The sequence below is a fragment of the Vidua macroura genome, chromosome 1 (assembly GCF_024509145.1).
Source record: "Vidua macroura isolate BioBank_ID:100142 chromosome 1, ASM2450914v1, whole genome shotgun sequence".
Classification (NCBI taxonomy): Eukaryota; Metazoa; Chordata; class Aves; order Passeriformes; family Viduidae; genus Vidua; species Vidua macroura.
The window spans coordinates 129092681-129152596 of NC_071571.1; the positions used below are offsets into that span (position 1 = coordinate 129092681).

Genomic DNA, 59916 nt, shown 5'->3' on the forward strand with positions numbered 1-59916 from the left:
TAAAATGTGGAGGCCAACTGCTCTTCTGGAGCTTCAGCTGGTCAAAATGATCTCATTTGTTCAAGGCAGAAGTTCCCAACTTCATTATGTTAATTCTTAAATATAGGGGAAAATAAGAGGTAGGGTTTTTTGGGTTTTTTTAAGGAGAAAACTCATCTCTTATTTAGGTAAGTGTAATCACACAGTACACCTGTAAAGGGCTTCCATTAGAGGTACCTCAAACATTGTAAATATTATGGCCAATGATATCCATTACCAGAAAGTGCAGATGCATTTCCCAGCTTTCCTTTATCGAGTTCTAAGCTGGTCAGAGCTGCTGCTAAGGGGGAGGGATTATTTGCTCAGGCTTATGCCACGTTATCACAGCTACACATTTGGCCAATTCTGAGACACTGAAGTAGCTCATATACAACGTGGAGCATAGGAAGAGAACACCAGATACTTCTACTCTACACATAACTGTAAAAACAGAATACTCAAGGACTTTTCCCCAAGAGAATATAATCCATGTCATACAAATCTACCCATGCTTCACTACATGAGTACTTTTTTACCTCTGTTTATCAGAGCAGATATAATGAAGGAAAGCAGATTTGTACCAACATACCTGCCACTTAAAAAAGCAAATTTCTGCCTTGTCTCAAGGTTAATATTCAGTAATCTGTACGAGTCTGCATTTTCTGCATTGTTAATATATTCTTCTGTGACTCCCTTTCCTTTTCCTATTCGGGTTTTAACAAGTAAAAATGATTTAAAAATACATTTAATCCATTCTTTATGGAATGACTCACTGAAAAGGAGAGAATAAAGTCCTCTAATTATAGCTGACAGGGTTTTTACCTCTTGCTAAGTATACTAATATTCTTTTCACTAATTGCAGCTTTCTCCTTCCTCCTCTAAATTTTAAATTCTCAAACTGCTTCTTTATGGAAACATTTTTGAAACTCATTACTACAAGACTTTTCTCCATTGCAAATGCCAGGGCTCTGAGAAGCCCAGAGTAATTTCTCCAGACCCTACTATTTTCCCACCTCCAAGCTTGTTTGAAAGAACACTACCATACCCAACTTAATTAAAGGAAGCATCCATTGCAAGAGGAATGTCTGTCATTAGACTGAGTGAAGTAGGTGGAAAAAAGACAGATTCCTCAGCTGAAAGGAGACAGCCACTGAAAAAAAATCTGCTCAATGATGGAGCAGCATGTATACATAGCAGAGTCCTCTATTTGCCTGCAAACCAAATGATAACTGTACAGAATCTGAGAAACTGCTGTGGCTGCTGTGGGGGCAGGGGGAAGGAGGCATGCTGTAGTCAGAGAAATGCATTTCAACTCACTGCACCAAAATCAACTATGCTCTGGTTAAAACCTGGGAAGACACACATCGTGTTACAACCACTGCAGCCTTCCCACAGAACACAACACGAATGCAACACAAAATGCTTGTAAAGCACCAGTCTATATGACCTTGGAGCTGCACATGTGTATATGGCTATAGTTTCCACAGCTGTGAAACCCTAAAATTTAGTGCCACATGAGAATGGTTGGAAATCAGTGGTTCTGTCCAATTTCAGCTGCAAGGAAATCCCTGCACGGCTACCACAGCACTGGTCCCTCACAAGCTCACTGACTGCAGAACCTCACACAGGCCCTGCTGAAAGTGGAAGAGATTACTACAGATGTCTGAACAGAACAGCAAAAACGTTTTAGTTAGTTTTGTCATTTCTTTCTCTCTCTCTTTTTTTTTTTTTTTTTTTTTTTTTTTTTTTTTTTTTTTTTAGATCACAGGGAAAGGAAGTTACTCGTAGTGGTTTGATGAAAGACAAAGGCAGAGCAACCTCTGGCTTCAGCTCAGCAATCTCAGCCTCCCCAGCTGGTGGAAAAGCAAATGGTAAGTGCAAGCTCTTCCTCCCCCAGCCACCACCTATGCCAGACAAAGCAGAGCAAGGCAAAAAAGAAGCCTTTCAGGCAGGCAAACCATCTGCCATGTGCTGCTGCTGCATAAGACATCAAAAAGGCAGCAATAAATGTTCCACTTTTGATAAGATCTAGCCATTACTTCTGGTTTGCACCTCCAGCTCAAATTAAAAAAGCAGGCCCTGGAGGCCAAGCTGTGCATCCAGCAGCTCTCCAGAATCTGAGGAACATTCTTTATTTGAGCGTTTACTCCAGCTTCTTCTGAGGCACCATCCCCCATAGCTGTAGAAGACACCTGAAACAGTCCTAAAAAGTCAAGGTTTAAAGCTTCATACTGTTGCCATTTTAGTGTTATTTACTTCCAGTAGTGCCACTCCCACACCTCTCCACCCCCAAAAGTCCAACCAAAACCAACCCTCTATCATCTGGGTACTTCATAATCTATTCAAGCAAATTCTTACTCCCTCACAAAAATCAGAGAATTCATTAGTCTATTCCCCTCGCCACCTACCATTTCTCACATTAAATGGCAAATACTTGTGATCTTAAGCAATCAAGTTTCTAAAGCACAGTGAAAATTTGTTATTAGAACAGTTCATCACTGCAGGCCTTTCCGTCCTTCGTCCCACCCACCCGCCTACAGACTTTAAGGGAAACAGCTCCAGCTTACAGGGAACAGAAGGAAACACCTCACATTCAGCAAAGGGAGCTCACCCACATGCAGGAACACCGCTCAATACAGATTTGTATCCCAGGTGATCTTACCCTGTTATTAGGACAAACAAAACCTTTCTAATTTATAGAAAAGTCAGCAGAAGATTACTTCAGAAGTTAAGAGGTCTAAAAGTCAAAGCATGCTAGAATTCTCTAGAAAATAAAATGGTGACCTGCCTCTAGGGGAGGCTACCCAACTGCCCTGCCCTGGAAAGAAGCAGAAGTTGCCAAAGGATTTGGCAATTACAAAACCAAGGCACTTAGGTGTATTCAAAGGTGTGGCAACATTATGGTTACTTTAACTCTTCAAACTGTGTCCACTGTACCCAGATGATTATTTCTCCCCTTCAGCTTGAACAACTTACAGCTCTCTAAATTCCTCCTCCTGCAGAGGAGGGATGGGAAGCAATGCACTGCAGTCACCAATGCCAAACTGTGCGGGGCTGGAGATTGCATGATATAAAAAGACATGTCACACTAATCCAAGTTTTACATCCTCTTCACCAAAGCCAGTCCTTTATTACCTCGACTGACATAAGCTTATTGGGGCTACATCTTGGAAACACTGTCTCCCAAAAAGGACAGCACCAAATATTCAAGTCTCAGGATCAGGCAGAACAAACCCTTCCACTATCTTGCCAATGACTTTTGTTCTAAAACAAAGCAAACATTAAGCCTGTTCTACTAATTTCTTTAGCAATGCATCTGAAGTTCTAAATAATTAGAAGGAAAGTTAGAGGACTTTTCACTCTCACAACAGCAAATTTGGCCCAGCTAATTTCCCAAATGAATCAAGAATCCAGAGCCAACCAACTACACATTAGTCACTTGGCTAGCAAGGAGGTCTAAATTCACACAAATGAACTTAGGACTTCATTAAAATGTAATTTTAAGTTTAGCAATACTCCAGGATAATATATTGTAGTAGGAAAGGGACAGGATTGACACTGCAGACTCAGCTCCTTGCTACTTATCACTAATAAATTAATATAAATTAAAAATCAATACAGCAGGGTAGTGCAAGACAAATGATAATGTCCACGAAGAGAGAATTTGTTAGACTCATTACCCCTGAGCTGCCAGACACATGACTAATTCTCCAGGACTGGAGAGGACAGAGACAAGCTGCTTTGCACAGCACAGCCAGAATTTGCATCAGCTCCCGTTTTGCAATCGATTCGTATCCCCTCACACCCAAACCATCATCTTATGATGACAGGACTAGTACCAACTTGGAATTATTGTGAGAAAGCCTGTCACAGAGCTACCGAAGTTCTTTACTTGTGCTATGAAAAATGACCACAGTGTGAATGGGAACTCTCTTATATTTCATTTTACACATCGTATCCTAGATTATTTGCAAGACGATTGATGACTCCAGTTATCTCAGTCAGTCAAAATCCAAATTGTATCAGCCTCAGTGGAAAGCTGAAAATGAACACACAGGATCCAGTATGGGAGAAAAGCCACACACAATCTAAGAGCAGCTTTCCATTCTTCCAACTTGACCTAAGCAATGCTTGCTCAAGTTGTTATGCAAAAATCAGTATGAAACTAAAGCTCTGGGACTAAAAAAAGGTTTTTCTCACAGATGATTAAAGTTAAATTTTGACAAATTTACTGCACAGTTGCACTTACCACAAGGCAGAAGAAAAACTGGTGCCATGCAGCTGAGATTGTTTATGACCTACCCTTTAGGTATCTTTCATGCACAAAAAGTAGAAATGTCACAATCATGACAACTCAGAAAATATTCTTGAAGGTGACTTGCCACATACTCTTTAAACTAGATTCATACCTTTGTGGGTTTTAACTAGACTAGGTAGGGAGCCCATCTTAAAAAAATAACAATTACATCACTTTTGCTACTGTTATGTTCAGAAATATCAATCCTCTTGCAGTTTTGTAGCATGTTTCTCATAAGCACATGTATGCTTATTCTTGTATCAAAAAGGCAGCTGCAAATACCAAACCTTTAAAGTATCTAATAGAATTAAGCATGTATTTAATTAAATGAAAGTAAAAATCAAGTCTGTTTCCCTTGTCAGTAACTCCTCACCCATGGAATTCATCCTTAAAGTCTAACTTGTTTCTCCTTTGATGCAGACAATTATCTTTGTATGGCTGCCTAAAGATGAGACTCCACTGCACCTTCTTTCCAACTACATCACAGCAACTTAAACATTTAATACATATTCCTTTAAAGAAATTTGAGTGAATTTATTGTATAAAATTATGATTGGCATGGTACAGAAAAGTTCCTTTTAATGCACATTTCCCATTAACTTGTACACAAATATTACAAGTATCAAGCAAAATGCAAAAGTCTTAAGAACTAATTCCATACTACAAAAGTGTTCACATAGTGAAGTTACTCTGGTTACAAAATGTCATGGAAATAAAAGCACTTCAAAGTACATATTTGGGAAATGTTTCAAATAATCAACGCAACCTTAAGTTAGTTAAAAAAATGCAAAGAAAGAGTTACCCTCTTCAAAACACTATTGTTCATTTGGCAAGATAGAGCAAAGTTCAGATCAGTTCACTGAAGGACTGTTCTTCACAAGAAACAAACAAAAAAAAACCTTTAGTTAAGAAAGGACTCAATTACTCAATTATACTATGATGACAAATAACGCCATCAAAAAGTTATCCGGCTCTCTTGTTTTCACACAGGAGCTGTCAGAGGCAGAGATGTGTAAATGAACACTTCCAGGTAGATACAGATTACCTTTTCAAAAACCAACCAATCAATCAAAACTAAACCCAAAACCATATGAAACAAACAAAAAAAACCCAAAAAAAAACAAAACAAAAAAAAAAAACCAAAACAAAACCCAACAAAAAAAAAAAAAAAACAAGCCCCTAAACAACAGAAAGGAGACAATCTGAACTTTGTTGCTTTCATTGAACTAGCTCAGTTCTTTAGGTCGCAGGACCCAAGAACACCAATCTGCAAAGGATACATATTTGAGGAACAAAATGGAACTCCCACTACAAAGGAACGTGCAGATCTTCGGTTATGTGAGTGCTGCACATCCTCTCAGTAAGGCTGTTAGAGGCTCTCACATCTCTGCTTCCCAATGGCCTTGAAGACCCACTATTCTCAAGCCAAAAATGCTTGGACCCTGCAACCAACCTTACAAAAAGGAGGCACAGTCGTACTGTTAGAAAATAAGACAAAATTTTGCAGACTGAAAGCGTCCTTAAAAACTCATACAAAATAACTACAAAAGAAGCCATACTTTACATTATTTTTGTATCAGATGACTTGCATGTGTTTGAGCCATTGAGCACTGGTATGTATATCTACATGAAACTCACACATACAGAACATTGTGTTCAGGCATTATTGTTGTTTTTCTTTTAGACACACACACAAGTTACCATCAGGTTATCCAGTCTATTTAATGCAGTGAAAAACAGTCCACAGCAGGCGTAAAAGGAGCAGTATCCAATATAGTGTTGTCTTGCAAAAATGGAGTCAGAATTCCTGAGTCTCAGAGACATTGCTGTCCTCTCCATTACTGGATTATTTATTTTTCCAAGAAGAACCTCTAGTTTTCGTTTCTTCACTCTAATGAAATTTGTAATAGATTGCATCTTTTAAAAAATGTAAAACTAGTACAAAAGATGTGCCAACCAAAGTGAATTTTTAAAGCTTTTTTAAGGGAGAGGGGATTCACCTACAAAATAAAGGCCACCTTCTTGTAAAATTAGTACTGCTAATATCCCATCTTTCTGTTTAGAGCAGAGATCTAGCTCCCTGTTCTAGAAGCCTTACCTCATGCAGTCATGTGAGCTGAAAAACTTCATCCTTTTAACAATTAAAAATATCATATATAGGACTAACGTGGAACAGTCCTTCGTTACAATCACCAAGGTGGCAAAACCAATTGTCATTCAAATAGTCATTGCAATCTAACATCTGCATTTTACCTTGCACTTTGCATATTACACAGTGTAACTTAAAATGTAATTTAAGAGCACTTCAGTCCCACAATGTAGGATTTAAGCTTGTGTGAATACATTTGCATGGCTCTGCAATATTTGTAATGACTTAGAAAAATACATTCAACCAAAATTTTATATAGGGTTCTATTTTTTTTTTTTTTAATCAAAAATGAAGAAAAAGCCAAATGGTCCCATCAATAGCTAAATAATACACTCCAAGTTCTGGAAGCAATTCCAAAGCAAAAGCACATTCAAGAATAACATACATTGAATTGTATACTTTCTCATTCATCTTTATCAGTAATAAAATTCTACTGTATATAATTATTTAGCCTTATAAATAATGCTAAGCAGAAAAATATTTATCTCTGTGCTACTTTTTTGTTTATAGAAGCATCTCAGTTTATAGGAACAAAGGAAAACAAACCTACTTAAAGTGCAGATTACAGGCCATGACAGGCATAATTAATGACCAAAGGTGCAGCCAAATTTGCATTTACATCTTAAGTTACTTTGCCATCTTCCTTGCCTTGCTAGAAGTCACCCCATGTGCAATTAAAGAGCTGGTCAGTTGGTTTGTGCCACAGTACAACCTGTAATCACTTGTAATTTTTTTTAAATCTATTTCAATTGTCCATAGATATTTCTAGGCAATGTTCAAGGTATTTCTAGCTCAGGTTCACAAAACCTCAGTCATTAATACTTGAAATCACACAATATTGACACCCCCTCCAGAGAATGCTACTGTCCTCTTGTTGCAGTATGTGGTTGAGCCATTGATGCTTGGCTGAGTGTCTTTAACAAGTGATGTCTTCATTTCCATTTCACACGCTACAATCGCTGCATTGAGTTCCACTTGAGCCCGGTGAACAACATAAAATGAGAGTCCTATGCTTATGACAATCTGCAAATAAAACAAGAGCGTTTATTGTGTGAATGAATACAAAGCAGCTGATCTGAATGAAACAAAAAGTTGTCCATGTAAAGATTCATGAAGGCATCAGCTGACTCAAAGCTTCACAGGCAAGACACTGGAAGGGAGATGAACTCAGCCCCTGAGTAGCTCTAAACCTACATATGCTAACAATGTAACCAGCATATCAGAACATAGACATTACATAGAACTTAAAATATTTATATAAATTGAAAAGGTAAGTTTCTTTCTTCCTGTTGAACTCCATATACTTATTATAAAGCAATCCTTTCACCTTCTCTCTTCAATAAAACAGCAGTCAAGTTTTTAACTGAGTTCCTCCTCAGGGGAAAAAAAATCTTCAAATAAAAATCAAGGTGTCTCATAGTGAGAGTCCCTTTGAAAGAAGCAAGTTTCTCTGCCTTTTTAAAAGAACGTTAACTAGCTGGAATCTGCAGCTTCCTTTCAAAAAGGCCAAGACATTATATTACTTACAACGGAATCTAGAGCTCTGAGTCTAAAACCTGAACTTCATTACTAACTGTACAGCTGTTTTCTTTAACATTGAGGACTATTGCTTAAAACACCTGTCAGCATGGTAGACAGTGCTGGAACACTGACTAAGGCAACTGACAAATATGAGCACAGGACAACTGCAGCTGGAAAGGCACCCTGGCAGTCTCTAGCCCAACCAGCTGCTCAGAGCAGGACTGGCTGGAAGATCAGAGCAAGCTGCTCAGAACTTTTGTCCAGTCAGGTCTTGAAAACTGTAAAAGGAGATTTCACCACTTCTCTGGGCACTCTGGTCCAGTGCTAGACTACCCTTGTGGTGAAAATGACGTTCCTCACCAATTTATGTTCACATTTCAAAAACTGGCTGATATAAGATTCACAATGATACTATAGACACTAATTTTTGAATAGATAGTAAAATTTATATTCTAGAAGCTTATCCAAATATTTAAATTTGCACTGGTTTAGAAATATTACTAACAGTAACCTAGCTCCCTAAATAAATAATTTAAAACATATATATACATAGACAACCATGTTCAGAGCTATTTACTAAATCAAAGTCCCATCAAAGCTCATCTAGGCAAAGCACTCAGCAGACGCCTGAGAGACAGTGGGAGAATGCAAATAATTTCTCCACTAAAGGCCTCCCCTTCGGTTATTCAGGTACGTCCCAAGGACTGGTCTCAAGGAGGTTAGTACTCCTTTTAAAACGTTCAGGCTATCCAGCTACCACTTACCTGAGCAACACTTAGGTTACAACCTATATAATCTGCAAAGGAGTCAATTAAAAAAAATAAATAAATGGGGGAAAAAAGGGAAAAGGCCACTAAAAACTACTACCCTGGAAATAACATTCATGACTAAAATAATAGCTGATCAAGAAACCATTTATTTTCTCTTTGATCTATCAAGACTATCTATGCCACACTTAAAGCATTTTAACCATGTTTCATGAAAGCGATAAATTATAGAGCTTCTGTTTCTATTCACTAGAAATAGTTCTATTCAAGAGTGCACAACTTTCAGGGCACGGGAGGAAGGTATGTTTAAAATGGTCTTAGTTTTCTATGTTAGCATTGTTAAACATCAGGTTTATGACTGTAAAAACTGAGGAACAGAAATTATTGCAGTACCTACTTGAGTCTGCAAACCATGGTAATTGCTACTCAAACACAGCTTGAAGTACTGTCACTGTCAGAGGAGGTTTTAATATATAATATAATTCTGAAATACCCATAACCTCTATGTCTCACACTTAAGGCTTATACCCAAAATTTATTAATATATTATTTCAAGAGCTAAGGTCATGTAAAGGTACTTGATATACTTCTCATTAATTTACTCACTTGTAAAATTAGGATATTCCAATTTAGGCACTAGGGAAATAGTACTCTACAGCATTTTTAATATCCTGAATATCTATGCAAAATGGGTATGCTGAGTGCTGGCAGTGAACAGTGCGTAAGTCTTAGGTCTACACACACCTGAGCTTTTGTGTAGGGGTGGTTTGACAATTCTAAAGTTCAGCAGATTACACTAGAAGGCAAGTGTTTTTCTGGATTTTCAGTCCAGAGCAGGGCCAATCAGTTCCAAGAAAAAGAAAAGCCATAATCTGGGAACTTCTCTGCCTCAGCTAGCTAAAAAAAATTAACTAAAAGCAAAGGAGAGCTCTATCCCGCTGTCCAGGTCAGTTAGTTTCTAAACATAAACTGTGGACCTCTTTTCCCTGCCTTTGCTCTCAGAACCAGTCTTAAAGGTGCAGAACGTAATATCCAGCAAGCATCATAAAGTCCCCCTAGGACAGCAAGAGAAGAAAACTTACCAACAACTGTATCAGAAAAAGAGAACACTCAGTAAGTTCTGCTTTATGTTATGGTGACGTGTGAGAGAATTACACTTTTCTCAGAGCATAAAACAAAATCTAAAGAAAACAGTACACTGGGAGCCCATTTTTCTGGGTATCTAGCAGTCAACAGAAATCACAGAGACACAGACAGTACTGATACCAAGGTCTATGAAAGCACTTATTTTAACTGACCTGTAAACCGAATACAAAATAGCCACTAACACTTTGTTCTGCAATCACATCCTCCATCGTGCGCAAGGTTGTGCCCAAGTACGAGTTCAGGAGCTGAGTAGGAAGCAGCCCAAGTGAAGAAGCCATCAGGTAGTTGGGTAGTGATAAATCTGTAATCTGAGGAAAAAGAAACAGTAAGAAATCAAAAGCAGCCCCAAACACAATCTATGTGTACAAACAAACAGACTACCACTTCCCATAACCATCCCTGCAAAATCATGAAAAAATATCCTACATTCCTTCACTGAAACTTTGATCCATGCACAGGGGGAAGATAATAGTATGTATCTAGTATGTATTTGGCCTTTTTAAAGTTACTAGATTTGATTTCTTTTCACCTTATATTACATAACATCTCTGCAATAGTCAGTAACTAGGGGTGCAATTACACTGTTCACTGAAGATATTTATTTTTACCTGGTGAACGGAGCCCTTGGATTTATGAGAATTTACTTGTGAGAAGAAATTATTATATTGAATGTGAAAGTCTAACACAAAAATCTGTTTTGCATGTATGGCAAATAATACAAGAGGTAATTGTTCAAAATGTCACTGTTTTAAATAGGATCCAGGTAAACAGAATGGCAGATACAATTTGTCTGTGCTGGGCAAGTTATGAGCTTATTAAGATACACATGTCTTTCAGCGATCCCTATGAGCAATATCCATCCATATCTATACTGATATATATGAGTATCACTAAGATTGTCTACCAAAGGTATTTTGCATCTCACTTCAATTAGTGAACAAAATAATGCACACAGCTATAGGTTTTATTAATTTCTCTGGAGAAAACACTAATAATACATCGGTAGTTTCTTCTCTTTGCTGTGAAGTTTCTTTTCTGAATCAATAGGTGGATGTACAAGCCTACAGAGGAACAAAGCACACAGTACCAGCTAAATTAGTATCAGCAGCCACTAGGAAATCATGAGATCAAAATATATTTGAACAAGTAAAAAGAAAACAAGAGGAAACTGGATTAAAAATTAGTATGAAAACTATGATTTTGAAAACAAACAGTCCAACAAATTTTCCAGATAATTCAGTTGATAGTAACAGAGATCTAATTAAGAACAGCTCTAACACTGAGAGCCTACATGGAAATTATTGACCTTGCCAGTTTTGTACAATGTTGAAGACCAAAGAATAGCAGCAATGTTACTCATTTCATCATGCTATTCTTAAAATAAACTTTACTTACTGTGAAAGTCACAGTGCTGAATTCTCAGAGCTCTAACCACCATCAGTGGAAAGTTTTTGGGAGGAAGGGCAATGGAGGAGCAGAATGCAATGAAGCATAAAGATTAAAAATAATTCACTGGAACAAGATCCAATAAGCCATTTCCAAACTTCACACTGCATATTATACTTCCCACAGACTGAAATATATACCAGCACCACAAATATTATATTTCCTTCTCTAGACAAGATTTAGATTTATAATGAAAAAGGATTACATAATTATGTCAGAACTTCACATTTGACCAATACTTTCAAAAGACTTTTTAAAGCATTGTTGTAATCTGGGCCATGAAATAAGAATGCATAGTCCAAAGTTCCCATATTGCCAAGGGAATTAAGGAGCTGCTATTAAAAGTTTCTGAAATACTAACGCAGAGGCAAGATTTGCTAAGTAGGACACTATCATTACATCTAATGGAGCTGGGAAACTTCCCAAAGATTGCTTTAATACTCCTGGCACCTCTCTCTCACTTCTGTAGATGTATTAAGGACACTTCAGTTGCAGAGCAACATGTCTGCACACCTGGATGAGGCCCAAAACTACTGGACTTCCTGAGTCATAAGAGAGATTGTTTCCAAATGAAGGGGAGACTGCCCCAGTGGATACACTTAATTGCAGCTTGTGCCTCCCGCTGCAATGACAGCTAAGCAGAGGGTGAAAAAAAATTTGAGATGTCCTTTTAGCTAAACTGTAGGTTTAGAACTACAGTTGTATCCCTTTCCCCAGAATGCACAAGAAGTGCACGGCATCCCCACCTAAGAAACTTGAGAAATCATCAGTAAAACTTACAGCTTTCTATACTTTTCTTTCTAGGAGCTTTATCTGTTCTATGAACCTGCCAAACTGGTATCTGCATGGCCAGGCTGCCTAACAGAGCCTACCAGGGCTCTGTTTCTGGTGAAAGCTCAAGCCAGCAAATCCCAAACCAAGCATGGATGCAATTGTGTTATGGGCGGTAACAGAAATGCATTTAAATTGTATTCAAATACAATTAGGAATTACCTAATTGCACTGATAACAATAGCCAGAATACCCCACCCCACACCCCCCAAATTAAGCTTTGGATGGGCTTTGTCCCGTGGAACTTTTGTGCATCCTTTGCAGCTGACACCTCTGGTTCAGCACTGTCAAAGAATAAATGCTTCTGTCAAGACTTTGCTGGGGGCTCCCATGCCTTTAGGGATTGCAGCACAATTTCTCTTCCCTCAGTTTACAAATTCCTGTGTTTCAGATCAGGTAGGCTTAGTGACCAAGGGCAAAGGATAGCTGTGCTTCTTCCTCAAAAAAAAAAAGCCCAAAACAAAACCCCCCAGAAATACCTCTTCCTGTCCCCCTGCAAAAAAAGCCAACACCACTCCCTAAAAAAAATCCCAATAATACAAAAAACCAAACCAGCTGCCAACTTTCCAACAAGCAGAGGAAGCAGTGTGCATATTCTTGCAAAGCAGGTACAATTTCTTCAACTCTGACTTCATTGTATGCATTTCTGAACCCAGAGGTGCACACTTGAACACTAAGATTTTTTAATCATATTATTTCCTTCATGTACTATTCCCCTTAAAGAGGGGAGGGGAAGTATGAAATCCCATCTAACCTACATCTAGCACTACAAATAACTAGGTTGCACAAATCTCACTCCAGTAACAAACTTGTGGGAAGGAGATGATAACCTGCATACCAGGCCTCCTTACAGACCTGCCTTCAAAATGCTCCAGAGCTGGCAAGGTGAGAGCTGTGCGTGGGCAAACACATCAGTAAGAGCTATCAACCCACCCCAGCAGCCCAGGCCACTCTGGCAGTGGGAGTGACAATTAAGCAAAACTCACTCAAAAGAGAAATACAAACATGCTTTCAGTTATCAAGTGCTATATTCCAGAAAGGCAAACAAATGCATTACCTCACCCCTCTACTACCAGCAGAACGACCTTTTAAGAAGCAAGATCATCACGTCTGGCTGGTGAGATGCTAAGGAATTTGTGTTTATTTTCTTCTTCAGCTGTGTCAATTGATATGATTCCCTCATTAATCAAATCCTAAGAAGCTCTTCCATCTTTCTCTACACCCCCTACAAGTCAACCTCCCGAAAGCCCTCAGCAGATGGTACATGCCACCGAACAAGTGCTTGTAGAAATCATTTAATCCCAGCCCTGCAGATGACCCTGCTCACATCAAGGTTATGTCTTTCCCTGAACCTCATGTGTCACTTCCTTGCTTCTCTCTCATTTAAGTATTCTCAGTATCTCCAGTTTACTTAAAAATATTCACATAGTAAACATGCATAGCCCAGACCACTGTAAAGTTAAAGATGTGTACTTTTCCTTAAGTTCACTGTTGTTTAGAAATTAATCCTTTTAAAAGTCACTGTTGAAGTTGCTAGCATGGGGAAATACTTTTTAAACTTAAAGCGAGTGTTAAGTTTTCAAATAAGTGAGATTTCAAGGAAATGACAGCTTGGTCTGTGTAGGCAGAAAACTGTATTTTTTACGTAACTTAAATTTAACTCAAAATGGGAAACTGTCTTGAATTCCTAGATTTGTATGCATCACTTTTTGACGCATACAAAATGGTGATCTAGTAGCTCATATGAAATGTTCTCAGTGAAAAATTGAGTGTACACTGTGCGTTATTTGACTATGCGATAAAGTAGTAAATCAGGAGTAATAAACATAACCAAAATAAAATTAGCAAAAAACATCCAAGTTACTTGGCATAACTCAAGCATCTGCTTTCATCTCATTTCCTGTCTATTATTTTAACACTGAAACCATCCACTTGGAAAGAAAATTATTTAGCCTGCAGAATATGGAGAATACAAAACTACAATGATTTACAGCATCATTTTAATAATGAACTGGCCTGAATACTCCACTGAATCATGTTTCCAACAGAAGGGCTATGCCAGGAAGGAAATAATTTTAACTTGGTAATTCTCTGGTCTGTTGTTCAGATCCAATACTACTCTATATCATCTGCTGACTACTGCAAGGGACTTCCCAAAGCTGTGAACAACCAGAGCCAAACAGCTCTCTCCACTTTAGGAGGGTCATAGCACAGCAGAAGCTTCATCTGCAACACTGGGACCTTGGATTCTAGGAGGGACTCTGATCTCCCAGCTGGACAGGTCTAAGTCTCTTCAGTAATATAGGTAACATAAACCTGCAGTAATATAGTTTAACAAATAAAACAGCAAGGGTTCAGCTGTTCAGTTTCTCATTCTTAACAAGAAAATGGTTAAAGGATTTCTTAAAAAGAAATTACAAGTTGCTACAGTTCTTATGGATAGAGATTACAGCTCTGGAGATGAATGCTCCAGTACACACAGTTTTATATACAGCAATTTAAAATATTTGGTGTGGATGTTACACCCCAAAATTGCATGGATTAAATTTTACTTAAAAAAAAATTTGCTATTCGGTGACCTACTAATTGCAGCCAGATGATTCTGTCAAAATTAAGCAAGTGCTTTGGAAAGAGTACAGGATCAGGACTGCAGACAGGGTAGGCTGTAGGAAAGTGGCAGACCAAAATATGTGTTTAGATAGCCACTTATGTTAAAGAACATACAAGTTACTGATAACATTTAAAGTATTTCACAATCCAGTTTGCCTTGTTTTGATTTCACCAAGTTAGTAGATACAACTGAGGCATAAGACAGCCAAAAGCAGATCCTTCAGACAAAGTACTCAGGAAGCAACGAGGGGCTGAAATTGTCATCAGCAGCATGACAATACTCAAACAAACCACCCTCCATGTCTTCTTTACTTTTTTCCTTTAAGATGATCAGAGACCAAATGAACGTACCAATCTTCACCTGAAAGTAGAAAGAAAAGCAAGACTAACCCTTTCCCAGACTCAAGTTTAAACTAACTTTCAGTGCCACTCCAGAATACAGTCCCTTTTCAGGGACTACATGCTGCTCTGCCCAAAATCTGCAACCTCTCTTGTGTGTATCCTGTATGGATTTGCCAGATGCATGGTACAAACACCAACCACACTGAGAAAGAATTTCTGTCCATTTCTTTCTTACCAATATGATTACTTATCATATTGGAATCAATATGATTACTTATTATTAGCAAGATACGGCAAGATATTAGCAAGATTATTAGCAAGATATGGCAAGACTTTTCCTCAGTTCTTGCCATATTTTAAAGTGGATCACTTTAAAAGCACAGACACATCATAACTGATTTTCTCTTCATAACACATTCTCCACAGATTTTGCTATGCAGCACCTTGGTGATTCTAACACCAGAATATAGTTTTGAAGGACAAGAGAACAACTCTAAGACAACGCCAATGAGCGAGGCATCTCAAAAATCTGCCTGCTGTCCCTCTGCATGCACAGCAAAGCAGGCAGAGAGGGGGTTGTTTTTACTGTTGTTAAAAGAGAGAGAAACCATGGCTTGCTCCCAGGAAAGGAGGCAACCTCTACCAATAACAGCAGCCACTGTGCCGAAAGACATTCTACCAGCACTTGTCTTCCTTGGCCGCACAGCCCAGGCAGGGACTCACCGCGAAGACGGCGTTCTGCAGCCCGAAGGGGATCAGCGTCAGCCGCGACAGAAACACCACCTTGAGGCCGCTGCCGCCCTCCACGACACGGACGATGGCACTGAGCGTCCCGCTGCCCTGGATCCTGGCCCGTGCCCAGCGGGCCAACAGCCGCTTGCAGGCCACGTGGGCGACAAAGGTGCCGACGAGCACGCCGAACACCATCAGCCCCATGCCCAGCACGAAGCCGTAGAGGTAGCCGGCGGCCACGTTGAGCAGGATGTAGCCCCAGCCGCATGGGAAGGACACGACGATGAAGCCCACGGTGAAGAGCAGCACGCCGGCCAGGCTGTCCAGGCTCTCGGCCCAGAGCAGCAGGTCCCGCAAGTACTGGCGCACCAGGGCCAGCGAGGCGAAGCAGACAGCGGCCAGGACGCACAGGCTGAGGCAGCTCTTGCACCAGCAGGTGCCCAGCAGGCAGCAGGAGCAGCGCCAGCCCCGGGCCTCGGCCAGCCCATGCCCGCCGCCGCCCGGCTCGGGCAGCTGGCAGAGCAGCAGCTCCGCGGGCGGCAGCCCGTCCTCGTCCGCGCAGGACCCCAGCAGCAGCCCGCCGGCCCCAGCCGCCTCCGCCGGGACGAAGCCGATGGTGTCTCCGCTGCCGCCGCCTCCCGCCGCCGTCCCGGCGGCTCGGGACAGCCAGCGGCCCAGGTCCTGCCGGGCGCCCTGCGCCGCCGCCTGCTTCACGGCCCGGGAGAGGAGCTGCAGCGCCGCGGCCCCCGCGCCCAGCATCCCCCCGTCCCGCCGCCCGGCTCCAGCGCCGCCGAGCCGCGCAGCCCCTTCGCTCCACGCCTCCCCACGCAGCCTGCGGGCAGGGGCGGCCGTTCCCTCATCGCCCCGCCATGGCCCGGCTGCCGAGCCCGGCCAAGGGCCGGGCGGGGGCGGGGAAGCGGCGGCGGGGAGGGCGGGGAGGAGGGGGCCGCGCTTCGCCGCCGCCCGGCGGGCGGAGGGGCCGGGGCGGCCTCCGCGCCGCCTCCCGCCTCGGCCGCGCCGCCGGGGCTGCGGCGTTAGACGGCGGCGGGGCCGCTCTCTCCGTCCTGGCAGTGGCAGCAGCGGCCCTGGCGGAGCGCGAGTCCCGGAGGGCGGCGGCGGCGGCAGCACCGGAGCTCCATCTCCCCGCGCTGGGCTCCCGCTCCGCTCCGGGAAGCGCCTTCTCGGAACGGCGGTGCCGATGTGGCAAGCCCGGGAGGGAGGAGGCCAGGCGAATCTCCGGCGGCAGCAGCGCTCGGCCCCGCTGCGGGGCTCGGCGGCGGCGCCAAGGCTCCGCCTCCCGCCCCGCCCCGGGAGCGCCGCGCCGGCCGGGTGTGCCCCGGCGGGGCCCCACCGCCCGCCTCGCCCGAGCCGCCCCGTGCCGCACACCCCCGTGGGCCCCGGTGCCGGCGGCCGGCATTCCCGGCGGAGCCGTAACCCGCAGGCTTTGGAGGGAGCCGTGCTGGAAAGCGGGTTGTTTTCCGTCAGTGCAGCGCGGGGTTCAAGCATCGCTGACTGTACTGTTACTCTTGAGCTCCCTTGTCTCCCTCTCTTGCGTGAGGGCTTTGTACCACAAACACCCCGGCTTGCCCTTCTCTACCAGTGAAACGAGCCTTCCTCGACCCGCGGCCAGGGTTTGAGCCGAAGGGCGACAGCCCATGCGCCCTGGCTCCGTGGCACCTCCACGCCAGGTCAGCGTGGCTCGCATGCCTGAAGGCTCGGACCCACTTTGGGACGGTTTGAGATAGAATTTTGAGACATTGCCATAAAGAAAGAAACAGCCTGGACATAGAGTGAAAGGTCCTCGCTGAGGCTCGATGGCTTTCGTAGGTCGCTTTTGCTCTGGTGTTACTAATGGCAAGGTGCAGAAGGGGTTTGTTTTCTTTACAACGCTTATACACACAACGTGCTCCAGTGGAGTTATAATCCCCTGCTGGGAAATTTGCAAGCATATATTAAACGAGAATACCTGTAGGTTGTAAAGATTAAAGGGTGATTGGAAACAAACAGTTATCAAAATTAAGAACATATCTTTAAGTACTGCAATTATGCACTTGCAAAATACAGTGGTAGAAACAATATAATCTGGGCAATCCAGCAAATCAGCCTAAGAAAATGACAGATAGCTTTGAGAGCCAACAGCAGAATAAAAAGTCTGTACAGCAGAGAAATTGCAGTTAAATGTCTCCAGCATAACCTGCTTTCTTGCTGTTACCTGTATCTGAATGAGAGCATTTGATTTTGTGTGCACTCTTTGCTTGCATGCAAACACACGCAGGGTGTGTATCCGGAATGATAATAATGATAATGTCAACAAAACCCTGCACTAGAGTTTGTAAAGGATGATGGGCATGCTTGTACATTCAGTAAGGCATTTCAGCAAATGGGGCAGCTGGAAGTTCAGTAGAATAAGAAGACAAAATATTAATTTCTGGTTTTATACTAAGAGCACATATGTCTTTGATGTGGCTTCAGCTTGTGTATATTTTTGTTCAATGCAATTACTTTCATAAAGCAGGAAAAAGTCTGGGTGGAAATGTCTAACATGCTTTTCACTGACCCTCTGTTGCTGTATTTAAAGTGCAGAATCTTGTACTCTGAGCTGGAATAAATTTCTGGCTGTCACTCTAAAAGCTACAGGGTTCTGTATTTATAATCACAGAAAATGTACTTGAAAAGTGACCATAAGAGAGTATGGCAAACATAAAGATCTATTTAAGTGACAGTTTTGATATTACACTCTAAACTATTAAAAAAAAAAAAATTAACTAGTTAGTGGACATGCTTTTCCAGTCCCTAGGAACATATAGGCTGAAACTCCTTGACCTTATCAATCACCTGGGCTTCCAAAAGTAGCTAATCCTGGCATTCTTCTGTCCCCTGAAGCAATAGCTCAGGAAGGAAAGACAACAAATAGTCAGATTTTGAGTGACACAGACCATGGTCATGGAGCATCTGTGGATAAATATCCAAGTGAGGCCACAGGAATTCAGCAAGACTTGGGTGGAGCTCGTGGCTGCTCCCTCGTGCCCAGCGGATACAGCTACGGAGATGAGAGGCAGTGTCAGCTGGCTCCTGCGAGCCTCCCCAGCACGCTCTTACCATCTGAAGGGAAAAGAAACAACCTCACACACCGTTGAAAATGTGCCAAATTGGCACATTGCTAGATAAAATGCCGGACAAAATGGTCTGCCTTTCAGACTTACTAGTCAGTGAATCATAGGATATTCCTGTACCATGGATGATGCAGTTTCAATGATATAAGCAAGGCAAGATCTGTAGGGAAAAGCAGATATCTTTCCAATCACTACACTTAAAAAACTAGGCAAGCTCTTGAGCACACAGCTCCTGGACAAACACTTTTTTCTCCAAAAAAGATAGCGCTTTTTGTTTGTTTTTCCTTTTTCCCCAGGTAGATACTTGAATTAGTGAATAATTTGCAGCAAATGCTGTCTAGCCTGTTCTTTTAAAAAGCACAACTGTTACTTTTTTTTACTTTTGGAAAATATTTGAAGTAATAGGAATAAGAATTATAGGTTTAGTTCATATGGGTTTAAATTATTGCATTATGTCAACTAACACTGCTCCTATACTTCCTTAGATGGATCTAATTACTTAGATTTTCATTATCTAATCTATCATTTGAGCTGATTTTTTACCTATATTTATATTTAATTTTGGTCTTTCTCATGTAAAACTTGAGAGGCACAGAGTAACAGCTGGGGTAGTGTTCTGCTTCAGGAAAAGGTGTTTCTGTAGAAAGATGCTCTCACAATTATATAGATGGTAGTGGATATTAAAGAATTTTTGCCAGAGAGGTGTTTTTTCCAGGCCTGCAATGTAGGCTGAGGATATTTCCTTGTCCTGGCACAAGCAACTGAGAAATGCTATTTTGTGTTTTGAAACTATGATTCTTCTATCTCATTTTTTATTTGAAGGACTATTATCATGCAAACACACCCAACTAAACATGTGAGTCATCTTATTTAAATGAAAGGCATGACTCATTTAGGTCCATGCAACTTTCCATACTGAATAGGGACTCTGAAAATGGGGAGTAGGATACATTAAGCCACAAATCAGGACCTAAAATAATTCTGAAGCTCCTGAAAACTTGTCATAGTTATTTCTGAATTCCTCTTTGGGAGGGAAAAGCAGGACTTTTTTGAGAAAATGATATTAAGAACCTGTTAGTTCTGATATTAGTTCTGCCAGGATCCTTTGGTGGGAAGTGCAGCACTGACTAATCTATGTCAGCAGTAACGATTCTTAGGCCACAGCAGGCTCACTGAAAGTGCCTCCATCTGGCCTGCAATCTTCCTTGCTATAGATTCCTTTATATCCACTTGAAGGGATGGGGATGTAAATTCATGCAGGGAATAACCTTTTTACTGTTAAATAGAGTATGAGTTGTAAAGATGTGAGGGACAGCATTAGGAAGGAGCAAGTCATGACCTGAGAAATTACTCTGATAGACCAAGTTAGGTCTGCAAGCCATAGCTTGGTCCCCACTGTTTTGGATTGTTGTATTTCAAATACATGTGCATTCACAGTTTTGTCAAAATGAATGACTGTTGTGTTGAAGGAAAATAAGGTATCATGTAGCATTTTATGACATTGCTTGAATTCCCCATGAAAGGTGATAGCTCTGAAGTTACTGCATCAGGAGCAGGAGGTGTAAGAGAAGAAAGGGCACTGTTCACAACTTGGGATCATCTAATATTTTAAATTTTTAGACCAATATCTATCAAGATGTAACAAATTTTGTGTTACTTTCACCAGGAACTAGCTAGTTCAGAAAAAATCTTTATATAAAATATACAAACATTAAAAATTAAATACACATAAACCTTATTTAATGTATCCCTGAAAGAGATTTTAAGTCTTGGGGTGAGAATCCCGATTGTGTTATTTTGCAGCTTGATTTATTAGGTGTCTACAGAAACTTTATTACTTGATATATAATCCCAATTTCCCAGATAAGTGTCATAGAGTCATGTTAAAAACACGGAAGGATTTGTTGTACTATCATAAACTCATATAATTCAGAAAATTAATCTATTTATTTTCATACATGCTTCTACTTAAGAAATATGGTTTATACAATGATATTTACAAGAAACATTTCAAACCAATTTGATTACAACTCCATGTGAGGCATGAATAAAAATTAAATACAGTAAGCAATGTGCTGAAATATTTACATTGAAGAGAAAATTCTGAGACATCACTCTGGTATGACTTACTATGTAAATAGTGGCACATCTAAAACAAGTCCATTTCAGTAGAAGTGAGGATTTTTGATATTCATTAGAGTGTCCTAGACCAGAAAGAGGAAATGAGAAAGGCCTTTACGTAAGGCAAAAATACATCCACATACTTGGTATATCTATAGCTGCCTTCACCTGTTGCAGCAATGGAAAACTTGAGCTAATTAATCTGAAAGACTCACAAGGAATTCTTCCTTGGAAAACGATATCCTTTGGTTGGCAGAAAAAAAAGTTCTGCCAATTTTTCATTCCCTGAAATGACTGCTTTGTTGCCAAAAAAATGCATTAGTCATGGGCTATTGGTGTAATGCAGAATAGCCTGAAGTTTGGAAGTTACAAAATTCCTCTTGAGGACTAGACTAACATTGGTTGCCCTAGGAAATGGCAAGCTATGGAAAAAGTCCAAGTATTAAATTAATTTTGTCCTCCTTAATTGCATAGTGCAATCATTAGATGCACCTCAAAATGTTAGCCAAGTAATTACTTATTTCTACCAGGACCACAAACTAGGAATCTACATTTTCATGCAAGAGAATGCTTGAGGCAATTCTTGGGAGCACTAAGATCTAAAAAGTATGTTTTCAAAAAGAATTTTGTGTATCATGAAATAAAATACAGTGAGAAAAGCGTATCTGAGGAACAGGAAACTCTCTTGGCGAAGTCATTTATTGAGGCTGTTCACACCCAGAGTGTCCTCCACTTTGAAGTGACTAAAAGAAGAACTGTAGCTAAATATATACCATGCTCAGGGCACATTTAATGGGAGGGGTGTAAGTAAATGGAAATGCTAGCATATCCTTAATGTCATGTTTTCATCAGTTCCCACACATCTGTGTCTTTTTAGCAGTATAGTTTGATATTCTTCAACAAGTTGTCACATTCCCTTTGATACATCTGCAATCCCATGTGTAAAAGCTATATCTATCTCTTTCATATATTTGCTTTTAAAGTATATTTCAGTAAGTGGTGAAGCAGAGAAAAGTAGCCTGCATTTTCACTTTTCCCACAGCAAGGGTACAATCCTAGCAGGTTATGGATTGGAGGTCAGTTTCACCTAATATTTTTGGTTCAGTGATTTTGTAAAAGTATAAGCATGAATGGATAACCCAAGATCCAGAGACTGTTTTAACAGTACAGTAACATTTGACTGAGTTTTACTATTAAGCTTTATTAAGCAGCTTTAAGGTTAGCTTCAAGTCAGCTCTGAAGCAGACAATCAAGTTTGTGGCTTGGATAAACAAACATGCATTTAAGTTTGAGGATATAAATCAGGCCATCAGTTACAGCAGTCTTAGAAACAAAAAAAAAGCTTATGGATTAATTTCTTTGTTAAGAAATTTTCTTGGTTTATAATTGGTTTTTACTGAGCAAAGTTTCAGCAGTCCTTCTTCATCTTTGTTGTTATTTCTTTCTTTAAGAAACCACAATATGGTAACTGCTGGCAGGCATTGAACATAGCAGGGGTTTATGCCTCTGTAGACACATGAGGATTAAAAAAAATCTCAGCTTCCAAAATCAAAGGCAGAGCTCCTCTGAGTGTTTCCCTATATCAGGCGCTGTTTATATCAGTTTGCATGTTTATAATCCTTGTTGTAGCATAACTACTAAATTATTTATTATTCATAGTTTCAAGCTAGACTTACTGATGAGTTACAAGCATTCTCTGAGAGAACATTCACATTTTTTTATTAAACATTGGTGAAAACATGATTTTAAGCCTAATTTGCCTCCCATTCTGACTCTTATGACTCTAGCCCCAGGCAAAAGAGCATTTTAACTAGAAGCCCCAAAAATCAGAGTTCAGTAGACAGCCTGGCTCTTCTCTGCTGTGTAGTTTAAAGGAGATGTAGATTATGACTGGGCTTGGAAAAGTCTCTTCTTAATGGTCTCACCTGCTACGTGCCAAGACTGTGAAGTGGAAACTCCACTTTTCAGTTTTTTCTAGGCTCTGGTGTCTGCACCCCAACTCCAGCAGCTGAGACTGGGGATACAATGTAGTTGCAATAACAGCCATCCATTAAATTTGCAGCAAAGATTTTGCCAAAGGCTTGGAGAGTCCTGTCTTTCTTTTGAAGCATTCAGTAGTCCTCAGCAGGCTTGGCGGACTCACAGGAACTTGTAAGAGGTGCTCAGTATCAAGCATCTTGGGAGACAGATGTAGAATACAAATAAATGAATGATCAGATGAGATGGAGAGGGCTGAAAGGGTTTAAGGAATGTTAGTGTTGATAGGGAATTACATGAAAAAGTGCTGTGTGTTCTTTTTGGTCCTGTTCCTCCTCTCCTCCAGTCACAAGAGATGCTGTAAACATAAAAATGCCTTCTAGTCCTACTTGAGTAGAGTTATACAGAAGAAGGAATGAGGGTAGAGGGACTAGGTCTGTGCATGAAGGAGCCTTCTCCCTCTGACCCTGTACCCATTCCATCCACAGCAACCTCCATGCACCCTTTCCTGTGCTCGAGGCAGCTTTTCCATAACAGGAAAGAGGAGCCTGTGATGCTGGAAGAGACAACCTTGCACACAGTAATTAAGATTAGAGTGTTTGCTAAATTCAAAGCCTGTGTAGAGAGCAGATCTTTATTATAGGGCACACAGCTTAGGCAAGTAGGAGTCCAGGTTCATGGCATTTTGGACTTTTGAAAACAAATATTTCCAAATGGTACCTCTTGCCAGGTCCAACAGAGACAAAATAGCTGTGTTGAAAAATATTTAGATATGCTGAAACTATTTATTGACTTTGAGACTGATTTAAAATGCTTATATATTGATACCCAAAAGCATGTCTTTAAACTGAAGTTATTTAGTAAACTTGGTTCAAATGCTATAATTAGATAACATCAGAAAGAGGTTTCCAAACTTGATCTTTCAAAGACTTAGCAGCACATAGACTTTAGTCATGTAAGTAGATATATTGGTCTGCCCTCTTTGACTGTACTGTGGTAAAAACTATTCTCTTTACAGCCAATAAACCCCCCAAAAATGTTGTAAATAGTTGCATATGACTTTATTAAACACACAGAAAAGGTAGACATGTCACTGGTAGACATTTTCAGGCAAAGACATTCACAAAACCTGAAAGCATACAGAAATTTCCATAGATATGCTTTATAGCTCATCCATTTTTCAGTTCTTTACATGGTTTAGACTTTGTTTCTGAAGGTGTTTGTTTGGATGTTTGGGCCATCTATACCATTGCTTCTTAATCTTTATTATAACAGTTTCAATTTTACCAGTTTTCACTGGGCACAGTATTTTTTTCCAACTGTCTGGCTTTTGTGTACTTTTCATCCTCAAAACACTGTATAAGCATTTTATGTTGGATATATTGCCTCCATCTGTCCCTTGAAGCACTTAAAATTGCCTTTATAAAATATGTGTACTGTAAATTAAGCATATAGTCACTTTGAATGGATCTGCTCTAGAGTGCTTTCCAAGTCATCAGGCAAAACAGGCAGTCTGCAAACCCAGGTGTTGCCTTAGAAAATAAACACATTGGCAGCATATCAAAGCCCAGGAAGATGTTCTCAGCCTCAAAATGGAGTCTTTCCCCATTATTGCTCCCACAATAACAGAAATGATGATGTGAACCATTGTGTTGTTCTGCTCATTCCCCAGTGTGCAGCACCAATTCACACACCATGTTGAGGTATTTCAATTTTTTATTCTAGTTTGCACAAAGTAGGGAGATAACCCACAAAAGGCTGGCTTCCTGGTCATAAAGATTATGCATTTTAACAAACAAAGGCATCAGTGCTCACTGGTTACAGATTGCATATTTATTTTACTAATTGGTACTCGAATTCCTATTAGTTGTATCTCTTGCTCCTCATGCTAATTAGTCTGCATGTGCAGTTCCTCCCTCCAGTTGAATCTGGAGTCTGCTTTAAGTAGGTGGTCAGTGAGTCAATGGCCACAATCTGCCACTGCCAGAATTGCCTTTCCCCCAGTTACTGCTGAGTTCTGCTGACTTCACTCCTGGTGGCTCTCATCCAGACAGCCCATTCACCTTGGGATTGTCTTCCTTTTTTCTTAAAACAAAGTATACAACATTGACAATGCAACTGCTTAATCATAATTGTTCAGCTAGAGCTACTGGGTAACAACTAAAAATCAAATTGCAAAATTTGATTCAAATCTTGAGCCACTCAAATCTTGGCAGGCTTGATGCTATTTGTAGAAGTCCTCACTTAACCAGAGAATTTCTTCTTCATTGAAAGAGCACCTTAAAAGCTTTCTACAACATTGAACCAACTATCTTTATAAAACCTCTGAACAGGGTTTTCTTTCTTCACATTTCTTGTGATCAGAAATAAAACAAAAGGGTTAAATACAGGGAGCTAGTACCAAAACTAGCATAAAAACCAGTTATTTTTTCCTATTAGACACGTCTATTTTTGTGAGTCCTTTTTTTTTTTTTTGTACCTTAAAAAATGTAAAGGGGATTTTTAAAGTTAGTTTGTTGAACAGGAAGAGTCCCCAAATTTTTCTTCATGTTTTTCACAATTTTATTGACGTATTCTGAAATCACTCTTTCCGTGTTGTTTGTATTCCTTAATGAATTTTTTTTTAATATATAGACACCTTATACTGCTCCATATTTAGAAAACTGTTTGCTTTGTCATTCTGTATTGACCCAGTGGTAACACTTATCACCCTTTATTCTGTTTCCAGTCAATAACAGTGAGAGGTTCACTGCCGTTTCTCTTCCTCCTCTGCCTCCTTCCTGGCATTCTGCCTACAACCATGGAGTAGCAGGTGTGTGTTATCAAGCAGTTACACCAGTTGCTTCCGGCATGTAGAGCTCTTCAAATTACCTTCTTCATGCCCCTCATCAGCTGTTGCTGCTTTATCACTTTACTGTCAGATGGGCATCAGGCACCAGTCCTAATCCAGGACCAGCTGAGATGCCATTCTGTCCTTACAGCAGCAGCAGCATAATATTCCTTACTGGAAACTGGATGACCTAATCAGCTATTAAAAAAAAAATTAGTTTAATTCTTCTTTATGTGTGTTATTGATAGTTGTCAAATAATACAGGGATCATTTAAGAGCAAAGGAAATATTGAAGAGCTATTATGCAGAATTTTTAATGAGTTTTGAATGAAACTCCATAACACTCCAGCAAAAATTTGCCTTAATGAAGTATTCCTAATTTTCTTCTTTAGGTATCAAGATCTTCCAGATTAGTCTCACATCTAGCAAGACATACAAAAATATTGAAAAAATACATACAAAAACACTGAAAATTTTGCTATGAAATGCATGCATTTTAAAGTGTCAATTCTATCTCACCCCCTATACAGTGCGCAAAAATTTCCATAAAATAATTATTTGGCAAGGAATAAAAAGACAAAAATCATTTGGAGTTGACTGTGTTTGACATGTCATAACTTGAGCAAGCAGTTACAGCGTGTGATGCTAATGTTATCCTTCAGTACAAAGAGCAACCAAGTACACCCAAGACATGTACTTTGATGATAATCTCTGACACACTATATGCTCTGTAGGAATTAATATGGCTGGAGCAACAATCTGGCATGACCATGGCACCTCTGTATGAGCTTTTCCATTCCTCAATGACTTATTGCAATTGTAAGAAAAAGGCTATGGTGCCTTTTTCCTTGACCTGTGAAGCTACAGGCTTTTTTCTGTATCACATACCTTGACCTAAGGTGCCAAAAGAGAGCTGCTGAATTCCTGGAGAAGCCTTTATGTCCCCACAAAATAAGATGTTAGGAATTTCCTTCTAGATCACCTTGAAGGATAGACATGCACACCAGTAATGACAGAGATGTAAATTACCTCTAGTCTGAATCCATGGACAAACTGCACCTGCTGTCCCCAAGGACCTGTACTGCCCTGAGGAGCACTAACATCAAATGTGCAGAGATCCCAAACTGTGAAGACTCGCTTCAATAAAGGTAACTGTCCTGGTTTTAGCTGGGATAGAGTTAATTTCTTTTCAGAATCTGCTACAGTGCTGTGTTTTGGATTTGGAATGAGAATGGTGTTGATAACATACTGACGTTTTGGGGTTTTTTTTGTTTGTTTTTTTGGGTTTTTTTGTTTTTTTTTTCGTTTGTTTGTTTTTTGTTTTTTTTTTTGTTTTTTTTTTTTTTTGGGTTGTTGTTTTTTGGGGGGGAAGACTGTTAGGGTTGGTTTGTGGGGTTATTTTTGGTTGGTTGGGTTGGGTTCTTTTGGTTTTTTGGGTTTTTTGTTTCATGCTCTGCCAGAGAGGAGGTAGGCAAAAGGAAATGGGAAGGAGCATAGCCAGGTGATCTGAACTGGCCAAAAGGATATTCCACACCACACAGCATCGTGCCAGTATATAAACTGGGGGAGTTACATAGAGGGGGAGCCAGTCAGGGTTTGGGAAGGGGGACCTGGCATCAGTCAGTGGATGGTGAGCAATTGTATTGTGCATCATTTGTTCTTCCCTTTTTATTGTCGTTATTATTATCATTTACCATTATTACTGTGTTTTACTTTGGTTTTGATTAGTAAACTGTTCTTATTGTAACCTGCAAGTTTTACTTTGATTCTCCTCCCCATTCCACTGGGCTGGGAGGGAGAGAAGGGGCTTTGAGTGAGCAGCTGCATGGTGCCTGATTTCTAGATGGGCTTAAACTATGACAGCAATGTAATTTAATTTGCTAATTCCAGGGAAAATTGTGTTATAAACACAAAATACTCGTCTTGCTTATGCATGGTTAATATGCTAACAGAGGTTGACAAGTGTAAAAAAGGATCACCTCATTCTTATTTGAATCCATAGCATTCAAAAGTTATTTGAAGTTTTCATGTTTTTGTGATTGATTTGTTTTGCAATAACTCTTTTCTTTTCTTTTCTTTTCTTTTCTTTTCTTTTCTTTTCTTTTCTTTTCTTTTCTTTTCTTTTCTTTTCTTTTCTTTTCTTTTCTTTTCTTTTCTTTTCTTTTCTTTTCTTTTCTTTTCTTTTCTTTTCCTTCCTTACGAACTTCCTTCCTTCCGAACTTCCTTCCTTCCTGTTCCTTAAAGAAATCAAAAAATTGGCAAGAAAACTGCATGTGAGGTGTTGAGTTTCTGTTGAGAGAAATTGTGTGTCAAAAATTTTGTATCTTGGGTCTCTGTAACACCTTTAGTTTTTATGATGTCACCCTATTGTTTCCTAGTTGCTCCTTTCTTTAAAATTTGTTATGCACTTTAAACTTTCCACCCTGATGCTTCATGTTACTTCATTGGTCACTACTCCTCCACTTGTCCCTTTGACCAAAAATTGCTGGGCAGAAGGCAGATTACATTTCTTAGGCAATACCTTTGGGGATTGCTTCAGAATTAAGACAACTGATGATAAACTTAGTTTGTAGTGATAAAGTCAATCCCAGTAGCTTCCCAATAGATACAAGGAAGTTTTTTTGCAAACTTACCCTTTAGAGACACACCAAATTGAGGAATAATTCATTGCACTGACATTTGGAATCCACAAAGCATTTATTTTTTATAGTCTTGATTTTTAATTAGCATTTTCCTTATTTAAGTTTAAGTAGCCCTTTCCCACCTTTGTTATTCCTTTATCTCAGAAATTAGAAATTGAGTCTGTTCAAGGTAATCAAGTTGCTCAGGCAGGATTTTCCTTTGGCAAACCCACAATGACTACTCCCATATACGTTCTTCATGTTCTCAGAAGACTTTATTTGCACTGTGTATCTTTCAAATAACATACATAAAATATTTACTCAATATATTTTTACTCTGAATACATTTCTCACTCATTTCCCTGCTACACATTTCTCACAGTGTTTTCTGGTACAGTACATATACCATGATCACAGAATGTCACTAGTGGACAGCAAACACAAACAGGGCTGGATCCAACCCTTATCTGTGTGTTGCATGTGGGGCTTCACACAGTGTGTCTGAATCCATGTGCACACTGGAAGAGGCTAAAGGATGGACAGGAGAAGGTAAAGGGCCATGTTACCTGTCTCCCCTCCCTGCCTCCTCCTTAATGGTGTTGTCCCCTTGTTAGGAACTAATTCTCTAAACAGGTAACAAACTGGAGAGGGGAGATTAATAAAATTCTATACAAGTACTTACATAGCTGAAAACTTGATCTGATTCAATAGGGCATTACAATAGCTATAGAAGAAATTATCCTCCTTGACATCAGAGATTTTGCATGACCAGAAGAGGAGACACAGAAGCAGCCAGGCTTACTTAGCCTTCAGTGTAAGAGAAGGCTGCTTCAACAACAGAGGTGATAAAGTAGTTGTAACTCTGCTGCATCCAATTACAAGGTTTCTAATTATGAAGAATTATTTAGGATTTCCCCAAGGAGTTAATTTTAGAGAGTACCGGAGATTATCTCTCAAGACCTCTCCTAACCTGTTGCACTTAAAAGCATTCCAGCTTCTCAGATGTGCTGCTCAAGGGAGCTCTTTCTATTTTATTGGTATCCACTAGAGAAAAATAAGCAACAGCCAGGTCATAAAAAGGTTGGGGTTTATTACTTAACATTACAGCAATTTGCTGTTTCTAACCTCATTGGGAAATTGCAGGGAGGTGAAGATGAGTGGATGAGCTGATTCACTGGGGAGTATGATTGATTGATGGTGGGAAATAATGACATGTCCCAAGGAAGCACACTTCAGAGAGAAACTTCAGCAAAAGGAGAGCTTTAAAGAGAAGTGTTCTATTTTTCCTTTTTTTCTAGCAAAAGCACCCAATATCTTTATGATATGCTTTGATGTGCACAATTTTGATGAGGTTATTTTCAGAGCACAGGAAGCTCTCTTTTCTTTGGGAATGTGAAAAGGCTGTGCTTGCCACCCCTGGAAACAGCTGTGGGATTCACAGTTCACCCAGAACTCTTAAGAAAGTAGATTCACATATGTAGCCTGTATTCCCTTTTGTTAACATAAAACCAGCTGGTTTGAAGTAGTTTGTTTAGATGAGTCTAGACTAGGTTACCTGTGGCTGGTGGTGCATGTATAGCACAGCTGAGTGGACTATGAACTGTTCCTCTTTATTTAGTTCAGAGCAAAGTGCACATAAAAAGCCCCAGAATATTTCCCCATGTTTCCTGCCCTCCCAAAGACTGTTACCGTCTCTGTGGTTTGGAAGCGAAGTTGAAGAGGGAAGCTGTGATTTCAAAGCAACACAACAGGAAGGAGATGATCAGTGTGGTGACAGGGTCTGCTGTGCCTGCTGTCTTGGGGGAGAGTGATGGAATTGCTGTGCCGGTGTGAAATGCTGGCGGGTGCAGCACACGGATCTGCAAGAAATCTCCACTTTGTAGTCTGCAACAGCATCACTGCTTTACCGTGAGGGCAAAATTAGGAAAATGTGGTCATCTGGGGGGACAAACTATACAGCCAAGAGATTTCTTCTTTCTCAGAGCTCAAGCGAGAGGAAACCATAGGGAAGGGGAGGGGAGGGGAGGGGAGGGGAGGGGAGGGGAGGGGAGGGGAGGGGAGGGGAGGGGAGGAGCAACCCATGTGTGAGCGTTAGGAGAAAGCCACACTGAGGGAAGCCAAGCAGCCTGTCTCTAGCAGACCTTTGCTTTTAGGGGAACTCAGGACATGGGTAAATTTTTTGGCTCTTCCCCACTGTTGACATATACAGACAGAACCTCATTAAGTCCTCTCCTTTAACATACAGATTATCACATAAACATGATCCTCCATTTTCAAATTTTATGGAATTAAATTTAAACATACACTTGTACTAGCATAGTTAATGTTTCTTCCACAGTAGTTATTTTTTATTTCCTATATTTCTGCAGCAACACAATTCAAAATTAAAAGAATGAGCATGACTTTTAGACAGAAGAACCCCCTGTAAAGGAAATAATCTCATCAGGCTTCTGAACTGAACTAAACAGTCCTGTTTAAGTGCAGAGCAGACCAAAACTAGTATGTGCAAGAGAGCCTGTACTGGCTATGCAGCTTCAGGAAAGGGGAGCTGCCACAAAAGGATTATTTCTTGTGCTTACTTCAGACTTCATTTTTCAGCCTAGGTAACCAAAAAGTAAAAAAAAAAAAAAAAAAAGAAAAAAAAAAAAAAAAAGGACTGTATCATCATTAAGATTTTAATTAAGGAGTGAGAAGGGTTAAAAATAAAACAGAAAATTCTTCTTTTTTTTTTACTTCCTGAGCATTTATTAGGTGGCTAGCACAGGCCAGCTTCTGGAAAAACACTTGTTTAACAATTGGACAAAAATCTAAAGATATATTTGAAGGCCATCTCTTTGGCAGCTTTCTTCAGCATACAATAGCTCCTTTAAAAATGTTACATGTCAACCAATCTAAAGATGCCATGTATCTTTTAGGAGAGATTCAAAGTGAAAATAATCTGTTTATGGCCATCATGACCCCGCAAAAATGCATATCATCTCATCTCATGTTCAGAATACCAGAGCAACAATCAGATTTTCCTAGAGAGCATATTATTAATCTTTGCCCTTTATAATAAATTGTTGCTTTTATCTGTATTGTATACAGTATGAGCCCAGGATCCTGTCAAATACTTATCCTTTATGGAACTCCCACAGCCCGGCAACATGGCAGTGGGAGTCTCTTCTGAGACTGAAAAGATATCTATTGTGATTTCCCTTAGCTCAGGAGAAGGAAAATGTGAATAACTCCAGAGAAAGGAGTGCAAATTGCACAGATTACAGTACCCTGCATGTGACCAGCTCTCTGCTGGTTTCAGGCAGGCAGTTGGATGGATGCACACACTGCAGAAGGTGAGACTCCCTCCCACTTGGCTCTGCGGGTGGAGCTCCATCAGTTCCCGAATTAGGCCAGGTTCCCTCTTGAGAAAACCTCAGGAATTAGCAACTCTAATTGCATTACCCAGAGAGATTTTGGCCATGGTGAGCAGACATAGCCATCAGTGAGACCTTGATAAAAACTATCAGTCTTTTGCCCATCTCTAGATACTTCTTAGCAAGTTTGCCCCCTCTAAGTAGATCTAATTTAGCAGAATTATAGCTTTGTATAGGCTATATAGCTTTATACAGCCAGCTTGAGGACGAGGGACTGAAGGAAAAGGCAACAAGAATACTTAGAGCTGGAGAGCCTAAGAGCAGTGCAAATACAGCTGTCCAATAAAAGAAATGTTTGTGTTTTATCTAGATTCTCTTGCCATTTATATTTAAAATAATCTGATTAGTTCAGGTTATTCAGCACCTGGAATGTTCCCTTTGCTGCCTGCCAAAATAAATTATTAGGCTTTATTCTTTCTGCTAGAGGGCATTGGAAAGGGAAGCCATGGAGAAAAAGACAAGAGAGTAGGCTTTTCTCTATTGAGAAATACTCAGAATATTCAGCATGTATTTATAATGTGTTTATAATTTCTAAGTACACCTGAAGCCTACAAGAGATCAGAATTTTGGGCCCACAAACATGAGAGAATTCAGGAGCTGCTCAGTCAGAAATGATGGGAAGAACATGTCTCACCAGAGTGCCAAAAGGTGAGGATTGCTGCACCCTGGTCATATCCTCAGTAAGGGAGAAAATGAATATTTCTGTAATTTTGCCCCTGAGTAAGTATGAAGTGGAAACAGAGTGTCTTAATGCTGTTTCCCTGCTCACAGAAGATATTTCTATGCATAGTTCTGTTCATATTCACTGCTATGCCAACAAATGTGCATCAAATTCCTTTCCACTGATGTTTTTTTTTTTCAGAACCTCTGCCAAACCATCCAATCCATGGGGTTTTTTTTCAGTGTTGATGGACAGTTTGAGAGACTTTAAACTGTGGTTCCTGCAAAATACACACAAAAGCAAAGTGAAAAGAGGAATAAAAATCTCTTGCCTGCTTTGATGGCAAAATTGTCTGTACAACAAGGAAGTATAAATTCTTTTATTCTTTTCTTTTAAGTTTCTACAGCTGTCAAACTCATCCTCTGCTAAATTTCAGTATTTCAAAAATGCAATGACTTAACTCCAAGGGGTTTTGCTGATGAATTGAAATCCCATCCCTCTAGTCGTGAAGCTAACTTTTCCAAACCAGCATATGCAGCCATTTTGTACCTGGGTGTAGAGGTCCTCCCCGTTCCAACCTCAGACCCTGTCTTCTGTATGCAATGATCTTTCTTCATATTCACTTCCTTACCCAATCAAGAACCACTTTCATCCTTCAAACTAAAGATGGAGCTGTTAATTAGTACTAGTTAGGTTAATCTTCTTCTAGTATTTTCTAGGTAGACAAAGGACTTGTCAGTGGAACCTGGGAAAAGAAGGGGGAAGGAAGAAGAGGAAAAGAGAAGGAAGAGTTTATTTGTGGAACCCACTTCATAAGCACCAAGAATACCTCTGATTCCTATTTCTGAAGTACAAAACCAAAGCAAAAAACTTACATTTAGACCTATAAGTCTGACTGAAACCAGTACAGCTGCCAAATCATTTGGCTGGCTTGGGAAAATTTCACTTGGCAGTACTCTCCATTATACTGTTGTTTCCTCATGTGAGTTACTTCTCAGTAAAGTGAGCAGAAGGAAAATATCACTGAGTTAAAGAGAGAGAAAATCTCCAATAAGGAGAACTCAGTTCCCACTAATAGTGTTAATTTATATATAGTGATAATGAATAAGCAGTTACCATCTTGATAATTTAAAGGTAATTGTCTGTACCTGTGGCTGTAGTATAAATGGACATGTGCTAACACAACTGAAATTTGTGCAAGTATCATCAGCAACTAATCATACCCTTCTTGTCTAAAGGTTTGCTTGAATTTGCTTATTTTGGAAACAAAGCAAAGCTTTAACCTCATTTGTTAAAACTGTATAGGCAGCAGAACTAGCCAGTGTCCATGACCTACTAGTAAAGTTCCCAGAATCAGCAGATTTCCCGGTGCAGAAGTTTTGACTGGTGGCAATATACATGACAGAAGCAACTCGTGGGTTGTAAGATTAATAATGAACTACTTAGCTCTGATGTGTGTCCCAGTAATGTATTCCAGTGGTACCTATTTAGCATTTTACAGCACCACATTTCTTTGATGTGGCCTGAAGGTCACCAGCATTAAACATATGACAACACAGTCAGGTTCACTCAGCATTTACAATAATATAGATCTAGACTGACATCAGTATTAAGACATCAGCAAGAGAGAGAGAGATCAAGAGCACTTGGCTTTTCTTCTGGAAAGACACAGAACAAAAAACATAACACTACCTTTCCCCCAAAATTTTACGTGTGCAGAAGTGATGGGAGCATGTAGGTACTAATTCGTAATCCTTGGGATTAATTTCTAAATTTTCCTATCATATCCACTGAGACTCTCAAATTACTTTTGTTATAACATCATTCCAATTAGAATTTGTAGGGAAGTTCTGACTCCTTGAAAGTTGTGCTCATTCTGAATGAGAACAAAATCAACTTTTTATAGTTTATTAAAAGACAGTTTCTAGAGGAGGTGCTGTTTCAGGAAATTTGAAATGCATTACCCTAAGATAATTAATGAGTAAAGAGGTTTGAGTTTCAATCATGAAACAATTTATTCTGAAAAGGATCCAAATTAATCACACTGACATTGTTAAAATGCTTTTCAATTGTTTTCATCACAGAATTTCATGAAAAGCAATGCATTTTCAGATAGTTCAGTTTTTAATGAAGCTTCATTTCCCAAAGGATAAATTTCTTACCTTTTTAACTTTATACTTTGTTTTCTATACTCTGTTCATCTGACACAAATATACAAATGCTGGACAGACACTTGCACCACTATCACTACCAGAGTTTCTAGGCATGAGTCTCTTACTCCATCTGTCAGTACAGAAGTGTATAACAAGACAGACATTGCAGCTCGATGTATTTTACAGATGAAAGGTTGTCTAAGGGTTAAATATTGATACCAAACTGTACTGTTGAATGCTTTAAACCTACAACACATCCCAGCTTTAATCTAGTTTTTCATATTGGAAGTGAGTGCTGGCTAAATGAGGCCCTTCTGCTTTTAAAGAGGTGATCAGAGTGAAATGGGTAGATTAGGAAAAGAAGCTTATCTAAAAAAATTAGGAGGGAGGAGTAAGGCCTGAAGTTGAAAAATACATAGACAGTATCGCAATTAACAAGAAAAAGCTTTCCAAAGAATGGATGTACTTGAAGCATGGTAAAAAAAATTAATTGGTTCTCTTGAGGTTAATAGGGAATTAGAGAGAGGATGGATTCGCATTGCAGACCTGTTGTGTAATTTCCCTGCCTGCTTTTACAATTGAAGGGGATGGAGATTTGCTTTAGCTGGAAGCCCATTTTCACAAATACAAAGAAAAGAACTAAGAAATAATGCTCAGCTTGCAAGAGAGGCAGGACACAGCAGGGCCAAAGGGCGTTGAAGCAAAAGATTTGTGAGTGGGAAACTGTCAGGGTTAACTACTGACAAATATTTGTCAGGCTGGTTTTGGTTGAGTCTAAAAGCAACAAACATTCTGAAGGACAGAGAAAAAAATGTAAAACAAATACCAATATGAGAATCAAGGCTTATTTGCCAGAGATTAGTGACTTTTATTACTGAGCACACATATGAAAATCTGACCTTTGGCAAGGAGATGTAATTAGACAGTGTGCAGACTGCAGGCAGCGTGGCTTTCCCCCGAAGGACAGCGTGAGAAGCAGCAGGGGCTGAGGTGCTCTGGGGTTATAATGAGGAGACCAGCACATTCTGGGCAGACGTCACCTATGTAGCAAATATTGCCCATTTGGGAGGAGAAGATAGTGCACAAACTCTGTGCAGCTCAGGAGCCTCACCAGGTCAGTGAGACAAGTAAGATTTGGTTACAGCCTCTCCAGGTTCTCGGTCTTCTGCAGATGCACCTTTGCCCTTGCTCCAGATAGTCCAGAGCTGGCAGAGGAGTTATTCCCAGGCTGCAGGGGGCTGTGGTAATGTTCTTTTACTAAGGGCTGCTTTAGTGTCTTTGAAGTGTCTTACACATAACTTGCTTCCTTTTCAAGTGAGATCCCTCTGATAAATACTTCTGTTTACTGTCTAACTGCCTTGTGTTCCTCATTGCTGGCAACACAAAGCAAGTAAGGCTGGTAAATCTTAGCTGTTAATTATGGCTATGCTGAGAGTCAAGGACTCTGTCATAAATATCCACTTTATTGCCACGTGCAAAAAGCTAGGAGAGGAGTGCACACTGTTTGAGTGTGAGCTACAAAACAGGAAGGGAGAATTTATGTAATTCACCCACCAGCTATCCTTAAATTCAGCATTGATTTTCCTCTAGTACATGCAACCTCCCAGGCAGACTCCTGTTCCCCATTTATGTTTGCTGAGCATGTAGGCAGGATAGCCAGGACCAGGATGGACCATCCAATGCTTTGCAAAGTGCAAAGCAAGAAGGTTTGTGGGAAGGAAGCTGGCATGGGAATAACATGACTGCAGAGGCAACTGAAGGGAGAGACTCCTCTGGACCACAACCCTGGGGCTACAAGGATCTTGTCTCTTAGCGATAAAAGAGACCTCAGCTGGTTCCTGTGAATATTTACAAAAAAAATAATAGAAGGGGAAAAATACAGCTGCTACATATCTCCATTAACATTCTTCTCTCTACAAAGGTTTCAGACTTTAAATCCTTGCTTAGTCAAGAAACTGGAATTGCCTAAGAATAATCATATTCACAAATCAAAGACAAATGGGGAAATTATTAAATTTGCCATATTTTTAATTTTTTATTCATTATCCACCACAGGATTTCTTCTTATATTCATCAAAATTAAAGCTCCCTCCTTGTAATTTCTTCTGAAAATAAATCACATTCTACCTTAAGAAACAGAATTGGGAGCTAACAGCTTTGAGTTATTAAAGATGCTGCAGTTAAACACAGAGTGCTATTCAGCAGACAGGAGTGATCAACAGACCATGCCAGCTTCTGCAAACACTGCCCATGTCTCTTTCTCTCTGTAAGCACTTTCCTTGCTTTAATTTGTGGTTTGCAGAAATTGATAGCCCATTAGTAGGTATCTTTGGTCATCATCCTGTTAATAGCTTCCATGGTTTAATCAAATACATGATAAATACTACTAACCCTTGTTAATTCCCAAATTCTTATCCATGAGAAAGGCTTAGTGTGGGCAATGCTCTTTGTGCAGATGGAGTTTGTACATGTATGCATTTTATTTCTGCTGCTCTCATTTAACCTGTTCACAGCCTTTGAATTTTAGGAATTGAAATACAAAATGGAGGGAAAGGATAAGATGGGGACCAGATGTGACTGGTAAACCTCTTCCCATGCACTGCAGCTTTCTAAAGACTAAAAAAAATTGCTGAATGTCGTGCAGAGGGAAATAGGAGACTAGCTTTGCACAGCTTTAAATCTCTTGTTTTAATGACTTGCTAGGCAAGATTCAGAATTTCCGAAGTATTCCATGTCAGAAACTCACTGGCAATGACAAAGCAAATAAAACAAAGAAGAATGTTATTGAAGAATGTTATTCAAACCACCTTCATGCTGTTTCATCATGTGACAATTTTGATTTTTATCTAAATGTGATAATTTTAAAATGAGTTAAAATTAATATAGGCATCATATTTATTCTCAAAAATATAAATAATAGTTTTGTGAACTCTGTTTTCTAAAAAAAAGGTAACATATATTTTCTGTCCCTTTTACATGTTAAGGTAAAATATTTGTCAATGTCGTTTTAATGTTTTAAAACTTCTGTCAAATCATTATTCACAAAAACATTTGATTATTTATTTTTTTAGTTCTGAGCAAATATTTTAATGTGAAAAGTTGGAAAGATTATTCAAATATTATTATTCTATTCAACTAATTCTGGTTTAGAGCCATCAGAAGGCATGTTTGCTGAAAATATATTGTTCTAGCACTTTAATTCAGAGACACTGGAAAAAATGGCCTAAAGTTTTTGGTTACATAGTATTAGGCTGTAGTGTAAAAAATAAAATCTAAAATGAAGGAAGAGTGTTTGTCTCCTGGCAGATTTGTGTTCAAAGGGGAAACCAGAGCGTGCCTGCAGCCTGGGTAATTTTGCTAAAAGGTGAAAACCTTTAGGATTTTGTATGCTTTTTACAGCAAAATTGCACCAGATGAGAAGAGAAAAATACCAGATCCATGACAAGAGTCATGGATCTGCTAAGACAAGAGTCAGCTACTGAAAATAAAAACCTTGGAGCCATGTGCTGTTCTGACTCCATAGCAGGAGAAGTGTGCAGAGCACTTGCCCCTGTGGGCAGAGGAGAGCCCATGGCTGTGCCCAAGTCATCCAGCTGGGCAGGGGAGAGCCCTAGTTCTGGATCCTTTGCATGAGCTATTCCTGTCCTGACTTCTCCAGAGAAGCAGCATTTCTGAAGGCTGTAGCTTGTGCTGCACCTGATCTGTAGATTAATGGAGTTCAGCAGTCTCAGCTGTTAATCTCCCGCTTTTCAGGAACATGATAAATACACTTATTTACACTTGCATTGCTACTCATGAATGTATAAGCAACTGTAAAGGGAACAAAAATAAAAATAAAAAATGAGACTCGTGGGAACTCTGATTTCTGATTAGAAACACTGCACATCTCTTAAAATTTTGGCTCACAGAAGTTAATAGAAAATTACATCAAAGGCAGCTTGTGTTTACCAATGGTAGAACATGCCAGACCAAGCTTCTTTGATGTGCTGAGAGATATGAATAGGAAATGCAGATCTCATCTATCTGAACTTCAGGAAAGCATTTAATATGCTGTCACTTGGGACCATATCTGCTAGATAAATGGTAAAGGAACTCACAAGAGAAATGGAAAAATGAGTGAAGTTTGGAACAAGACAGATGACAAACTGATTCTATTGAAAAGAAAATTACTATGCTGGAAGGAGGTTATGTGGGTTTGGGGTTGGTTAGTAATTTTCTGTAACAGCACTTACACTGTTATTCCTCCCTCAACCCGATATGTTCCTGAGGGATTTTCCTACCAGGTGCTCCAGGGGTGCACAGCAAATGAATGCAGTGCTGCTCTGGACCCTGAGCTGCATTACTCAGCCAGTGGGAGCCAGTATTACAAGGCAGTTCCCTTCCTTCCTCCAGGGCAAATCCTCCCCTGGGCTGCAAGTGTATGCTCCAGGGAGGGCTTCAGTGCTCAGCAAGTGCAGGGAAGGGGATGCCTCCCACTTCCCTTCAGCATGGACACTTTCAGAAGAGTTTTCAGGGCTGCACAAACACCACAAAATCTTCTGGACTCAAGTCCAATTGACAGCACTGCCAGGTCATCAGTGAACTCATTAAGAATGCAAGTTCTTGTGCTGAGCAGAAATAAACAATAAACACAGAAAGAGTTTTCATCCCTACTTTGTTACTTTTAATTGATAGTGGCATAAGGTGACAAAGCAGAAGGCTGCCGTGTGCTCTGGGATGACCCTGCTTGAGCAGGGAGGTTGGACCAGATGACCCACTGTGGTCTCTTCCCACGTGACCCATTCTGTGATTCTGCACTAATTTTAGCAAAGAGGTCAGGACATATTAATGACATTTTCCTGGTGAGCTCTTTCTGAAAGGTGGCATAAAACCCTTGTCCCTTGCTTTGAAAAAGAAAAGCAAACGAGTACCAGTACACAGAAGCAGACATGATGAGGGATCTGACAGCTTCTCTTAATGAGAGAAACATTTAAAAGTTTAACTTAATTAGCTCAGCAGAATCAAAGCTGAAAGAAGAAACAATTATTCTCTGTAAAACTATCAAGACCAAACCTCAGGGAAGGAAAAGGACTTTTAGCTGACACAGCAAGACATGGAAATAACCTGGCCATGAATACGTTTAGTCTGGAAAATAGGGGGGAGAATAACTACCAGGTTGTCTCTCAGTAAAGGGAAAAAAAAAGGTATGCCATTTTAGGACAGCAGCTACAAAAAATATGGAAGTGCCACCTGGAGCACCACCATCCTGCATCAGGAAAAAGAAAATATGAGCAGTCAAAAGGCATTCCTAGTCTGCAGATGGACATACAGCTGCCAAATGGATACCAAATCTCATGGCAGTTAAGTAAAACCACTTCATCTCTCAATGGGGGAGTCTGCTCTCAAAGCAGTATGCTAATGATGGGATTAAAAGGCCAGTCGTACATCAGAGCAAGCAATTTCTCAGCTCTGGGTTTATAAGTGAAACTGGAATCATATCTATCTGGCCCTTTTTGGACCCATCTGCTCCTGCTCCTAAAAGCAAAGAACAAAAAGACTGGCAAGAAGAGCAGCAAATCCACAATAAGGAACTTCACCCAGCATTCTGATCCACAGATGAAGCTGAATTGCAATGGCAGAGGGTTGGATATAAATCCTCTGTGTTGGAAAAAAATGAAGGATCTTACAGGAAATGTTACATATTCTTTTGTTATGAGTTATTGAAACTCTAGGTAGGAAATGAATGCAATTTGAAGATGAAAAGATCTCTGGACATTACCACAATGACATCCTGACATGCCTTGATCTCTGTGCCTGCCAACCAGTAGCCTGCAGACCTGAAAAAGTGTTTTGGGCATGTTTCTGTCTGTCTGTGAAGCATCCTCTCCTTAGCAGAGGAATTGGACCACTGCTTAGGGAGGTGCCATTTGAGCCATCCCCCCTTGGCTGTGGCTGAGGACAAGCTGTTGCACTTCTGATTAATTCTCAAAGTAAAAATCATTACAAGCTTTGTGCAGACCACAAGATGGCACAGATGTAGTAGCTATATAGAACTGCATAAGGCAGCCCAGCATGAACAGATTTGAAATAAAAATTAGGATACAGTATAATATCAATTCGGAGTTGGAGTGGAGCAAAAAATGTCCTACTTTGGTGAAAAAACTCTCATTTATACATGAAAGACGGTGTTCTGTGAGTCTATAAACAACAACAACACTGAAATCTTTTATTTACAGTAAAAAAACTGTTCATATATTTAGAATGAAATAACTGAAAGCAAAAATTACTTTGAACAAGGTAATCAGTTTTGTTTGAGATCTAACAGAATCTTGTGATTTTAGATTCTTTTCAGTCAAATGGTACAATCATTATAGAGTGGCTTTTGATTGATCTATTTTCTTAAGCTTAATTTTCTTAAAATTCTTTAATACCAACAAAACCTGTCTATCCTATGATAAACAATTGATAAACAATTAGTGACTAATGCAATACAATTAGTGACTTTTGCAATACAAATAACCTTATGAACCCCCCTCCTAGGGGAAACTAAGCAGGGGTGTATGGACTGCTCAGGACCATTGCTTATACCTGAGCCTGACAGATACTGTGAACTGAACTTCTTTGGGTTTGGATTAAATATATGTCGTAGTTTAGAAACAGTACTTCCAATTCACTGTCCCCTCTGAGACTCTCCAAAGCCACACACCTGCTCCCCTTTGCCCTTCCTCCCTTCCTCTTCCTGATTCACTGGGATGGCATTGAGAGTTGGAGGCACAAAAAGCAAAGATCATGGGTTAAGGTAAGAACAATTTACTGGAAAAAGAAATGAGATAAGAAAATGAGCAGTAACAGCAACAATACTAATGACAGAGGTTATAAGAAAAGAAATTACTCACATGGGGGGAAAAAAACCCAGTAACAGAAAACACTGTGTTTTCTCCATTGAAATGAATCCCTTCACCCTGAAAAAGTGTCCCTTTCCCCTGCCCCCAGCAATGACAAGAGGGTGGTTCAGAATAACCTCAATGCCCCAGCCATGCCCCCTCCCAGCTGCTGCAAAAAATTAACCCTGTCCTGGCCAGAACAAGGACATTATGAAATCATTTTAGCTGCAGACTAACAATAGCAGTTTTCGTCTACCTTTATTTTGTGTGTGTGGGGGAATGTTGCAAGTACAAAGAATAAAAGTACGAATTTTTCACTGTGCTTCACATTGTTTTGCTTCTGACCCTTATGCTTTGATCCTCTCCTTAATTCTTTTTCTTAGATCTCATGAGTAAATATCTGCCTTATCCATCCAGTCTCACAGCAGGCTTTTTCTCAACATGAGCCACAGCTGCTGCTGAGTGCCTCCTCTCCTTGGCCAGGGGTGCAAACCTGGCCTCAGTAAAGCACCCTGCAGCCTTCACAAATGGCCCATTATTTTGAGTCATTAACCTCTAACATATCAGTTTCTCACAACCCTTTACATTATATTTATTCTCCTGGTGGTTTAGGAAAGAGCTCCAATCCATGCAGGCTCCAATCCATGCAGACTCCATTCAGGCTCACCTACTGGTGTTCATCTCTGTTGTTGCACTGGCTTGCCATTGAACTGCCCTGTGGCTTCGGTACTGCCTTTGTCTGGTTTTCCTTTCCACCACCAAGTGGACATGGGACCAGAGGGAAAGGAGGAGTCATGGGAGCAGACCCAGGCCTTATCCTGGGAGGGATCCTGATGAGGGTAAAGTGAACTCCCAGAGCTGGGAACCTTGAGGTGATTTTCATCTGATGAACTATACCTAGCCACACACTCCTGTATAGGTGGCTGACCTAATGATTCTCCAGGCACACCAACACTCCTTCTGGGATTTTGTGCATCTACCCTTGCTATCACTGGCACAGTTACCATATGTTATAGAGGAGGACTTACTTTTTCATCATCAGAGTCCAATTCCTAGGAACACCAAGCTGTAAAGATACTGGGTCCTTCCTTGCGTCAGATTAGTCCATGTGTGAGACACAAAGTGAAGGAAAAGAAGGGGGGCCTCTTGCTTCCTCTGTTTGTGCTTAGTATTAGAAACCACAGCAACAAACATACTAAATCTGAATTTTCTCTGGTTTTACTTTATGACCAAGAAAAGTTATGAGGGAGCAAATACAGGGACAGCATTTGAGTACCCAAACCAGAGTCTGGTTTGGGGTTGGCCTACAGAGCACCAGACCAGATGGTCAAACCATGACAAAACAACAGGTTTTGAAAGCTGAAGGGGCCTCTGTATAATACTGACTCAGCCCTTTGGACACATACCAGTCAGCTCCTGCAGCGAAGAGAAAAGACCATAAAGCAGATCCATTCCCTTAGCCAAGTGCAAATAGTACTGTTGTTCTGCTGGAAAGGTTATATCACAGAATCACAGAATCACAGAATAATGAGGTTGGAGGAGACCGCTAAGATCATCGAGTCCAACCTATGCCTTAACACCTCAACTAGACTATAGCACCAAGTGCCATGTCCAGTCTTTTTTTAACCACATCCAGAGATGGTGATTCTACAACCTCCCTGGGAAGACAATTCCAGTACTTTATTATTCTTTCACTGAAAATTTTTTTCCTAATATCCAACGTGTACCTTCCCTGATGTAGCTTGAGACTGTGTCCTCTTGTTCTGTCAGTTACTGCCTGGTGAGAGACCGACCCCCACCTGTCTACAACCTCCCTTCAGGAAGTTGTAGAGAGCAATAAGGTCACCTCTAAGCCTCCTCTTCTCCAGGCTAAACAACCCCAGTTCCTTCAAACATTGCTCACAGGGCTTGTGTTCCAAGCCCCTCACCAGCCTCGTTGCCCTCCTCCGGACGCACTCAAGGATCTCAATATCCTTCCTAAACTGAGGGGCCCAGAACTGGACACAGCACTCAAGATGTGGTCTCACCAGTGCCGAGTAGAGGGGAAGAATGACCTCGCTGCTCCTGCTGGCCACACAATTCCTAATGCAGGCCAGGATGCCATTGGCCACATTGCTGGCTCATATCCAACCAATATTTTGACATAAGCATTACATAGTGTTTTTCCTGTCAGTTAGAGGCCACACACATAGAGTGTGGAACCATGGAGTGGTTTAGTAACTTGATTAGACACTTGGACAGCTTGCATTTCCTTGGTAAAAAGGAAGTTTTGCTGTTTATCTATCTCAACATCGATGGCTGTTGCGCATCACAGTCCACTGCACAATAAATGGAAGGTAGCTCTTGCTGCCAGCTTTAATTTTTTTGTTTTTCCCAAATTAAAGGGCAAAATCATTGCACACTGGCTGACCACTTCATTTCACATGAGCGAAGATGTTGGTAAAGTAGCTGGTTTCTAAATAAAGGTTGAATGATTTGACACACAGCAAGAAAAAAACAAGCTTTTTTAGGTTTTATCCTCAGAAACATATGAAACAACTTTTATTTCTTATAATAGATGGTGAGCAGCATAGGTCTGTGGCTGCAGAGGAGAGCATGTCACTGAGTGCTGACCTTTGCTAACCTCACCTGGGCAGGTCACAAAGCCATCATCCTTCCAGTAAGGCAGTACCTGTACTGCCACATCACAGGACACCACACAGTTGCATTCACTTCTCCTCATGTCTTCTTGCTCAGAGACAGAAGGAGATCATTGAATAAGTATGGAACTGAGTAAAATTCAGAGCTCTGGTTCTGCTCGTGGCATTAAAATGAGATATTGCTCCAGGTAATTTTAAAGTGGTACAAAAACTATCATCAGTGAGTTTCACATATACTCTACTCACAACTTTCTCATATAATAAAAGTCTTATGAAGCATTTTTGATTCTTATGTTTTAATTTTTACCCTAAAAATATCAAGATGGCACAATATTTTTTTTTTTACAATTTTGAAGGAAGATTTCTCTAGACAAAATATTCTTGGTGAATGTTAAGGCTAATCAAAAAGGAAAGATACTGGGTTTTCACCAAAGGTCTTTTTATATCAAGATAGAAATTAGTCAAGAAAGTTCAATATGTAAACTATTAATGTTGTTGCTATAAAAGTCAACAAAACCAAGCCTCTCTACATTCTAAAGAAACTTGCTCTTATTTCCACTCACCCTCCTGGCTCTTGAGACAACCTTTGCAATTTATTCTTCTTTCCTCTCTCTGGAAAAAAAATATATTTCCATGCTTCCATCATAAAAATCAGATTAAATAAAAGCCTTTCAGTATTATTAAAAAGCAAAAATAGCCTGAGATGATCTTTCCATCTCTTTTTCAAGCCGTCTTTATGAATTGAGATAAAATTTGTTCACCCTGTGAAATGCCCTGTCTTTCCAATCGGACATTCTCTCTTCCATTTCACAGGTTTTCCTCTGAAATGTGGAAAGGGAGGTGAGAGAAGCAGAAACTTTCAAGTCACACCACGACTGAGGCTTTTCATCCATTAAGGTGTTTTAAATAAAAACTTCACTCTAATATTTGTTAAGAAGCATAGTATCATATATAGTAATCACTAAATGTAGTATATAATCTATAACACTGTTGTAACACGCGATGTATAATTGCAATGCCATCTGCTCGTGATGTGTGGTGGGAGCACAGAGTCACAGCCCCTGTTACACGATGTCCATGCGATAACTTCTTGGCACGGGTCTGAAATAGCTCGGAGGGAGCTCCCCTCAGAGCCGCTTTCCTTCTGCCTCTGCCCGGCACCCGCTTCCTCTCCTGCCCTCGCCCCGCCGAGCCCGCTCCTGCCCCATCCCACAGCTCCCCGCTTGCTTCCTCGCAGGAGCTCCAGCGCTCCGCGTCCCTGCAGGCCCTGATTTTTGGCCAGGTCACTCTGAGGGATATATTATATTCAAGCAACATCTTATTATCAAGCCCGAGCGCTTTTGTAGAGCGCAGCTGTTGGCGGTCTCCGCACCGCAGCGTGGAAGCACAGAGCCGCCCCACCACCCCCCTGCACTGCCGGGACTACATCTTCGGAATGGGCTCCTGTGGCTTTCCCGGGAAAGATCTCCCAAAAGTGACTGTGCGGAAAGGGAAGGCAGCCAAAACGATGGCGCGTACAGACCGCGAGACCCAAGTTTCCTCCAGGGAGAAAAGGCAAGTGTCGCCAGAGCACGCCCTAAGGACGCGGCAGGGTGTGCGCCCCCCGCACCGCCCTGCTCCGGCCCTGCCTGGGGCGCGTTCCCGGCGCCAGGCGGGGCGGGCTCGGCCTCCGCAGGGACCCCGGCCCCGGCCCCGGGCAGGCTCTGCGGGCGCTGCGGCTTCCGAGGCGGGCGGATGGCGGCGGAGAGGGGCTGCGCATCTTCCGCGATGTGAGTACGCGGCATGGAACCCATCCTTCGCACAGGGCACCTGCGAGTGTCTGGGGAGGGGGCACCTGGGTTTGTTATGTTTTGCGTTTTTCTCTTGTCTTTTTTCCTCCCCATACTTCCCCCTCCCCCCTTCTTTTCTTTTCTTTTCTTTTCTTTTCTTTTCTTTTCTTTTCTTTTCTTTTCTTTTCTTTTCTTTTCTTTTCTTTTCTTTTCTTTTCTTTTCTTTTCTTTTCTTTTCTTTTCTTTTCTTTTCTTTTCTTCTCTTCTCTTCTCTTCTCTTCTCTTTTCTTCTCTATTTTCTTCTCTTTTCTTTTTTTCTTTTCTTTTCATTTTTTTTCTTTTCAATTGAGCTGTTATCTCCTCCCTCGGTAGAAGGGGGTGAAGCCCAGTGAGACTGTGCATCTTCCTCCTTTCCCTTTCCCTTTCCCTTTCCCTTTCCCTTTCCCTTTCCCTTTCCCTCTTTCCCTCTTTCCCTCTTTCCCTTTCCCTTGACCTTTCCCATTCCCTTCCCCTTTCCCTTATCCTTTCCTCTTCCCCTTTCCCCTTCCTCTTTTGCTTCTAATGGCTGCATGTGTGAGGAGAGCAGGTTAGTGTTTGGGGTGACTAGAAGAGGTTCTGTCACCTTTCTAAATAAGTGAAAACAGTCTAAATAGTCACCTTTGTAAATAAGTTGCTTCAAATTTTATTGGGACGGGGGAGGGGGTTGCTTTTCACTAGTGTTTCTCACCCTATAAAAGTTTTTGGTTTTTTTTCACTAACCATGCAGGTTCTTCCCATCCCTTTAGACCCTGATGAATTTGAGGTGCCCAAGGTCAATGTGCAGAGAATCCTGAGCCCCTCAGCCCTTTGAGGACAAGCCCAGGGAGGTGCCCTGATGTGCAGCTGGCCATGCAGCCCCTGAGAAGTGCTGTGCTAGACTGTCACCAAGGGCTCAGCGTCTTGCAAGGTGCAGCTGTAAAGTTTTTTTGTCTAAATTTGCACAGCACAGAGCATTTCTTTGTTCCAAGGCAAACCCTGGTAAAAGGCAAACTCCCACCCAAAGATCTTCAAAGTATCCCCTGACCTTGGTGAGACCTACAAATCTTGAGACCAACTCTACTACCGACTCTGATCCGCTTCAGACCAGCTCTTGTATTGGTGTTATTCCACAATACCAGCTGAAAATGGCATAGCCTGTATTAAAGGACTCTTTATCTAGATGTTTTCTCTAGTATGCCCACTTCAACTTCCCCAACCTTTCCCCAAATTATTTCAAGCAAACATCATCTGCTCATCTCCTGATTTCTCTAGCCTCCACAGGAAGTAATTTAAATAAGACTTTTTATTGACTTCTATCAATTCAAGTATATATTGAAAATGCAGATTTTTTTTTTTTTTGTTTTGTCTCAGAGATACCACTTGTAAAAGAAATGGGAGAATTCCAGTCATACATCACAAAAACAGAAGAGAAATCTAAGTTGCCAGGAAAGAGTAAAAAAAAAACATTAAATGCAGGCAACTACCCAATTTAACCTAGCACACTGGGTTAGGAAATTGCACATGGTCAGATTATCTGATAAACTGAAAAATTTTAATTTCACTAAAGTAGAGAAGATAATTAAAAATAAAATTATTTGTTTCATTTTCAGCATTTTCTTAAACCAGTGTCAGGTTCATATTTGTAGGAAAGTAGATACCTTTCACAAACCCACAAATAGGAGGGAGGCAGGCTGTTTCTGTGATTCTCCTCTTATATCTGGAGGAAAACCTTAAATCCAAGCCATGCCTGCTTCGAAGCAGGGACTGGACCCTGGGGGCCCTTCCTGCTGTGGGAGTACATTCATGTCACAGATATTTTAGATATTTGGGGGTGTGTAGATTACTCCTCAGTGAAGTATCCCCACCTATATAAACACATCTAAATTAGACCAGGCAGCAAGAGGTTTGTTGTAAGGCTGCACAGAAAGGGCAGATGCTGAGGTCCTGATCCCACTGAGGAATAGAATTATAGACTAATAAAATGGCATGGGTTGGAAAGGACCTTAAAAGTAATCCACTTCTAAACCCCCTGCCATTTGTAGGGACACCTTCCACTAGACCAGGTTGCTCAGAGCTTCATCCAACCTGGCCTAGACCCCTGCCTTTCACAGCCTTCCTGGGCCACCTGAACCAGTGCCTCAGCACACATACATTAAAGATTTTTTTCCTAACATCTAATCTAAACCTATTCTCTTTCAGTTTGAAATCATTCCCCACTGTCCTGTCACTAAATGTTCTTATAAATAACATCTTTCCAGAGACAGAAACCTAATGAGAGTGATATATGATTGCTAAAACAACCTCTTCTGTGGTCTTCTGTCAAAATCCCTCTCAAGTGTCTAAAGGATTTTAAATGTTCCTTAAGGCTGGGGGCAGGGGGGTTAGTTAATAAAAACAAATTAATATAAATTTTAAATAATAATTATAAAAATAATAAATACATAAAATAATTGATTTTATATAAATTTTTAAAATTACTTAAGCAGAAACCTTTGCCACTCTTGACCCATGGTTATGGGACATTTCTATATATTTCATTTGAAACTCCACTGCTGCATGCCTTCAAAAGTCCAATCCTTATACTGAAAATTGTGTGTATTATTTATTTGGATAAATAAGGAGGGAAAATATCATCTTCCTAAGTATATTTCATATTTTATGTGCTGTAAATTTGGTCCAATGCAAAGTTCACCATCTGTGAAGTCCTGGATGTGGGTCACAACTCTGCTGGTTCCCAGCCAGCTCCACTCTACACAAAACAGTTATGAAGTTTCTCTAACAGAGCTTGGCAGTTGGATCCATCTTGTCTGGTTTCACTTCTAGGAGCAGAGCAGTCATGGCATGTGCTGGAGAAGCTGTTTAAATGCTTCTAACATTTTAAGAAACCAGAAAATGTTTCCATTGCTGTCAGCTCTCAAAAATATATGTGCCCATTTTGAAAGACCTCATTGATATTCACAGCAGCAATAGAAACTACATTTGGAAGATTTGCTTTCTTGCCTTGCCTACACTTGTGGCAGCATTTCCTGGATGACTCCCCATTGCAGTGACACTGAGTCTGATCCCTTTGTTCCACCCAGCTCCTCTCCTGACTTACCCCTTTGCTTCCTCCACCCACACAAGCCATGAGTCTTTCTCACCATCTCAGATCTCAGCACATCATCCCAGCCATCATTCTTGCTCTGCTTTAAGCCTCTTCTCTCAAACCTGAATCCAGTATCATGGTAGCCATATGGTATCATGTTTTGTGCCTGAACATCATCCTTATAATCCATAAACAAACTAGAAGATAAAGCTGGTTCTTGTTATGGTCTTGGTTTTCAGTGTTCACAGCAAGGGAGGAGTTAAAAAGAAACAGTACTCTGAGGGAAGGATGAAGACACATTAATAACTTTAAAATTTTATGCAGCTCTGTGAAAATGTGATGTAGAGCCCAAACTATAAATATGTACTAAGAAGAACATTGTTTGTTATTAACCCATACAAAAGAAAAAATTGACTCAGTTCTATCTGTCTCTCTTTTTGTTTAGATATTAAGAAGAGCAGACAAGAATGGTAAGATTTCTTGCATGTCTTGCCCCCTTCCTTTGGAAAAAAAAGAATCCATCATTAATTCAGCATTTTAAGTCATGTTTTAAACATCCTAACAGAAAAACCAGACATCCCTCATGTTATTTTATGTTTCCTGCAGATTCAGTGCCATATATTATGTTGTGATCTGATCTTCCGTTCTTTAAGGACAGATCTTATGCTTTCACAATTTGACATTTGTGTTTGATTTGCACTTTGGGTGCATGCGGGTGTTTTCTTGTGACACTGACTCAAGAAGGTTTGAAATATTTGTTAGTAGTTCCATCTTATCTTTTTAGAAACACCATAGGCTACATCCAGAAATCAACTTGTTTTTGTATTTGTTCAGTGTGTCAGTAGGAAGAATAAACCCTTGAATCCAACTCACATATTTATAGTACAGAAGGCTTTTATTAACAAGAGAAGCATTGAACAGTGTCAAGCCCACGGATCAGACAGGTTTAACCCTGACAAGTAATTTGCAGTCCAGCCAATCCTCAGAAAACAGATACTGGGTGCATTCAATAAAGAGAAGGCAAATGGATACCACTGAGAAAATTAGTGATAACTTACAAGGAAGAACTCTTGGACAGAAAGTGGCTGCTGTACAGTTTGGTGGTATAACTGAGAATGTTGAATAATTATTTACTCTTGCTGAGACAGAAATCTCACCTCCACAGCCCATTTCTGTTTGCTATTCCTGCCCCAGCTCATGTGCAGCAACTGGCACTTCCCACAAGACCATGGTAGGCTCCTTCAAAGAGCTCAGGAGCCACAGAATCCATCACTGTGAGAGGTTTTTTTTTTGTAGTGTTTTCTTTGTTATCTCCTTCAGTCAGCTTGCTAGTTGTTTGCATGGGCAGTGATGGTGCAAGCTGAATTCCAAGGTGAGGGCTGGCGTGGGGAGGAGGAGGACTCCATGCACCTGCAGTGGTGCATCTCTAGCTTAGTTACCTGCCCACCACAGCAAAGCTCAGCTGGCATCCCCCTCAGACCTGCTGGTGGTATTCAGAATAATGTGTGTGCATCTGCCCTGAAGATTGATGAGGGTCAGAGCACATGGTACAGAGCAGACCTCATCACCCCCCCAGAGTCTAAAAGAGACCCTAGAGCTTTGTGTCCCTGCCCTGGACTTCATGCTCGTGTTGTCCCAGCCCTGATGGATCTGCAGCACGTTGGTGGTCAGGAGCACTTCAGTCCTCATTTGGGTTTCCCCACAGCTCATTACTATACATTGCTATAAAAACAGGGGGAACAGCTCCCAATGTCAGGGACAAACCTCCTTGTTCCAGAACAATACAAAACCATATCAGCCCCAGAGATGCTGGTCACTGGTATTCCTACCTGTATATGGTTTCTTTACAACATATTATTGGCAGAAAAGTGGCTAAGTTCAGTCACTTCAGTTCTATTAATTTAAATCTATGAACTTGAAATTATTTCAGCTTTTAGGCCTTAATTGTGTTTGCTCAACCATCAATTGCCCATGGGACTTCCACTTTGCTAATCTAGCAATGCACAGGCTTGTGCCAAATTGATAATGAGATTTGTTTCAAGGTTGTAAAGTTAAGTACATTTTCAGAAAGGTTATTGGATATGTGACCACTTACTGAAAATGTTTATTTACATTGTTGTCACCATAAATTATTAGTTTTGGTTAATGACCAGTCTACTTGCACTTTCAGTGTCACCTTTCTGTGCTACAGGAAATCAACTATTGGCTTTCAGTAACTAATACTATATTACTGTCCATGACACAGCCCTGTTAAATTCTCCCATATACTTTTAATAGAACCTTCTCTGCTGTATTCATTCACTTTGTGAGATTAAAACACCTTCAGAGAAATATCATCAAAAGCTTTACTAGATTCTTGCTAGACAGAAAGGGGAAAAAAAATTAAAAAGTGGATTGAGCTGATAAATAGGAGTATTGTATGAGCATTTTTACTATGAATTTGTGGACTGTGGGACTTCAGGTGAGCCTTCCACAGCAAGGAAAGGCAAATATTCCTGCAAAGGCAGTATAAAATGAAAGACCAAAAGAGCCAAGACATTCCACTGAACTGCTGGTACTCAAAAATGCTACAATAATTTATGGCATCTGTGTTCAATTGAGTCCTTTAGCAAACAGCCATGTGAATGAAGTCATACAAATGGCTTCTTTCTTTGCCAGCCCAGGTACATATATCATTCTGTTACTGTCCTGTTTCTGGAAATACCAGCTATGCAGAGATTCCATGAGAGGATCAGCTTCATAAACTCCATCAGAAGTTCTTATTTCATGGCTGTGCAGCTCTGCTTTTTGTGGAGCTGACCCATACATCTCCCATAAATGAAAAGGTCATATGATTTTTTTTAAAGGGAGAACAAGGCACAGGGAAGGATTTTAAAGAACTATATGGTTCATAATATTGACAAAAACAACAGAAAATCCTGAGGGGAAAAAAGCAATTTCATAAAGGTGAGGCGCTGCACACTGACCTTTTTGGAAAGGAGAAGTTTCAGGTCTGTATATCAAAATGAAATTTTGGCCAGATTTACTTTATAGAACTCCACATGCTCAAAGGAAAGCATGTGGATTTCACACGGGACTAATTTGGAAAAAAAATTCCAGCTAAAAGGAAAAATCTTTGTTTAATTTCTTGTACTATTTAAAACAAAATCAAATTCATTAAATTCCTCCCGAAAAATAAAATCTTGTCCCTATCCTGCAATGGAGGGAGCAAAGAAAAATGGGAAATTGGAACTACCAAATTCAGTCTTTTCTAATTAAAAAAAAAAAAATTGTTTCCCTCATCTCACAAGAAACAGTGGTTGCCTCACACATGCGTGAATGCAGCACCTGCATGTGCTTGTTTGCATGAGGTGTCTCTCTTAACCCCTGATATGCCAGGAGGGATGTGGGGCACCCCATTAGCCTTGCAGTGACCTGCAGTCAAGTGAAATTATATGAGTTGTTGGTGAATGTCACCCAGGGGCCTCTTCTGACCATGCAGCTGTAACATGTGCCAAATTAGAATTGTCTCCTGCCCTAATTCCCCCCTCTTAGCACAGGAATGGAATTTCAAATACAGACTACTTTGCAGAAGTCCAATCACAAACAGTGTGACTGTCAAAATAGATGGGGAAAAAAAAAAAAAAAAGATAATCTACTGAGAATGTAACCCTTGATCTTGCAAGTGTAACAAGGGGAAGGTGCCTCAACTCAACATAGACCAAAGGCAAGGAGCGCCACAAAATAACTAGAGAAAAGTGCCCTGCCTTTGCTGGCATCCTGGTGGTCATTTCTCTTCCGATCCCTCTGGGGAAGAGGACCACTGCCTTTGCCTTTTGCCATCTTCAGGTCTGGATCTCCTCTCTCCTGCTCTGGAGACATGGCATGCTCTGGCGTTTGAGACTCCCCTTGGCACTTTTCAGTGTCCATCCAGTCAAACCTGGAGGGAGTGACTCCTAGCTCTGTCCCCCAGGAGGAGTAGCTTTCAGCTGTCTCTCTCCTCCACAAATTCAAATTGGTATTTGATTATGGCCTTGTTCCAAACTTAACAGCTCCTGCCCCCAAGCTCTTGGATGCCTCTAAGCCCTAAGGAGGGCAACCCTAATATGACAAGTTTGGAAAAGATGGTTTGCGCATAGATGCTTTCATTGATTTGTAAATACAAGTCAGCTGTTAAAAAAAAAAAAAAAAACAAAAAAAAAAAAAAACAAAACACTGAGTAAAACTATGCCTCAAACATTCTTAAAGCTCCTAAGAGGAAGATATTTGAAAACATCATTGGTAATATCTGCTACAGAAGCAGACATTTTCGTAAAAACCCAAAAAGCCTGAACAGTAAGGAACACTGTAAACAGTATGCTTCAGGCAGTCAGGAATGACTGCAAACAAATGAGGAAAAACTGACTAAACAAAAGAAGACTAAAGCTCCATAGACTGACAAACCTGAATATCAAACAACCAGCAGATTTGCAACAGAAACTTTTTTTAATGTCAGAATCACTGCATTTATGTCTGGTTTAATTTTTTTTCTCTGACATTTCAAACAAGCACTCACTGAAAGCTTTTTTTTTCCCCCTAAAAATATATATCTTTTTTAATGTATTTGAACTAGGATCTATAAAATGAAAAATGGTCAGATGACACTAATCTTTGAATTCTGTCATATTCAGTACCCCTGATGTTCATGATACAGAGCAGGCACACCAGGCTTTTAAATGTAGAATTCTGAAACTGCATAAAATACTGTGATTATATATGCAGCATATTGATTACAATTATCTGGGGATTTCAGCCCAGCTCTAAAACCATGCTAACACTAGCCTAACAAAAACTGCGGGTCATAAATAAAGGATTCCTTAAAATAAGACAAGTGCAGCAGTAGCACCCTGTCCATTTCACTGGTGTCAGTGACCAAAGGGATTGATTCACAGATCATAGGCTTTTGAATGACCAACAAAATTTCCAGAAAATAACCAAAATGCCTCTGAAGTGCACCTGTATGATCATCAGGAGGAAATCTTGCAATGCCTACTCCAGAGTCAGTTTTGCACAGGTCAGAATATGTGTTTTCCTATTCATTATTTAGTGACAGTGCCATTTCAGAATAAACACTGACTTTTCAGCTGAGTCTTCTACCACCTGTGTCAGCTCATGTGTCTGTAGGTGAGCTCTGGCAGGTTGAAAGCTGCCTCACTGCAGCAGTTCTCAGACTGGGACTTTTCAGTGGCTCTAGCTTGTTTACCAGAGTGATAGCTCATACCCTGCCTGAGGATTTAGGCAATATGCCTCTGAGAGGCAGAGAAAGCACCTTGGGAAAGGGATCTCTGGAATCTTTCCCAATTCTCTGTCAGAATTGGCCTGCAAGCTCACAAATTGCCACTTAGTGGGTTAAACTTTTTTCTAAGAAAAATTTTGGAGTTATACCAAGGCCAAGAATGCCAAGTCCTTGATTTCAGCATTTTTTATCTAGGCCAGTATCTCCTAACCTGTGGCTATAACATCCTGTTATCTCATGAGGTCTTCAGCTAGCCCAGAGACTGCCCCAGAAGTTCTGCTCAGTGGTAGCTGTGTCAGTGCACAGGCTCTCCCCTCCATATGGACTGGCTAGAGAGATCACAGGGTGACCCATCTCTTGTATGACCTCCCTGGAGAAAAACAGCAATGTACAGGAATCCCTTGGGAAAGTTTTATGCACCATGATACCCAGAAGAGCCAGGTCTGAGTGGCCCAAAGTGGCCATGTTTTGGCTACAGATTTACTGAATGACTTTGCAGAGCACATTTTCTAAACAGAAGCCAGAGGACAGAAATTCTCTGAACTGCATCCCTGATTTAAGCTCCCAAGTTACTCAGTGAATGGATTAGTAAGGCAAAACCCTTGCAGTACATCCCATGAACTCTCACCACATTACTGTTTGCTTCCTGACCATCTGGATCCACTGCAGACATCACCCTGCATCCTGTTCCAGAGCCCAGGCTCAGCTTGGGGTGGGATTTCCCATCCCACCTCTCTGGGTCCTTCAAGTGCTGCATGGCTGGACTCTGTGCTACAGATCCCCAAAAACAATTCTATAGAAATAACCTAAACCCTTGCCCTGTTAGCCTTGGAATCACTCAGTTACTTGTGTGAAGCTTTTCCAGCATAACAGATGGAATAATGGCTCAAAATCCTTATTTCTGATTTTATCAACATGCAATACAGATCAGAGTCAATAAAAGCTTAGTGCATTTGCCCAGACTCTTTAAATCTTCATCTATGTCTGTGCTTCTTCTGATGCAACCCCCTTATGACTGGGACCTAGTGGATATTATTAGCATGCTCGTCTTGGCACACTGAAATTTGTTATTTTGGCAGATCTTTCTTGGTCTGATTCCAGCCTGATATGCCATATGTCAATAAACCACATGGGTTTCATCTTTTTGCATCTGGTTCAGTCCATCTATGTTTATTGTGATGTGCCCTCTCCCACTACCTTGTTTTCTCTGTGCAATATCTTATAGCACTCAAGTAATCTGATCCAAACTTTTTACAGCAAGTGTGGACTGTCAGTTCCTTCCACAGGAAAAGTCCCACAGCAGGTCCCCAGGAGCAGGTGAGCTGGGAGGAGGAGCCACGTTCACACTGCCTTCCCAGTGTGTTTGCTTCAGCCATGCAGGCAGCTGTGGCTCACATGAAACACTTGAAGGCTTTAGGTTCTAAAAAGGCAGATGGATTCAAAACTCCATAAAGGGCTGTCACAACACCCACAAGAGAAACTGAGCTGCCATTGAGAATTGTGAGGGCCTGAATGAGTCTGTGTTTTGGCTCTTGGATTTCCCATGGCAGAAGTGACTTTGAGCACTGTCATTTCCTAGTCCCTGTTGTACCTTCCTGGTGAATAAATACTTTCTGCCACTGTGAGTTTTTCCATTTATTAATATCACTTGTTGTTTTCTCTCCTTCCTTTGCTAATGGTTGGCCTACAGGGGCAGAGATCAGTTCTTACAGATCTGTGCTTATAAACAACTTCACTGCCCTGGTAGTGTGCATGCTGCCAGCCTGGAGGCAGGTTTGGCACTATCTGATTGGGCTAAGACAGCTCTGAGGGCTCAATTATCCAAATCACATCCTTCTGAGGTGAACCTCAGGATGACCTTTAGCCAAGAGTGATTTTCCCCTCTGATTGCCAATGTGGCTCTTCCAAGTGCCATAAGCCCTAGGGCTCCTGTTCAGCCAGATGAGCTCCATCTGATGTGGCTCCTGCTATGAAAAGACTGTTTTTTAAACTGCTTAGGAAGGCTCACAATCCTAACAGGATGCCCAAAATAGTGGAAGTGGTTTAGTTGTCCTCTAGCATTTGCTGGCATGTCTGTGAGACATCCCTCTTCTCTACATCACCGTAACTTCCTTCACCAGCTGCAGTCTCACCATTTGCCATTATTTTGTGCACAGAGGCTCCAAATACGTCTGTGCCCTTGTCCATTATTCACTCAATACCTTTTGACTTGCTGAAATCACCTTTCAACTCAGAGACTGTGTGTGACTTTCCTCTGTTAGATATGCTGCTCTCTACTGAAGGCATCAGCTATCCAAAAAATATCCTGGAGAGTATATTAGCATTTCTGCAGCAGACTGGCTGGGGGTTATCTCTTGGGCATATTTTACACAGAAAACCATCTATTTGATAGACAAGTGAATTTTACTGAAATAAATGTGAGAATGCAATTGTAACCTGGAGGAAGGCTCCTGTAAACCACTGTGTGAATCTATTTCTAAATTTACAAGTGCAATGTGGGGGATTTATTTTATTGTTTATATTTTCATTTTATTTACTTGTCTGCCAGTTGGGAGACAAAGGAGAACACGTGACTGTGCCTGTTTATGAAGAAGCCCTTCTTTTGAAAGATGTCAGAGAAGACATACAAAAGCAAGCAAATCTTACAAAACAGCTTCTTAAATAACATTGTCAAGGCAAATACAGCTGAAGGTTGATTTCTCTGATTGATGCATAGCTTCAGAGAAGTTTATTTCATTACTCATCCTTCCCCTGTCACTTTGCCAGTGGCAAGGATTGAAGACTCTCTAATAGAGGTTTCTGCTCAGCACTTAAACCAGATAGCGTTTATCTGGGCACTCCAAGGGCAGTGAGGTGTGCCCAGGGCAGTGGTGCTGAGGACACATGACACAGCCTTTAAAATAAAAGCTATTCTTGGCACCTGAGGGGAGGGGGAAAACCAACTGTCTAGGCAAATACATCTTCAGTTTAACAGCACAGGGAGCACTTGTTCAGCATTGGATCTGAGCTTCATCTGAGCACTGAGGAAGCACAAGGATGGCCACTGGCAGTGAAGACCTCTCCAGCTGCTCTGGCAAAACAGTTACACTCATACAAAATCAGAGAAATGTCCTGGATAATTGTCACCAGATGACACAAGGAAAAACGACACACCACAGCTTTGGTCACGATGAAGAGACTAATTTATTTTCTCTGACTCCAATCTTTTATAGTTCTCAAAAGGTGCCAGTGGATTGGAGGGTGAACGTGCCACCTCTCCAATGACACTGGACAAACTACCTGTACATCAAATTTCTCCGCCTCTATGAAAGAATGCAAAACAATAGGTTGTTTACAGAAAGTTGTGTGGGAAAGTTCTCTACAAGAATGTAAACTCAGAAGGCTTTAGAAAACTCTTGATAATCAAGGCGACAGAGCTTTTTTTTAGTAAAAGTAATTGTATGAAGTCTGTAAGTAACAAACAGGTTCAAAAGTCCTTGTGTTTTGCCAGAAACAATCTCAGTGATTTGTCACTCAATGTCAATAACATTCAGAATGTTATTAAGACTAAACAGCAATGAACCAAAAGGCAATGTTCTTGGATGACAAAAAATTAAAGAAAATAGTTAAACTACCCAGTCTTTTGGTGGATCAGTGATTTTCTGGATTGCAATAAATCCAATGATCCTGAAGGACCAGAACAGACTTGTTTAGTATTTTGTGTCATACCCCAGGCTGTTCTATGGGTAAACTCATATGTTTATCTCAGGAAAGTTGCCAGAACTCACTGAGTATTCTCAGTCACAAGTATTCTTGAATATGCATATAACTTGCATGCAAATCAGCCTTCCCAGCAAAGTATAAAGCTGCAGAAGTGGTTTGATTAAGCAATTGATTGTATCTGTAAGAGCCAAAGGAAGCATATCTGTGAGAACACTCAGCTCAACACACTCAATATTTTATATTCCTTCTCTGTAACCAGAGCCAAATGGCAAATGTATTTAGATTCTCAGCTAGGTAATCATTGCAGTTTTGTGCCGTCTTGGTTTCTGGCTCTTGAAGATCTTGTTATTTTATTTTGGTTGTAATGATGATCCAGCTACAATTGGTCTTTTCAAAATGGTTTCAAATATTTCAAAATGGTTTTGTTGAAGCAGACATTTAATTTGTACAATTCTGAAACCACTTCAAGATATCTGAAGTGATATATTCCAGTCAAATTATGAAATAATAGCAAGTAAAAGAAGAACAAAACTTCTCAGCTCTACTCTTCAAATCTGCCTACTGTAGTACAGCATGTAGTCACAGGAATTAGATACTGCCTTTATAATAGATTCTTCACTACTATAAAATTAAGTCACAATACACTGTAGATGAGTCTGATGCTTAGAACATCTTAGTCTTATCCTCTACAGTTTTTTTAGTGCCCTATGAGGGATTCAGTATATTACTGAGGGAAAGAAAGAAACATGTGAACTTGCATTTAGTGCTACCCAAAAAAAAGTTGTGAAGTGTTAGGCTGGAAAAGCTTTCTTTATGCTTCATGCAAAGGCTCAATCAATTTAGATAAATTATTATTTAAGTACAATTTAATCTTTCAGATTTCTTCTAAACAACAGAGAAAGGTGAATCTTTATTTGACTTTTGTTTGCTGGTTATCACCCTTGCATTTAAAATGCAAAGTTTCTACACTTAAGCTGAAGACCTAGAGGCTTTTAATACTTTCCTCTTGTACTGCATGAAGTAAACAAGAAATAACATAAATGAAATTAGGTCAGTTTCCATTTCTTCATTGTTTCAGATGATGGAAAACTGTCCTTTGATGAATTCAACGCTTACTTTGCTGATGGAGTTCTGAGTGGAGAAGAACTGCATGAACTTTTTCTCACCATTGATACACAAAATACTGAGTAAGTGCCCCCTTCTTTCAATTCCAGTGCCACTTTCTGTACCTGCAAATGGAAAACAGACCTCAGGCTGATTTTAGGAAACAAGTTTATGTAGAAAGCTGCTTGAAGGAAGCCAGGCTGTGTCATATCGCTATAAACTGTATAAGTGAAGTGTTTTGAAAACTTGTTGAAATAGTTGCATATTTCAATAAATGTGATCTGGGTACTGAGAACACAGGATGGAAATTGGACGCTTTCTGCATTCTCCCACCATGGAAAGAAAAGGAGCTGGGGTCTCCTTCAGGTTTAGACATGAATTCCTCAATTCTCAATTCCACTGAGTTATACTGAGATGAATACTTGGAGCAGATGTTGAGAAGGGAATAACATAAATGAAGCAATTTATTCAAGCAATAGTAAAGAGTTGAAAAAGCCATCTTGTCTGGTGGCATGGTGCTTGTGCTGATGTGGTCCCTTGGGATATTCCTATTATGGTTGGGTTTAACAAGGGAAATAAGCTGACAGGAGCTTCATGAAGTTCAGCAAGGAGAAGTGCAAAGTCCTGCTTCTGGGAAGAAACAAGCCCCAGCTTTTGTGGGAAATAGAATCAAATTAAATGTAGTAGAATTCACAAGATTTTAGAATTTGTGCCAAAATAATGTCCTGAAATAA

The 59916-nt window shown here is 40.5% G+C and overlaps 1 protein-coding gene across 1 annotated transcript; it reads right to left on the minus strand.

Moving 5' to 3' along the window:
- Positions 1 to 4828: 4828 nt before the first annotated feature.
- TMEM64 (transmembrane protein 64) lies at positions 4829 to 46043 on the minus strand. Its single transcript, XM_053980596.1, is given in 9 exon segments — positions 4829 to 7487; positions 10051 to 10206; positions 15851 to 16752; positions 16755 to 16810; positions 16846 to 17036; positions 17038 to 17301; positions 17457 to 17786; positions 45319 to 45538; positions 45655 to 46043. Coding segments are annotated over 9 exon segments (2703 nt in total). The 3' UTR covers positions 4829 to 7292.
- Positions 46044 to 59916: the final 13873 nt, after the last annotated feature.